Source organism: Scyliorhinus canicula, chromosome 13, assembly GCF_902713615.1.
Source record: "Scyliorhinus canicula chromosome 13, sScyCan1.1, whole genome shotgun sequence".
In the NCBI taxonomy this organism is placed as follows: domain Eukaryota; kingdom Metazoa; phylum Chordata; class Chondrichthyes; order Carcharhiniformes; family Scyliorhinidae; genus Scyliorhinus; species Scyliorhinus canicula.
Genome location: NC_052158.1, coordinates 5,531,022 through 5,601,601, shown reverse-complemented (window position 1 = coordinate 5,601,601; position 70,580 = coordinate 5,531,022). Strand labels below are relative to the sequence as shown.

At 53.6% G+C, this 70,580-nt stretch overlaps 1 protein-coding gene across 1 annotated transcript; it reads right to left on the bottom strand.

Moving 5' to 3' along the window:
• Positions 1–21,359: 21,359 nt before the first annotated feature.
• LOC119975819 (zinc-binding protein A33-like) lies at positions 21,360–62,498 on the bottom strand. Its single transcript, XM_038815699.1, has 7 exons — positions 62,399–62,498; positions 42,651–43,055; positions 41,675–41,770; positions 39,718–39,951; positions 37,558–37,580; positions 37,349–37,464; positions 21,360–21,982 (listed from the first exon to the last, which is right to left on the bottom strand). The coding sequence occupies exons 1-7, from the start codon at positions 62,462–62,464 to the stop codon at positions 21,396–21,398; spliced, it is 1,527 nt and encodes a 508-aa protein (XP_038671627.1). The 5' UTR covers positions 62,465–62,498; the 3' UTR covers positions 21,360–21,395.
• Between the last annotated feature and the right edge of the window lie 8,082 nt (positions 62,499–70,580).

Genomic DNA, 70,580 nt, shown 5'->3' with positions numbered 1-70,580 from the left:
ATTACCAACCTCACGTCCACGTAGTGTAGTGTGTGGTCTGAGATTACCAATCTCACATCCACGTAGTGTAGTGTGTGGTCTGAGATTACCAACCTCACGTCCACGTAGTGTAGTGTGTGGTCTGAGATTACCAACCTCACGTCCACGTAGTGTAGTGTGTGGTTGATGGAACCATCAATTCACTAGACACGTGCTTTAAGATATGAACAGTGGTTTGAATCTACTTACAACAGAGCCAGCCTGTTCCGCGTTGAACTCTTGATGAACTGAACGACTGGCTCTGAGCATTGGTATTTATACAGCAGTGCAGGCGGAGGAGTCGTGGGCGGAGCCAAGGGTGGAGCCCTGCACAAACTCCTAAGCATTCCCAGCGCTACTCCCCCTAGTGGTCGGGCAACGCAACTGCGCTTACAAATGCATGGTCTCATGTATATACAATACAGTGTGAATTACAGAGTTACATTCACCACAGTGGTCTGAGATTACTATTGTGGAGTATTCCACCCCTACTACCCCTGGAAGCATCGACTTTCCTCCCACAAAGAAATCTGTCCCGGAATAGGCTTTATGGATGTGGAAGAAGGAGAATCCCTTCTCCCTCAGGTGTCTAACCCCCCTCCCCCCTTCCCCCTCCCTCCCCCCTCCCCCCTCCCTCCGCCTCCCCCCTCACAGGCTTCACGCCGTAAATAACGGCTCGCCAGCTGATTCGCCGGCACTGCGCTCGCCAGCCCCGCCCGCTAACAAGGTGGAGCAGCATTTAGGCTGCACTTGCTCAGCTAACCCCAGCCAGCTCACAACAATGGAGCCCAGGAGACCCGCCCCAAGATTCGGGGACACAGATCTGGGGAGGCTGTGAGACGCAGTGGAGGCCAGGAGGGATGTCCTGTTCCTCCCGAGGGTCCTGGAGGGTGAGCCATAGGTCAGCCAGTGCCACCTGGGATGAGGTGGCAGCGGCTGTGAGCTCTGGGAATGTGACCAGGAGGAATGGCTTCCACTGCAGGAAAAAGGTCAATGACCGACACCGGGCAGCACGAGTGACTGGACACCAACACCCCCCACGGGAGCATCCACCCCCCCAACTCCCCATGTGACCCCCAACCTCTCTACCCCCTCCCCCTTCAACCCCCCCACTCCAACCCTTCACATCCCCCCTCCCACCACTGTGAATCACACATGTGGCTAACAATGCCCTCTCTGTGTCTCCTCAGGAAAAGCTCTGCCACAATCGGCGGGAGACGGCCCAGACTGGCGGTGGGGAGCCAGACTTAAGAATCCTCACCTCCTTCGAGGAGCGGGCCGTGGAGGTGACTGGGGTGGCCGAGGACAGATTGGTCACCCACGCGGAGGTTGGAGGATGCGGCAGAGGTGAGGAAGCACCGGGCCCCACCTGGGGGACCTGTCAAACGTGAGTTGTTATTGCCATAGTGACTGACCCATCCCCCCCACTGACCACATGTCCATTCTCCCGCAGGTCCTCCAGCCGACGGTGCCGGCCCATCCCGGGCGGCACCCTCTCCTGACTCCCAGGACACCACCTCGGAGGAGAGCTCCGAGGATGTAACCGTTATGGTGGCGGCACAGCTGTCATCCCCACCTGTTAATTCTTGATTCTTTGTTGCCTGTCTGGACTCGATAAAATCTGAGATGGATTAGCAGATATCAATTATTGTTTTATTTCCACCAGCTTGCAAGGCTGACTCACTCGTGGGACATTAGAACACACACAGCTGTCTTCTAAAGTTCCCGAAAGTTAGTGAGAGCTAAGACAAAGAAATCACAGCACATATTGATTGAATCACATCATGATTCGCATACAAGCTTCCCATGGGCCAATGTATACACCTTCTGACCTGGCCATATATCCTGATTGGCTCACTTCGCATTTTCCCAATCCTGGCCTCTTGTTACCCAACGTCCTTTTCACTATTCCCTCCATGAGGCAAAGCTCCCCTCCCCCTTCCTAGCCATGCTGTGCTCATCCCTTTGTTCTCTGTCTGTGAACTCATTACCCTCAGGGTCCTACTGTCCATCATATTCATTTGTTCACTTCCTCACACCCTCCACCAGCACAGATACACCCACCTCGGTGGGAAATGTTAGTGGTCAGGCTTCTGGGGCACAATCTGGTGAGTGCTACACAGCTGCTGATGTAGATCAGGTAGAGGCAGGAACCCTCAGGCAAGACAGCAGTCAGAGGGCTGCTGGATCCCTGACCCTGCTGGGTCCCAGCCTGATGCTGAGCCTCTGGAACAGAGTTACCCGGAGCTGATTGAGACGATAGGGAGCAGCCGGGACATTCAGAGGGAGATGTCAGCATCACTCCAGCAGATCCATAGCCAAAAGGAGGAGTCCCAGAGGCTACGGGCACAGGAGCTTTCACCGGCAATGCGTGGCACCGAGGCCAACACTGGCAGGGTGGCGGCCGCAGTGGAGAGCCTGGTGCACGACGTCGGCACCGTCAGTGAAGGTGTCCAAGGCGTTGTGCAGTCAGTGACGGCCATGGCTGAGGGTCTCAGCAGAATGTCCCATTCGATGGGTGATGTCACTCAGTACCAGGCTGACCTTGATGAGGTTCTGCGGGACATGTCCCGCTCTCAATGGGAATGGCCGAGACACTGCAGAGCTTGTCCCAGTCACAGGTGGGCATTGCTGAAGTGCTGTACCACTGAGGGAATCGACATGACCGTGCGGACCATGGGGAACCACCAGGGCTAGCAGAGCCAGACGATGCAGGGGCAGCTGGGGCTCGTACCAGCTGCCCCTCCATTCCAAGCTGAATCCCAAAACCCAATGGGCACCAAGCAAGAGAAGGGGGCGCTGAGTGCCAACCCGGACCCGTCCCATGGCGTGGTGGCGACGGTGGCAACCAGCTCACCGGGTTCCACCCCTCTGATGAGGTTGCATCTTACAGTTGGCATCTGGCACAGGGCTGTGCATGTGTCAACGACAAGTGAGCCGAACCCTCCGGCCCCAGAGGTCTCCCACCAACGGCATCGAAGGCTAAGGGACAAGGTGAGCAGCTGGCTGCCTCCACCTCTGATGTGCATCCTGGGGACATACTTAGATCTAGGAGGGCAAAGCACATTGATAATCTCTGAGGGTACTGGGGAGTGGAGGGTTTGGTAGGGGTGACGGGGATGGGGGAGGGGGCGGCACCATCAGGAGGGTGGGGAATTGTAAAACACAATAAACATCCTTGAAGACAACCAGTATAATGCTTCTGTCACTTTCTTCCGCAATGCGGGCTGACCTCCGAACCCTTAGCCCATCTCTCCAGACATCTCCCCCTCCCCGAGGCACTCACACCCCCTCCGGCCGTGGTCATGTCCCCGGAGCTGTGTCCCATCCCTCGGGTGTTGGGGTGTTGGCTGCTGTGTGTGTGGTGTTGCCTCCCGCAGTGCTCAGGCACAGTGTCCAGGCATCAGGGTGTGATTGGGATGCTCGGCAACGACTCCCACATGCTACATGCCCGCCCACCCACGGGAATCCTCTTTGGGTTGTGTGAAATGCTCATTTAACCACGATTACCAATTTCCTATTAGCAATAGCCTCGGCAGTCAGTGGGGGTTAATATTAATCTTTATTATTGTCACAAGTCGGCTTACATTAACACTGAAATAAAGTTATTGTGAAAAGCCCCTAGTCACCACACTCTGGTGCCTGTTCGGGTACACAGCGTGAGAATTCAGAATATCCAAATTACATAACAAGCACGTCTTTCGGGACTTGTGGAAAACCGGAGCACCCGGAGGAAACCCACGCAGACACGGGGGAAAGTGCAGGCTCCGCACAAACAGTGACCCAAGTCGGGAATCTAACCCAGGTCCATGGAGCTGTGAAGCAACAGTGCTAACCACTGGGCTACTGTGGAATTATGGGTGGTCAATGGGGGAGATGGGCAGGGGCTAGGGTTGCCCCCAGAATGGGTACACATGATCCAAGGGTTGGCATGGTGGCGCCACAAGCGGTTTCCCCCCCCCAGCGCCTCTCCCCCTCTCCCCTTCCCATGGCGGGCCACCCCTCCGGTGGATGCCCTCCCACCCAGCCAAGGCTCCCCCACCTCCCGCCAAGCACTGGGGTGGCAAGCCCAGCGTCCCCGGGCTCTTTGCTTGTGGGCAAAGATGGATACTCACCCCCTCAGATCCTGATTTCACCTCCGGAGTGGGCCGGTTCCATCACAAACAGTTTGGTGCCTGGCGCGGTTCTCGTTTTCGGCCTCTCCCGCTATTCACCGGCCTCGTTTCGCTCGAGCGAGAGTTTAACAAGGCCGGAGAATTGCGGCCATTGTTTTTGTACAGGGCTGACTCCGCCATGGTTGAACTCGGCCCTGTGGTTTGCCAGGTCCATTCCAATGGGTCGCCGGTCTCCCTCTCTCGGGGTGGCCGGGGTCCCCTCGCCTCGCGGCTGCACTGACCCACTCACTCGCTGCTCCTGCCCTTTTCCGCAATTTCTGACTTCCCTGCGGCCTCTCGAGCTACAGCTTCCTGGCATTCTTTTCTACTTCTCTGTCTTTATGGGTGAGGGGGTGAATGAGTCCGATTTCCGGGCTAAATTCAGTCAAAAGTGCCTCTATTGCTGTGTTCCGGAGGAGAGCCACCTGATATGCGACTGCTCAGCACATCCCCGTCACTGGAAGTCACCAGCAATGGTTCCTTCTTAACAACAAGGTGCCCAGCTGGGCAGCAAGATTCTGTACAGCAGGGTAAACAGTCTTAGATCATGCCAGATGGCAGGAGACAACCCTCAACAATATTGGAGATTGGTGAATTGCTGTTTGATGAGTTACATCGGATTCCCTTAACTACATATAAAACAGAATTTATTCAAACCACAGGCAAATTCCCATGTTTCTGCCCACAAATCTTACTCGGTCCAACTCAAACTCCCTCAGGATGAAGTTGTTCCCTTTAAATCATCCTTCAGCCACAGTCCCAATATCCGTTGGATTTGACTGATAATTTACAAGTCCCCACAAGGTTGGTCCTTCTGTGTCGGCTATAGGTCCATGAATCAGGCTGACCGTTTCTGATCCTCCCAGGAATCTGCAGCCCTAAAACTTCAGCCAATATCACCACAAAATGGCTGATCCTGAACATGGCTCTTGTCTTGTCCGGTCTGGAAAGTAGGTTTGAGTTAAGGTGATCTGCCTTGATCCTCCTTCCCAATGCAGTACCAGACCTGATGGCCTTGGCCTTCTTATTAGAAAAGTAGAGGAAATTACTCTGATAATGCCCAGCTCTGCCTCACCATCGCCTGCTCAATCCTTGCTCTCTATCTAAATGTTCACATTTCTTTGCCAACTCCAGCACTGGATGAGCAGAAATGTATTAAATTCAGGAAGTCTGAAACCATTCCGTTTAATCTCTGTTATTCACCGAGCTCCCTTGCAACAAACACATCCCTCTCACTGGCAGATGTTTGAGGGAAACCAAACTGTTGATGTAAAATATTGAGCCATGACAAGGTGATGAGCACAAATCTATGCCATCATGAAGAATGCCGATTTCCACCTCTGTAATGTCGCCCATCTCCTTCTTGGCCTTAGCTCATTTCCTGCCCAAATGTCAGCCATGACTTGTTGAGTGAATCCTGGCCTGTCTTCCACATTTTACCCTCCACAAACCTCCGAGCAACCAGAATTCCCCTGCCCATGTCTCAACTCTCACCAGGGCCATTTACCCATAACCCCTGTACTTACTGAACTGTAAAAATAAAAAATTCTGATCCTGGTTTTCAAATTCTTCCTTGGCTCTGCACCTCCCTATCTTCTCCTGGCCCCCAAATCCTCCAAGATATCAGCTATCCTTGAAATCTGACCACTTGAGCAGTCCTGTCAGCTCTGCAGTCCCACCTCATCAGTTAAATAACTAATGGGAGGGGGAGGAGACAACTTAAACATCATCATCCTGAATGATAACGAAACCTAGACTGTCAGAGTAAAAGACAATGTTAAATCATTCGCTAGCACCTTCAGCTAATGGAATGGTAGAATGGTTAATGTATTTCAACCTCTTCCAAACATCTCCATCATCACAACTGCCAATTTTCAGCAATATGGTTCACTGGCTGACTTAAAGAAGTACAGCAGAGCTTGTTTTAATTACAAATGAGTTCCTGCAACCTGTTATCCTCACTCTCTGTGCTGTGTGCAGGTATGATTCTGCCCATTACTCTCTCTCCACAGATGCTGCGAGATCTGCTGAATGTTCTAGAATTTAGAACCTCGAGGCACAAAAGCATTCGGCCCATTGAGTCTGTACTCACCTTCTGATGTGACCATCAATTCACTAGACACACGATTGGAAGTAAACTGTGGTTTTAATAGTCTTGCAACTGAGCCTGCCTGCGACCAGAAGAACTGAGAGCAGGCTTGCGGCTGCAGCACTTCATACTTCTGGTAGTGGGAGGGGCCATGGGCGGAGCCAAGGGTGGAGCCCTGTACAAGCTCCTCATCTCCCCCTATGGGCAGAGCCACGCAACGGCTCACATACAGAGCCCACAAGGACATGATATAATGCAATGCCATACAGTGTGAATTACAATACAGTATAATTCGCCACACCTTCTGAAAGAGCACCCTACCAGGCCCACTCCCCACCCTATTCCCATAAACCCCACCTGAGCTGCATACTAAGAGGCAATTTAGCATGGCAAATCCACCTAACCTGCACATCACCGTAGCACAGTGGCTAGCACTGTTGCTTCACAGCTCCAGGGTCCCAGGTTCGATTCCTGGCTTGGGACACTGTCTGTGTGGAGTCTGCACATTCTCCCCATGTCTGCGTGAGTTTCCTCCGGATGCTCCAGTTTCCTCCTACATGTCCCGAAAGATGCGCTGTGAGATGAATTGGACATTCTGAATTCTCCCTCCATGTACCCGAACAGGCGCCGGAGTGTGGCAACTAGGGGCTTTTCACAGCAATATCATTGCAGTGTTAATGTAAGCCTACTTGGGACAATAAAGATTATTATTATCTTTGGACTATAAGAGGAAACCGGAGCATCCGGGGGGGGACCTTTGCAAACACGGGGCGAATGTACAAACCCCACACCCAAGGCTGGGAATTGAACTGGGTCCCTGGTGCTGTGAGGCAGCTCTGCTAACCACTGAGCCACCGTGTATTTAATTTTTTGAGCAATTGAACGTTATTCTGCTCCTGGCAGTTGTTTTGAGATCTGAACGTACTTGTTAAAAAAATGTGCTCATTTCAGTTTAAGAGGATAACTGGAACGTTAGCGATTCAAATGAAACTGTGCTTTCTGAAAGTGTTTGGAAAAATCCATTTTAAATTAAACTAGTTTAATGATTCCATTTTGAATGAATTTATTTTATTCCACATTTTTTAAAAGATGGGTAAAACAACTTTGGAGAATTGTAAAGTTAGTTGGAATCTTTTCCAAGTTCGAGATTTTTTTATCACCTCACATTCCTCAGTGTAAAGGCATGCTCTGTTTTGTTTAATATCAGCTCAAAGATGTCCCAGCACATCAGGGAATTTCTGATGAGTCAGTGATAATGTAGCACGATGTACAGGCCCAGTCATGAAATAAACCTGCCTTATTTTTACCATGGGGCAGATAGCTATCACCTCAGTCAGGAAACAAGAGAATTTATCAGTTAATATCAATATTCAACAGTAATCAGTGAGATTGGCATCTTAGAGTTACGTATGATTTTGTTGGTAATTAGAGGAAATGTGTTTAAAAGTACTGAAGTAACACCTCTTGAATTTGAAGGCGGACTGGGTAAGGATGAAATATTTCCTCCCCTAAATGACGTTAGTGAACCAGATGGGTTTTATAACAATCCGCAATTGTTTCATGGTCATCATTAGACTTTTAATAAATTCAAATTTCACCATCTGCCAAGGTGGGATTTGAACTCTGGTCTCCAAAACATTACCCTGGGTCTCTGGATTATTAGTACAGTGACAAAACCGCTGTGCCACCACCTCTCCTGTTGCCACAGTATTTATCTGGCTAGTCTACTCCAGCTTCTGGTCAATGGTAACCCCAGGATGTTGATAGTGGGCAATTGAGCGATGGTGATGCCAATGAATGTCACGGTGCAATGGTTAGGTTCTCTCTTGTTGGAGATGGTCATTGCCTGGAACTTGTATGGTTCAAATGTTACTTGTCACTTTCCAATCAAACCTGAATATTGTCCAGGGTTCATTGAGTTTGAACATGGACTGATTCTGTAACTGAAGAGTCACCAATGATGCTGAACATCATGCAATCATTGGCGAAATTCCCACTTCTGAGCTTACGAAGAGAAGGTCATTAATGAAGAAACTGAAGATGGTTGGGCCTAGGACACTATCCTGAGGGAATCCTGCAGTGATGTCTTCGGACTGAGAAGACTGACCTCCAACCCTGAGGGAATCCTGCAGTGATGTCTTCGGACTGAGAAGACTGACCTCCAACCCTGAGGGAATCCTGCAGTGATGTCTTCGGACTGAGAAGACTGACCTCCAACCCTGAGGGAATCCTGCAGTGATGTCTTCGGACTGAGAAGACTGACCTCCATCCACCACAACCATCTTCCTTTGTGCCAGGTATGGCTCCAACCAGCAAAGAGTTTCCCCCTGATTCCCATTGACTCCAGTATAACTAGGGCTCCTTGATGCCACACTCGGTCAAAAGCTGCCTTGACGTCAAGGGCAGTCACTCTCACCTCACCAGGGTAAACCCTGCGAGAAGATGGAAAATTCTGAAAAGATATAGCTGGTCTGGCAGGATCTGTAGAGAGAAACAGGGCTAACATATCAAGTCCCTGCGATTCAGCTTCAGAGCTAAACAGAGGGAATAGAGTCACAGGATTGTTAGAGCCAGGAGGCCATTAGGCCTATTGTGTGTGGATCGGCTTTCCAAATGAGCATCATGAACTGCTGCCATTGACCTGTTTTTCTCCGAATCCCTGCACATTTCTTCAATTCAAATAATTATCTACTGTGATCTTGAAGGCCTCGATTGAACCTGCCTCCAGTACACTTCCAGGCCGTGCATTCCAGACCCCAACCAACCCCAAAAAGATTTTCTCACATCACACTTGCTTCATTTGCAAATCACCTTCAATCTGTGTCTTCTCGTTCATGATCCTTTTTTTTTTTTTTTAAATAATTTTTATTGAAATTTTTCGATACAAACATTTACCCCTACTACATTTTAAATTATAACACAACAAATCCCCCCTGGAAAATCCTCCCCACGCCCTCCCCCGCGCGCACCCCCCCCGCGCTACCAGTCTAGCAACCAAACCGTTTTTCCCTTTCTGCCGATGGCCTCGGGCAGTCATTGCCCGCGACCCCCCGCTGACGTGCTCCCTTCGTTGCTATCCCCCCCCCCTCCCTTCCCCCCCCCCCCTTTCTCCCCGGGTTGCTGCTGTTTCGGCCTCCAGTTCCTATCTCTGATCCAGAAAGTCAAGGAAGGGCTGCCACCGCCGGAAGAACCCCTGTACCGACCCTCTCAGGGCGAATTTGATTCTTTCCAATTGGATGAAGCTTGCCATGTCGTTTAACCAGGTGTTAACACTTGGTGGCCTTGTGTCCCTCCACTGAATCAAGATCCTTCTCCGAGCTACCAAGGACGCAAAGGCCAATATTCCGGCCTCCCCTGCCTCTTGTACTCCTGGCTCCACCCCAACCCCAAAAATCGCTAGCCCCCACCCTGGTTTGACCCTGGTTCCCACCACTCTCGATACCGTCCCCGCCACCCCCTCCCAGAACTCTTCCAGTGCCGGGCACATCCAGAACATATGTACATGGTTCGCAGGGCTTCCCGAACACCTAACACACCTGTCCTCACCCCCGAAGAACCGACTCATCCTAGTCCCCGTCATATGGGCTCTATGCAGCACCTTAAATTGGATGAGGCCCAACCTTGCGCACGACGACGACGAATTGACCCTCTCTAAGGCATCCGCCCATGTCCCATCTTCTATCTGCTCTCCCAGCTCCGCTTCCCACTTGTCTTTCAGCTCCTCTATCGATACCTCCTCCACCTCCTGCATTATTTTGTAGATGTCCGAGACCTTCCCTTCTCCGACCCAGACCCCTGACAGCACCCTATCACTCACCCCTCTATCGGGAAGCAAGGGAAATCCTTCCACCTGTCGTCTGGCAAATGCCTTCACCTGCAGGTATCTAAACGTGTTCCCCGGGGGGAGCACAAATTTCTCCTCCAGCTCTCCCAGGCTCGCAAACCTCCCCTCTATGAACATGTCCCTCAGTTGCCTGATGCCCGCCCTGTGCCAGCTCTGGAATCCCCCGCCAGTGTTCCCCGGGACAAATCTGTGGTTCCCTCTTAGTGGCGCCGCCATCAGACCCCCCACTTCCCCCCTGTGTCGCCTCCACTGCCCCCAGATTTTAAGGGTGGCCGCCACTACCGGACTCGTGGTATACCTTGTGGGGGGGAGCGGCCATGGTGCCGTTACTAGCGCCCCCAGGCTTGTATTGCCGCAGGACGCCCTCTCCATACGTTTCCAAGCTGCCCCCTCCCCCTCCATCACCCACTTGCGCACCATCGATGCGTTCGCCGCCCAGTAGTACCCGGAAAGATTGGGTAGCGCTAATCCTCCACTGTCCCTACTCCGTTCCAAGAAAATCCTTCTCACTCTAGGGGTGCCATGTGCCCACACATAGCCCATAATGCTGCTAGTTACCTTCTTGAAGAAGGCCCTGGGGAGAAAGATGGGCAAGCACTGGAACAGAAACAAGAACCTCGGGAGGACCGTCATTTTGACTGACTGCACCCTCCCTGCTAGCGACAGCGGTACCATGTCCCACCTCTTGAACTCCTCTTCCATCTGCTCCACCAGCCTTGAAAAGTTCAGCTTGTGGAGGGTCCCCCAGTTCCTTGCCACCTGCACCCCTAAGTACCTGAAGCTCTTTACTGCTCTCTTAAAGGGGAGCCGCCCAATTCCCTCCCCCTGATCTCCCGGGTGTATCACAAAGACCTCACTTTTACCCACATTTAATTTATATCCCGAAAAGTCCCCAAACTCCGCTAGTATTTCCATTACCTCCGGCATTCCCCCTTCCGGGTCTGCCACATACAACAACAAATCATCCGCATAGAGTGATACCCGATGTTCCTCCCCTCCCCTTGTCAGTCCTCTCCACCCCCCTGAACCCCTCAGTGCCATCGCCAACGGTTCGATCGCTAATGCAAATAGTAAGGGGGATAGGGGGCATCCCTGCCTGGTACCTCGATGGAGCCCAAAATACTCTGACCTCCTCCCGTTTGTAACCACACTCGCCATCGGGGCCGAATACAGCAGCTTCACCCACTTGATAAATCCCTCCCCAAACCCAAACCGTTCCAGCGTCTCCCACAGGTATTCCCACTCCACCCTATCGAATGCCTTCTCCGCATCCAGTGCTACCACTATCTCAGCCTCCCCCTCCACTGCTGGCATCATAATCACATTCAACAGTCTCCGGACATTTGTGTTAAGTTGTCGTCCCTTTACGAACCCCGTCTGGTCCTCATGGATTACCCCTGGCACACAATCCTTTATTCTGGTTGCCAGGACCTTTGCCAACAGTTTGGCATCTACATTCAAGAGGGAGATAGGCCTGTAGGACCCGCACTGTACAGGGTCTTTGTCCCGCTTCAGGATCAAGGAGATCAGGGCCTGTGACATTGTCGGGGGCAGAACCCCCCCCTCTCGCGCCTCATTGAAGGCTCGCACCAGCACTGGACCCACCAAGTCCACATACTTCTTATAAAATTCCACCGGGAACCCATCCGGCCCCGGCGCCTTCCCCGCCTGCATCTGGCCTATCCCTTTAACTAGCTCCTGCATCTCTATCGGCGCCCCCAGCCCCTCCACCCGTTCCTCCTGGACCTTTGGGAACCTCAATCTATCGAGGAAGTTCTCCATTCCCCCCCTCCTCCTGGGCGGCTCAGACCGGTACAATTCCCTGTAGAAATCCCTGAAGACCCCGTTCACCTCTTGCCCCTTCTGCACTACGTTCCCTCCCTTCTCTCTCACTCCCCCAATCTCTCTGGCTGCATCTCGCTTGCGCAGCTGGTGTGCCAGCATCCTGCTCGCCTTTTCCCCGTACTCATAGACCGCGCCCTGTGCCCTTCTCCATTGCGTCTCCGCCTTCCTAGTGGTCAGTAGGTCAAACTGGGCCTGTAAACTGCGCCGCTCCCTCAACAGCCCCTCCTCTGGTGTCTCCGCATATCTCCTGTCCACTTCTATAAGTTCCCCCACCAGTCTCTCCCTCTCCTGCCTCTCCTTCCTTTCTCTGTGTGCCCTTATGGAGATCAGCTCTCCTCTGATCACTGCTTTCAGGGCCTCCCAGACTATCCCCACCTTCACCTCGCCCGTGTCGTTCGTGCCCAGATATCTCTCAATGCCCTTCCGGACCCTTCCGCACACCTCCTCGTCCGCCAGCAGCCCCACATCCAGGCGCCACAACGGGCGCTGGTCCCGTGCTTCCCCCAGTTCTACCTCTACCCAGTGTGGTGCATGGTCCGAAATCGCAATGGCCGAGTACTCCGTGTCCTGCACTCTCGAAATCAGCCCCCTGCTCAGTACAAAAAAGTCTATTCTGGAGTACACCCTGTGGACGTGGGAGAAAAAAGAATACTCCCTCGCCCTTGGCCTGCCAAATCTCCAAGGGTCTACCCCCCCCATCTGCTCCATGAACCCCCTTAGCACCTCTGCCGCTGCCGGCCTCCTATTCGTCCTGGAACTCGATCTGTCCAGCCCAGGGTCGAGCACTGTATTGAAGTCCCCCCCCATGATCAGGCCCCCTGCCTCCAGACCCGGAATGAGGCCCAACAGGCGCCTCATAAAACCCGCGTCATCCCAATTCGGGGCATACACATTCACCAGCACCACATTCTCTCCCTGCAGCCTACCCTTCACCATCACGTACCTACCCTCCTTATCTGCTACCACCTGCGCCGCCACGAACGACACCCTCTTTCCCACCAAAATCGCCACCCCCCGGTTCTTTGCGTCCAAGCCTGAGTGGAACACCTGTCCCACCCACCCCCTTCTCAGGCGTACCTGGTCTACTACTCTCAAGTGAGTCTCCTGCAACATTGCCACATCCGCCTGCAGTCCCTTTAGGTGTGAAAAAACCCTTGATCTCTTGACCGGCCCATTCAGCCCCCTCACGTTCCAAGTAATCAACCGGGTCGCGGAGCGACCCGTCCCTTTCCCCTGTCTATTAGCCATGTCCTGTCCCCTGTTCGCCCCGGGTCGACCCTCCCCTTCTGACCCGTTCCCCATGGCGATGGCCCCTCCCCCTCTCTCCTCCCGTTCTTCCCTTCCCGTCCTCGGCCTTTCCAGCAGCAACCCGGTATCCCCCCCTAACCCCCCCCCCCCCCCCCCCCCCTGGCTAGGACCCCTCCTAGCCGCGGTGTATCCACCATCGTACTCCCGAGAGTCAGCTGGTTTTCGCTGACCCGGCTGCCCCTGCCACACTCCGACTCCTCCCGATGTGGGGGGGGAGGGGCCTCCCCCCCCCCTTGCCATCCCTCTCTGACCCCGCTTCAGCGCGGGAAAAGCCGCCATTGCTGGCCACACCCCACTCTTCTCTCCTCCCCCTTCCTCCGTCCCGCGCGCGGGAAACAGGGGAAAGCCCGCGCTTTCGCCCGGCCACACCCTACCCCGCCATCTTCAATTCCACCCCCGTCCCCATCCAAGCCCATAAAAAAGCCCCCTTAAAACGAGAGGAAGAAAAAAGAGAAAAAGAAAACACGCATAACCAACTTGCACCCCCCCCGTCCCGCCTCCCCAACTTAACAATATAACAATATAAATAACAAATCTCAAATAAATACATAAATACATAACTATGCCTGCATAACTAAATAACTACCCAATAATAACGTATTTAACCATCACCCTCCATCGAACAGAACAGTAACCATAACCCTTAAAGAGCAGATCAAAAAACAGTAAAAAAAAAGCCCCCCCTACAACAACAATAATTAAGGGAAGTTGGCAACGGGAAGAGACACACAAAAAGGAACAAAGAAACCCCCCATAACACAAGTTTCAAAGAAACCAAACGATCCATCAACTTTAACCAAGTTCCGACCTGGCCTAAGAAAGACATGGGCCACTTGATCAGTCAAGGGTACTCGGGCGGCCTCGACCGCCGGCGTTCCCAAGTTCTAGTTCAGGTCCAGCTTTTCCTCCCGAACAAAAGTCCATGCCTCCTCTGGGGTCTCAAAGTAATGGTGCTGGTCCTTGTAGGTGACCCACAAACGCGCTGGCTGCAGCATTCCGAACTTGATCCTCTTTGCGTGCAGCACCGCCTTCGTCCGGTTAAACCGGGCCCGCCGCTTTGCCACCTCCGCACTCCAGTCCTGATATATCCGCACCGTCGAATTCTCCCATTTGCTGCTTTTCTCCCTCTTGGCCCACCTCAGCACTTTCTCCCGATCACAGAAACGCTGGAATCGCACCAGCACCGCCCTCGGGGGCTCGTTCGCCCTAGGCCGCCTAGCCATGACCCGATATGCTTCTTCCAGCTCCAGGGGCGATGGACCGGCCCCCTCTCCCATCAGGGAGCTCAGCATCTCCGCTACATAATTCGGGAGATCAGGCCCCTCCAGGCCTTCTGCTAGGCCCAGGATCCTCAAGTTCTTCCGCCTCATTCGAGTGTCCAGCTCCTCAAAGCGGCTCTGCCATTTCAGGTGGAGTGCCTCGTGCACCTCCACCTTTCCCACGAGGACCGTGGCCTCCTCCTCCCTTGCAGTCATCTCCTGCTGCAGCTCTCTTATCGACGCCTCTTGGGTCGCCTGGGCCCCCATCAGCCTTGTGGTCGTCGCGTTCATAGACTCTAAGAGTTCCACTTTCAGCTCCGTAAAACACCGGAGGAGAGCGGCCTGCTGCTCCTCCGCCCATTTTCTCCAATCTTCTAGTGCGCCACCGGCCGCCATTTTGGTCCTCTTCCCCCGCTTTTTTCGGGGAGCTGCTGCCGCTTTTTTTGTCGCCCCACTCCGAGTACCGACCATAAAGTTGGTCTCACTCTCCTCAGGGAGCCTTCCCCCACCGGGATTCGTCTTTACAGTACCGTCGGGGCCCTCCAATCGGCCCTTAAACACCTTTGTCGCAGGAGCTGCCAAATGTGCGACTTAGCTGGTCATAGCCGCAACCGGAAGTCTCGTTCATGATCCTTTTACGAGTGGGAATAGTTTCTCCTTGTCCAATCTGTCCAGTCCCCTTATGATTTTGAACATCTCTATCAAATCTCCACTTAGCCTTCTTCTCTCCAAGGAAAACAATCCTAACCTCTCCAATCTCTCCTCATAACTGAAGTTTCTCATCCCTGGAACCATTCTTGTAAACCTCTTCTGCACTCTCTGCAATGCACTCATATCCTTCCTATAGTCTGGCACCCAGAGTTGCAAACAGTATTCCAGCTGAGGCCTAACCAATGTCTTCTATAAGTTCAGCATAACTTCACTGCTCTTGTGCTCTATGTCCCTATTAATAAAGCCCAGGATAATGTGTACGTTAACTGCTCTCTCCACCTGCTGTGCCACCTTCAGTGATTTGTGCATATGCAGCCAAGTCCCTCTGCTCCTGCACCCACTTTAAGAATTGTATCTTTATTTTATGTTGCCTCTCCATGTTCTTCCTAAGAAAATGCATCATCGCACATTTCTCTGCGTTGAACATCATCTATCACCGAATCTGAAACAAAACAAAACTCAGCAAGTCCAGCAGCATCTTGTGAGCAATATCACAGATGGATGATGCGCGACCTCCAACCAGCAGGTGGTGGTGCAGACACACCATGTGGTCTCAAAGCCATGGTCATGTGACCAGGGACTCCCATATAAATGGAGACACATCCAGCCATCACCAGATGGTTGTGGGAGATGGTTGTAAGACATACAGGTGAGCAACCGTGCTAGGTGTAGTTCCAGATGAGTACAAAGAGACTCCATGATAATGTGCTCAGTAACAGATTGCTATCATACTGTGTGTGACTGAATAAAGATCCCAGTTGGGACAAGTCAAGATGTTTGGTGGATTCCTTTGCAAGGTGTAGAAGACCAAAGACCCCTTCTGCCATCGCTCTCGACCTCCCGGGAGTGGCCGCAGCCTCCACCTTTGCTGTACTCCTGTACAACAGCTGACTCACTAGAGTAGCAACTCCTCCATTGAACAGGTTCTTCTATATAAACCCCGTCAGCCCCCGCCCCCGCTTTCCCCCCACTGTTGTCTGAGTTTGTCCCTGCCCTTCTTTCGCAGCCCGATTTCTGGCCATTGTGTTCTATCCCTGTTTGCCCAGACCGTTCTTTTGGACAAACCTGTTGGCTTCCTCTGGGGTGTGGGAGTAGTATTCCTCCCCCTGGTGTGTAACCCACAGCTTGGCAGGGTAGAGCAGGCCAAACTGCACCTTACTTTTGTACAGGACGGAGATGGCACTGTTGAATTCAGCCCGACACTTAGCCAGGTTTGCCCCAATGTCTTGGTACAAGCGGATGGAATGTCCTTCCCACTTATACACTCTCGCTCCTTTCGCCCACCTCAGGATCCGCTCTTTGTCCTCGTGCAGCCTCACGATTATCACCCCTGGTGGCTCCCCTTCTGAGTCCTGATCAGCCTCGCCATATCGGCCTCGAGTGTCAGGGTCCGGCCCCCTTGGTCCGCGGCGGCCTCCTCGAGGTCTCTTGCTGTTGTCTCTTGGGCGTCAAGCCTCCGCTCCATCTTGGCCATAGCTTCTCTCATGGTGGCTATCGCAGCTTCCACTGCTATCGCAAATGCTGCCAGGAGGTCTCTTTTCAACTCCTCCCTGTGTCTTTGGAGGTTGGAAGTGATGAAGCCCGTGAGCTTATCCATCAGCGTCTGCACTGGGAGCTCTATGGGGTCAGCCCTTCCCGGTTCAATGCCATCTTGTGTGGCTGCCTGCTCTGAGGCTGAGGTTTCTCTCCCCTCATCTTTGCTGCCTTTTCAACTGGACGGCTGATTTTTTTCAATTGTTGCTTGTCAGTGCATTAACGGGGGTTCGACTGGGGAGGGGGGGGGGGGGGGGGGGGGTGGTTGTAGATATTTTTATTGCCCGTTTGCTGCAGATAAAATATCATAACTGAGGATTCCATGCGACAGCCACCTTTTGCGTGACCGCTCAGCTCATGGCCGCCACCGGAAGCCTCCCCAACCTACAGAGTAATGTGAAGCCTTGGTGTCACCATGAATTATAGCTGATTAAATGCTCTAAGCTTGGCCTGTCTCACATACTGGACCACGTGGTCCAATGCGAGGACATCTTTGGTCTGCAGAAAGGCAGAGAGTTTTTCATCTTGAACACTCACAACTCTGTGATGTTAGGAATTAGGGATAGTTTCAGTATTTTATTTATTGTATTTGGATTGTGTGTGTTAAGAATAAGGCTTAAATTTAAGCTAAAATTGTGTTTCTGTATTTGTCGGCTAAGAAAGGGCTGAAACTTCAGTTTAGCTTCATGTTTAAAAATAGTGCCTGCAATTCTGTCAGTTTAGTTTCACTTTAAACTTTGCCTGCATTGTAATGATGTTTTTATCAATCTTCAAGCAAAAACAGGTTATAAACAAAACTAAGCTGCTGCTTAGAACCAGAGACTCACACTGAAAAACAGAAGTACTTCTGCTTCCGTTTGGAACCAGGCAACCCAGAGGTAAGAAGCATTTCACGGAAACTGCTAGAACAGACAGGACAATGCACAGGGACAGAAAGCCAGAGGAAAGTTGCAGGAAGGCTGTGAAGTCAAAGAAAATTAAAGCAAGGAGTGGAGAGAGACAGACCTGGAGAAGCCAAATATCCAGGATAGTCAAAAGTTTGGTGACACTTTAATCTAGGCTATGAGGCAGTGGAGTTCCATTGGTGTGGCTGGGCCTGAGAGATTGTGTGGAAGCTTGAATGTACATGGTGATCCAGGGCAGAGGAATTCCAAAAGGAGAGGTTGAAATCCTGGAGGTGGATTCTTGGTGAAGCTATCCAAGGGGCAGTGTCATTTGGGAGAAGATTCCAAGGTGTTTCCTTTGGAAGTGGAGTTTGCAAATTCTCGTCTGAAAGTCAGAGTTCAGTGGGACCAGTTGGCTCACAGAATTGAGAACTCCACAGAAGTTGTTTTTGGTGACATCTGTCACTTGGATTCAGAGTTCGGGGTATCTGACCACATTTCACCTGGTGGTTTACATGGACTGTGCACTTACTCAGAACATTAGAGTATAAGATAAAGTCTGTAACTTGAGTTAGCCTTAAAAATCTGTAAATATATGTAAAGGTATAGCTGAGGTGAAGGAATTATGTATCGTGGGCGGGGGGGGGGGGGGAAACCGTGACACAGTGGTTAGCACTGTTGCCTCACTGCATCAGAGAACCAGGTCTGATTCCAGCCTTGGGTGACTGTGTGGAGATTGCACGTTCTCCGTGTGTCTGTGTGGGGCCTCCAGGTGCTCTTATTTCTTCAGACAGTCCGAAGATGAACAGGTTAGGTGGAATTGGCCACACTAAATTGCTCACTACTGTCCAAAGGTGTGCAGGTTCGGTGGGATTGGGTGGGGGAGCGGGCCTCGGTTGGGTGTTCTTTCGGAGGGTCAGTGCAGAATCGATGGGCCGAATGGCCACCTCCTGCAATGTAGGAATTCTATGGATAGTTAATATTTTCTTGTTTAATAATTGTTTAATTGTTTTGTTAAAAGTTCATCATCCTGTGACTCTGTTCATCCACGTCTTGAAACTTAACCAGGGGACACAAAATTCTTTCCTTCTGCCAAAATACCCTTTATTAATAAAATATCTGAACGAACGTTACAAACATTTCAAAGTGGCCGTCACACAAAGTGCAATAATATTCAGCTTCTCTACAAACATCATGTTGCTCTCTGAGGTGCTTCAATAAGTCAAAGAAACATTACAAACATTTCAAAATGGTCATTACAAATGGTGTAAAAGTATTCCAGTGTCTGCAGAGATTAAGTTGGACTCTGTGGAGCTTCAATACTATTGTGACCCATGGAATTGTTCTATTTCTCTGGTTGCTGCAAAGGGAAAAGAATTTGAGGTTCCTCGCTCTCAGTTCATCTCAAAAACAGAGCAGGGTTTATTTGGAGATGTTGCTCTTACAGAACAAGACGGTGAACTGAAAACCCACAGAAACACTCTGCTGACGTCACTACAGATCACGTGACGTTCCACCAGCAGCTGGATTACTGAATACAGAACATAACTATTGAGAATGAGATATCTCCAATTGTAGAATTATTGTTGTGGTGGGGGGAGGAGGGAAGGGTGCGGGAGTTTTCTCAGCCAGCTGAGCTTTTCCCTATCTACTCACCTCTTCCAATGTCCCTCCAAACAGTCAGCCTCCAGAGGGTACGGCCATCGGTAACTGTCTCCCTGTTGTCAGAGTCAATGTCCATCATCTTCATATCTCACCGCGGTGTCCTTGTAGCGGAGATATGGACTTCCAGCAGTGACCCAGTGTCCAGCTCACTGTACAGAAGATCTTTGGGGGAAATGGCCGTCATCCATCTGATGAATGTGACTGAGCAGCAAAGACGTCACTGACCGAGTAATGAGTATCTGTTCATGGAGCTCATCGAATTTCATACATTTTAATCAACGTCTTGTCAGTATGTGTTGCTCTAAATGTTCTCATTGTCTTATCTTTGTTTGTATGTATTTAAATAGTCATTTATTACTACAGCACTTGAGAATTTGTGAAAAGAGAGACATGCTGTCAAAGTTTTTCATTTTGCACTTGTCAGGTCAGACACAAGAATGCCAAGAATAGTCACCTTTTTGAATCTAAACACAAATTTTTGGGGAACTGTTCGCTGGTATATTCTCCATGATAATGTCTCAATGAATCAGAAACCCTTGCCAACCAATCAGCACTCTTTCTCTTGTGGTATTATTTGTTGTTCCCTTTGAAATTTGGTATTTTTGCCTCTGTCCTGATGAGTCAAGATGAAAAGCTTTGACAGCCTGTCTCTTTTTCAGCAATACTCATGTTTATATTTCTTACGTCCATGGCCTGGGAATGTCAAATAAATATTGGTACTTGGAGTTCATAACACAAGGGAAATGTGACCGATTGAGTTTATTCATTTCAATTTAAGATTTGGAAATAACTCTGAATGACGTTCAAGTGAAAGATATGGAGTGAATTTATTCCAACTGAAGTTTTCCTGTGTAAAGGTGAAAAGCCGTGTCTTCGACCAACCTTAACACTTCAAACCATTTTGTTCGAGTTTATTCTAAAATCATCCCAGGGTCAGTGACAGTAACAAGACAGAGCAGCGAGTTAAAGTTTGGGAATGGGATGGAAGTGTAGGCGAGATAAATGATGTCAAAGTGAAACATCCCCGTTTAACCATTCAGTGATGCCGGGTGAGACTCTGTCCTGGGAACAACACCAACCAAAGATTCTTCTGTGGAGGATTCTCTGTCACTCTCCCCCAAAGTGTGATATTCCAGACAGTGGTGAAGGATAGAACTGGAGCCAATCTTTACACACTTTTATATCATTTATTTACAGAATTAGACAATACAAGCATGTACTTCCTAATTCAACAAGGACAGTTTCAGTCTGTATCTATTTTTTTCCTCTTCTGAAGAAATCCTAAACGATGAAGTTCCCCATTTGAAAGGGTGAGGAATAACCCATTGTGGCAAAGATCCAAAACTTTAAAATAAACTTTAAAACTCAAATTAAAATGACTTTCCCAGGGTTGATGATGGAAAAACCAGCCACCATCCCTTCCCCCCACCATCACCCCCACCGCTGACCCCCTCCCACCCCCTACCCACTGCCCGTGGGTGCCATCAAGCGTCCCAGTGGAATGTGTGCTCCCACTCCTCGAGGGACACCCAGGCATGGATGGAGCTGTGGAAGAGAGGCAGCAAATTACACCGAATAATCCTCTCAACTGCCCACTGCCTGGACCTGTTAATGGCTACCTTTACCAGGCCCAAGGGCAGGAGAACAAGGGGGTCCTCTGCCCGATCTCCTCAGCACCGGGTGGTCAATGATCAGGAACGTGGGACTGAACTGTAACCAGACATTGAGGATCAGCCCCTTCAGGTAATGGAAGAGGAGCTGGAATCTCACACACTCTGTATAAATATTAAACACAGACACCCCCCCTCCCAGTGACCCAGTGTCTGGGGCCTTCCCCTCCTCCACCCAGTGACCCAGTGTGTGGGGCATTCCCCTCCCCCACCCAGTGACCCAGAGTGGGGCCTTCCCCTCCCCAACCAGTGTGTGGGGCCTTCCCCTCCCCCACCCAGTGACCCAGTGTTTGGGGCCTTCCCCTCCCCCACCCAGTGACCCAGTGTGTGGGGCCTTCCCCTCCCCCACCCAGTGTGTGGGGCCTTCCCCTCCTCCACCCAGTGACCCAGTGTGTGGGGCCTTCCCCTCCCCCTCCTACAGGAAACAGTCTTTATTGGGATGAAGGGATAAAAAACCCTTATCCTCCTGGATTGTTACTCTCCGGGGACAGATTTTCAGGGGTTTGGTGTTTTTACCCCCATCAGTGTTACCTGGACTGAAATAAGGATAGAGTTTCTCAGTGAATGTTCCAGTGAAAGTGTAGATATGGGACTTGTTATTGGAGTTATAAAAGGAAACCTTCCCTCCCTCATAATCCAGACAGACTCGAATCTTTTTGGGCTTCACACTCAGATTGAACCAATTCTTCGCCCAGTATTTATTCCCCTCTGTCAGCGCCAATCTCCAGAATCCGTTATCTGGATTCAGGGCAGTGATTTTCCCCTTCCTATTGACGGATTCCTTGGCCACACCCACATCCCACTTTGTCTTGTTTCCCACATCCACCTCCCAGGAATGTTTCCCTGATGTGAATCCCTCTGATCCCAGGACAATAGCATAGCGATCAAATCTCTCCGGATTGTCGGGAAGCTCCTCCTGTTTCTCGGTGTTTCTCACGGTGCTCAGATCCTCAGACAGGACAAGGTCAGGATGGGCTGTATTAGGGTCGAAGGTCACTGGAGCTGAGAACAGATGGACATGGATAAAATGTTAGTCACTCTCACTGTAACTTTCACAGCCGCTTAGTGACTTGGAAAATCAGCAATGAACCAGAATTAGAAATTCATCCTCCGGGGAAGAGTTCAAACAGAGCACAGGGGAAATGGGAAGACACGGGAAACCGGGGAAGGTTTTACCCGGAGACCACACCCTGGAGAGAGGCTGAGGAAACCCCGTTATAGAGAGAGAGTGACAGACAGAAAAGGAGAGATGGAAAGCACAAGAGACAGAGAGAGAGAGAGGGAGGGAAAGCGAAAGGAAACGTGAGGGACAGCAGGGAACGAGAGAGCGTGTGGGAGAAAAAGTGAATGAGGGAGTGAGAGGGAGAACGAGAGGAGAGGGCGAGATCGAGTCAGCGAGCGAGGGCGAGAGGGAACAAAGGAGAGAGAGGGAGAACGAGAGGCAGAGAGTGAGGGAAACAAGATATAGCGGGAGAGCGAGATCAAAACAGCGCGCAAGGGCAAGGAAGAGAGCGAGAGCGAGGGAGAGAGCGAGAGAGAGGGAGGGAGGGAGCGAGAGCGAGGGAGAGAGCGGGAGCGAGAGCGAGGGAGAGAGCGGGAGCGAGCGAGGGAGGGAGCGAGAGCGAGCGAGGGAGAGAACGAGGGTAAGGCGAGCGAGAGCAAGGGAGAGGAGGGCGAGAGCGAGGGAGAGAGACCGAGGGCAAGGGAGAGAGCGAGAGCGAGGGAGAGAGAGAGCGAGGGAAACAAGATATAGTGGGAGAGCGAGATCAAAACAGCGCGCAAGGGCAAGGAAGAGAGCGAGAGCGAGGGAGAGAGCGAGGGAGGGAGACGAGAGTGAGGGAGAGAACGAGGGAGAGAACGAGGGCGAGGGAGAGAACGAGGGCGAGGGAGCGAGCGAGAGGAGGGCGAGAGCTAGGGAGAGAACGAGGGCGAGGGAGAGAGCAAGAGGAGGGCGAGAGCGGGAGCGAGAGCGAGGGAGAGAGACCGAGGGCAAGGGAGAGTGCGAGAGCGAGGTTCGAGAGGGAGGGAGGGAGAGAGGGAGGGACAGAGCAAGGGAGAGAGTGAGGGCGAGGGAGAGAGTGAGAACGAGGGAGTGAGGGAAACAAGATATAGCGGGAGAGCGAGATCAAAACAGCGCGCAAGGGCAAGGAAGAGAGCGAGAGAAAGGGAGAGAACGAGGGCGAGAGAGAGAGCGAGGGGGAGAGCGAGAGTGAGGTCGAGAGCGAGGGAGAGAGGGAGGGACAGAGCGAGAGAGAGAGAGCAAGTGGGAGGGAGAGAGGAAGGGAGGGAGGGAGAGAGGGAGGGACAGAGCGAGGGAGAGAGCGAGAGCGAGGAAGAGAGTGAGAGCGTGGGAAACAAGATATAGCGGGAGAGCGAGATCAAAACAGCACGCAAGGGCAAGGAAGAGAGCGAGAGCGAGGGCAAAAGAGAGAGCGAGGGAGAGAGCGAGAGCGAGGGAGAGAGGGAGGAACAGCGAGGGAGAGAGCGAGGGAGAGAGCGAGAGTGAGGGAGAGAGCGAGGGAGAAAGCGAGAGCGAGAGCAAGACGAGGGAGAGAGCGAGGGAGGGAGCGAGAGCGAGGGAGGGAGCGAGACGAGGGAGAGAGCGAGAGAGGGAGCGATAGCGAGGGAGAGAGCAAGAGCGAGGGAGATGGCGAGAGCGAGGGAGCGAAAATGAGGGAGAGAGCGAAAGCGAGGGAGAGAGCAAGAGCGAGGGAGATGGCGAGAGCGAGGGAGAGAGCGAAAGCGAGGGAGAGAGTGAGGGAGAAAGCGATGGCGAGGGAGAGAGCGATGGAGAGAGTGAGGGAGAGAGCGAGAGCGAGGAAGAGAGTGAGAGCGAGGGAGAGGGCGAGAGCGAGGGAGAGAGCAAGAGCGAGAGTGAGAGAGAGAGTGAGAGCGAGGAAGAGAGAGCGAGGGAGAGAGTGAGAGAGAGAGCGAGGGAGAGGGCGCGAGGGAGAGAGCAAGAGCGAGGGAGAGGGCGAGGGAGGAGGCGAGAGCAAGGGAGAGAGCAAGAGCGAGGGAGAGAGCGAGAGCGAGGGAGAGAGCGAGAGCGAGGGAGAGAGCGAGAGCGAGGGAGAGAGCGAGAGCGAGGGAGAGAGCGAGAGCGAGGGAGAGAGCGAGAGCGAGGGAGAGAGCGAGAGCGAGGGAGAGAGCGAGGGAGAGGGAGAGAGCAAGGGAGAGGGAGAGAGCGAGGGAGAGAGCGAGAGCGAGACAAGGGAGAGAGCGAGGGAGGGAGCGAGAGCGAGGGAGGGAGCGAGAGCGAGGGAGGGAGCGAGAGCGAGGGAGGGAGCGAGAGCGATAGCGAGGGAGAGAGCGAGGGAGGAACAGCGAGGGAGAGAGCAAGAGCGAGGGAGAGAGCGAGAGCGAGGGAGAGGGTGAGGGAGAGAGCGAGAGCGAGGGAGAGAGCGAGGGAGGGAGCGAGAGCGAGGGAGAGAGCGAGGGAGAGAGCGAGAGCGTGGGAGAGAGCGAGAGAGGGAGCGATAGCGAGGGAGAGAGCAAGAGCGAGGGAGATGGCGAGAGCGAGGGAGCGAAAATGAGGGAGAGAGCGAAAGCGAGGGAGAGAGCAAGAGCGAGGGAGATGGCGAGAGCGAGGGAGAGAGCGAAAGCGAGGGAGAGAGTGAGGGAGAAAGCGATGGCGAGGGAGAGAGCGATGGAGAGAGTGAGGGAGAGAGCGAGAGCGAGGAAGAGAGTGAGAGCGAGGAAGAGAGTGAGAGCGAGGGAGAGGGCGAGAGCGAGGGAGAGAGCAAGAGCGAGAGTGAGAGAGAGAGTGAGAGCGAGGAAGAGAGAGCGAGGGAGAGAGAGAGAGAGAGAGCGAGGGAGAGGGGCGCGAGGGAGAGAGCAAGAGCGAGGGAGAGGGCGAGGGAGAGGGCGAGAGCAAGGGAGAGAGCAAGAGCGAGGGAGAGAGCGAGAGCGAGGGAGAGAGCAAGAGCGAGGGAGAGAGCGAGAGCGAGGGAGAGAGCGAGAGCGAGGGAGAGAGCGAGAGCGAGGGAGAGAGCGAGAGCGAGGGAGAGAGCGAGGGAGAGAGCGAGAGCGAGGGAGAGAGCGAGGGAGAGAGCGAGGGAGAGGGAGAGAGCAAGGGAGAGGGAGAGAGCAAGGGAGAGGGAGAGAGCGAGGGAGAGAGCGAGAGCGAGACAAGGGAGAGAGCGAGGGAGGGAGCGAGAGCGAGGGAGGGAGCGAGAGCGAGGGAGGGAGCGAGAGCGATAGCGAGGGAGAGAGCAAGAGCGTGGGAGAGAGCAAGAGCGAGGGAGAGAGCAAGAGTGAGGGAGATGGCGAGAGCAAGACGAGAGAGAGAGCGAGGGAGGGAGCGAGAGCGAGGGAGGGAGCAAGAGTGAGACGAGGGAGAGAGCGAGAGCGAGGGAGAGAGCGAGAGCGAGGGAGAGAGCAAGAGAGATGGCGAGAGCGAGGGAGAGCGAAAGTGAGGGAGAGAGCGAAAGCGAGGGAGAGAGCAAGAGCGAGGGAGATGGCGAGAGTGAGGGAGAAAGCGATGGCGAGGGAGAGAGTGAGAGCGAGGGAGAGGGCGAGAGCGAGGGAGAGAGCAAGAGCGAGGGAGAAAGCGAGAGTGAGGGAGAGAGCAAGAGCGAGGGAGATAGCGAGAGCGAGGGACAGCGAAAGCGAGGGAGAGAGTGAGGGAGAAAGCGATGTCGAGAGCGATGTCGAGAGTGAGGGAGAGAGCAAGAGAGAGAGCGAGGGAGAGAGAGCGAGGGAGAGAGCAAGAGCGAGGGCGCGAGGGAGAGAGCAAGAGCGAGGGAGAGAGCGAGAGAGAGGGAGAGAGCGAGAGAGAGGGAGAGGGCGAGAGCAAGGGAGAGAGCAAGAGTGAGCGAGAGAGCGAAGGGGAGAGCGAGATGAGGGAGAGAGCGAGGGAGTGAGTGAGAGCGAGGGAGTGAGCGAGTGAGAGGGCGAGAGCGAGGGAGAGGGCGAGAGCGAGGGAGAGGGCGAGAGCGAGGGAGAGGGCGAGAGTGAGAGCGAGGGAGAGAGAGAGCGAGGGAGAGAGAGAGAGCGAGGGAGAGGGCGCGAGGGAGAGAGCAAGAGCGAGGGAGAGAGCGAGGGAGAGAGCGAGGGAGAGAGTGTGAGCGAGGGAGAGAGTGAGGGAGAGAGCGAGAGCGAGGGAGAGGGCGTGAGGGAGAGAGCAAGAGCGGGGGAGAGAGCGAGACGAGGGAGACAGCGAGGGAGAGAGCGAGAGCGAGGGAGAGAGTGAGAGCGAGGGAGAGGGCGAGAGCGAGGGAGAGGGCGAGAGCGAGGGAGAGGGCGAGAGCGAGGGAGAGAGCAAGAGCGAGGGAGAGTGCGAGAGTGAAAGCGAGGGAGAGAGAGAGCGAGGGAGAGCGAGAGAGAGAGAGCGAGGGAGAGAGCGAGAGCGAGCGAGAAAGCAAGAGCGAGGGAGAGAGCGAGAGCGAGACGAGGGAGAGAGCGAGGGAGGGAGCGAGAGCGAGGGAGGGAGCGAGAGAGGAAAGAGCGAGAGCGAGACGAGGGAGAGAGCGAGAGAGGGAGCGAGGGTGAGAGCAAGAGCGAGGGAGATGGCGAGAGCGAAAGCGAGGGAGAGCAAGAGCGAGGGAGATAGCGAGAGCGAGGGACAGAGCGAAAGCGAGGGAGAGAGTGAGGGAGAAAGCGATGGCGAGAGCGATGGAGAAAGTGAGGGAGAGAGCAAGAGAGAGAGCGAGAGTGAGTGAGAGAGAGCGAGGGAGAGAGAGAGCGAGGGAGAGCGAGAGAGAGAGCGAGGGAGAGAGCAAGAGCGATGGTGCAAAGGAAAGAGCAAGAGCGAGGGAGAGAACGAGAGAGAGGGAGAGGGCGAGAGCAAGGGAGAGCGCGAGAGTGAGGGAGAGCGAGGGAGAGAGCAAGAGCGAGAGCGAGGGTGAAAGCGAGACCGAGGGAGAGAGTGAGAGCGAGACGAGGGAGGGAGAGAGCGAGGGAGAGAGCGAGGGAGTGAGTGAGAGCGAGGGAGAGGGCGAGAGCGAGGGAGAGAGCGAGGGAGAGATCGAGAGCGAGACAAGGGAGGGAGTGAGAGCGAGGGAGTGAGAGCGAGGGAGAGGGCGAGAGCGAGGGAGAGAGCGAGGGAGAGAGCGTGAGCGAGGGAGAGAGTGAGGGAGAGAGCGAGAGCGAGGGAGAGAGCGAGAGCGAGGGAGAGAGCGAGGGAGAGATCGAGAGCGAGACGAGGGACAGAGTGAGAGCGAGGGTGAGGGCGAGAGCGAGGGAGAGGGCGAGAGCGAGGGAGAGGGCGAGAGCGAGGGAGAGGGCGAGAGCGAGAGCAAGAGCGAGGGAGAGGGCGAGAGCGAGGGAGAGAGCAAGAGCGAGGGAGAGTGCGAGAGTGAAAGCGAGGGAGAGAGAGAGCGAGGGAGAGCGAGAGAGAGAGAGCGAGGGAGAGAGCGAGAGCGAGCGAGAAAGCAAGAGCGAGGGAGAGAGCGAGAGCGAGACGAGGGAGAGAGCGAGGGAGGGAGCGAGAGCGAGGGAGGGAGCGAGAGAGGAAAGAGCGAGAGCGAGACGAGGGAGAGAGCGAGAGAGGGAGCGAGGGTGAGAGCAAGAGCGAGGGAGATGGCGAGAGCGAAAGCGAGGGAGAGCAAGAGCGAGGGAGATAGCGAGAGCGAGGGACAGAGCGAAAGCGAGGGAGAGAGTGAGGGAGAAAGCGATGGCGAGAGCGATGGAGAAAGTGAGGGAGAGAGCAAGAGAGAGAGCGAGAGTGAGTGAGAGAGAGCGAGGGAGAGAGAGAGCGAGGGAGAGCGAGAGAGAGAGCGAGGGAGAGAGCAAGAGCGATGGTGCAAAGGAAAGAGCAAGAGCGAGGGAGAGAACGAGAGAGAGGGAGAGGGCGAGAGCAAGGGAGAGCGCGAGAGTGAGGGAGAGCGAGGGAGAGAGCAAGAGCGAGAGCGAGGGTGAAAGCGAGACCGAGGGAGAGAGTGAGAGCGAGACGAGGGAGGGAGAGAGCGAGGGAGAGAGCGAGGGAGTGAGTGAGAGCGAGGGAGAGGGCGAGAGCGAGGGAGAGAGCGAGGGAGAGATCGAGAGCGAGACAAGGGAGGGAGTGAGAGCGAGGGAGTGAGAGCGAGGGAGAGGGCGAGAGCGAGGGAGAGAGCGAGGGAGAGAGCGTGAGCGAGGGAGAGAGTGAGGGAGAGAGCGAGAGCGAGGGAGAGAGCGAGGGAGAGATCGAGAGCGAGACGAGGGACAGAGTGAGAGCGAGGGAGTGAGAGCGAGGGTGAGGGCGAGAGCGAGGGAGAGGGCGAGAGCGAGGGAGAGGGCGAGAGAGAGGGCGAGAGCGAGAGCAAGAGCGAGGGAGAGGGCGAGAGCGAGGGAGAGAGCAAGAGCGAGGGAGAGAGCGAGCGAGAGTGAGAGCGAGCGAGAACGAGAGAGAGAGCGAGGGAGAGGGCGCGAGGGAGAGAGCAAGAGCAAGGGAGAGAGCGAGAGCAAGAGCGAGGGAGAGAGCGAGGGAGGGAGCGAGGGAGAGAGCGAGGGAGAGAGCGAGGGAGAGAGCAAGAGTGAGGGAGAGAGCAAGGGAGAGAGCGAGGGAGGGAGCGAGAGCGAGGGAGAGAGCGAGAGCGTGGGGAGAGAGCGAGGGAAAGAGCGAGAGCGAGGGAGAAAGCGAGAGCGAGGGAGAGAGCGAGGGAGAGAGTGAGGGAGAGAGCGAGGGAGAGAGAGAGAGAGAGGGAGAGAGCAAGGGAGAGGGCGAGAGCGAGGGAGAGAGCGAGAGCGAGGGTGAGTGAGGGAGAGAGCGAGGGAGAGAGCAAGAGCGAGAGAGATCGAGGGAGAGAGCGAGAGTGAGAACGAGGGAGAGCGAGAGTGAGAGCGAGGGAGAGCGAGAGTGAGAGCGAGGGAGAGCGAGGGAGAGAGCGAGGGAGAGAGCAAGAGCGATGGCGCGAGGGAGAGAGCGAGAGCGAGAGCAAGGGAGAGAGCGAGGGAGAGAGAGCGAGGGAGAGAGAGCGAGGGAGAGAGCCAGGGGGAGAGCGAGAGTGACGGAGAAAGCGAGAGCGAGGGAGAGAGCGAGACGAGGGAGAGAGCGAGACGAGGGAGAGAGCGAGACGAGGGAGAGAGCAAGGGAGAGAGCGAGAGCGAGGGAGAGGGCGAGAGCGAGGGAGAGGGAGAGGGCGCGAGGGAGAGAGCGAGAGCGAGGGAGAGAGCGAGAGCAAGAGTGAGGGAGAGAGCGAGGGAGAGAGCGAGAGCGAGGGAGAGAGCGAGACGAGGGAGACAGCGAGGGAGAGAGCGAGAGCGAGGGAGAGAGTGAGAGCGAGGGAGAGGGCGAGAGCGAGGGAGAGGGCAAGAGCGAGGGAGAGAGCAAGAGCGAGGGAGAGAGCAAGAGCGAGGGGAGAGAGCAAGAGCGAGGGAGAGTGCGAGAGTGAAAGCGAGGGAGAGCGAGAGATAGAGCGAGAAAGCAAGAGCGAGGGGAGAGAGCGAGACAAGGGAGAGAGCGAGGGAGGGAGCGAGAGCGAGGGAGGGAGCGAGAGAGGAAAGAGCGAGAGCGAGACGAGGGAGAGAGCGAGAGCGAGGGAGCGAGCGATAGCGAGGGAGAGAGCAAGAGCGAGGGAAATGGCGAGAGCGAAAGTGAGGGAGAGAGCGAAAGCGAGGGAGAGAGCGAAAGCGAGGGAGAGAGCGAAAGCGAGGGAGAGAGCAAGAGCGAGGGAGATAGCGAGAGCGAGGGAGAGAGTGAGGGAGAGAGCAAGAGAGAGAGCGGGAGAGCGAGGGAGAGAGCGAGGGAGAGCGAGAGAGAGAGCGAGGGAGAGAGCAAGAGCGAGGGCGCGAGGGAGAGAGCAAGAGCGAGGGAGAGAGCGAGAGAGAGGGAGAGGGCGAGAGCAAGGGGAGAGAGCAAGAGTGAGGGAGAGAGCGAGGGAGAGAGCAAGAGCGAGAGCGAGGGAGAGAGCGAGAGCGAGGGAGAGAGCGAGAGCGAGGGAGAGAGCGAGGGGAGAGCGAGAGCGAGGGTGAAAGCGAGACCGAGGGAGAGAGCGAGAGCGAGACGAGGGAGTGAGTGAGAGCGAGGGAGTGAGCGAGGGAGGGCGAGAGCGAGTGAGAGAGCAAGAGCGAGGGAGAGAGCGAGAGCGAGGGAGAGAGCGTGAGCGAGGGAGAGAGTGAGGGAGAGAGCGAGAGCGAGACGAGGGAGAGAGTGAGAGCGAGGGAGAGAGTGAGAGCGAGGGAGAGGGCGAGAGCGAGGGAGAGGGCGAGAGCGAGGGAGAGAGCAAGAGCGAGGGAGAGAGCGAGGGAGAGGGCGAGAGCGAGTGAGAGAGCAAGAGCGAGGGAGAGAGCGAGGGAGAGAGCGAGAGAGAGAGCGAGGGAGAGGGCGCGAGGGAGAGAGCAAGAGCAAGGGAGAGCGAGAGCGAGAGCAAGAGCGAGGGAGAGAGCGAGAGCGAGGGAGGGAGCGAGGGAGAGAGCAAGGGAGAGAGCGAGGGAGGGAGCGAGAGCGTGGGAGAGAGCGAGGGAGAGAGTGAGAGCGAGGGAGAGGGCGAGAGTGAGCGAGGGAGAAAGAGAGCGAGGGAGAGGGCGCGAGGGAGAGAGCAAGAGCGAGGGAGAGAGCGAGGGAGAGAGCGAGAGCGAGGGAGAGAGCGAGAGCGAGGGAGAGAGTGTGAGCGAGAGCGAGGGAGAGAGCGAGGGAGAGGGCGTGAGGGAGAGAGCAAGAGCGAGGGAGAGAGCGAGACGAGGGAGACAGCGAGGGAGAGAGCGAGAGCGAGGGAGAGAGTGAGAGCGAGGGAGAGGGCGAGAGCGAGGGAGAGGGCGAGAGCGAGGGAGAGAGCAAGAGCGAGGGAGAGTGCGAGAGTGAAAGCGAGGGAGAGAGAGAGCGAGAGAGAGAGAGCGAGGGAGACAGCGAGAGCGAGCGAGAAAGCAAGAGCGAGGGAGGGAGCGAGAGCGAGGGAGGGAGCGAGAGAGGAAAGAGCGAGAGCGAGACGAGGGAGAGAGCAAGAGCGAGGGAGATGGCGAGAGCGAAAGTGAGGGAGAGAGCGTGAGGGAGAGAGCGAAAGCCAGGGAGAGCAAGAGCAAGGGAGATAGCGAGAGCGAGGGACAGAGCGAAAGCGAGGGAGAGAGTGAGGGAGAAAGCGATGGCGAGAGCGATGGAGAATGTGAGGGAGAGAGCAAGAGAGAGAGCGAGAGTGAGAGAGAGCAAGGGAGAGAGCAAGAGTGAGGGAGAGAGCAAGGGAGAGAGCGAGGGAGAGAGCGAGAGCGAGGGAGAAAGCGAGAGCGAGGGAGAGAGCGAGGGAGAGAGCGAGAGCGTGGGAGAGAGCGAGAGCGTGGGAGAGAGCGAGGGAGAGAGCGAGAGCGAGGGAGAGAGCGAGGGAGAGAGTGAGGGAGAGAGCGAGGGCGAGGGAGAGAGCAAGTGAGAGGGCGAGAGCGAGGGAGAGAGCAAGAGCGAGGGTGAGTGAGGGAGAGAGCAAGGGAGAGAGCGAGGGAGAGAGCGAGAGCGTGGGAGAGAGCGAGGGAGAGAGCGAGAGCGAGGGGGAGAGAGCGAGGGCGAGGGAGAGAGCAAGTGAGAGGGCGAGAGCGAGGGAGAGAGCGAGAGCGAGGGAGAGAGCGAGAGTGAGGGAGAGAGCGAGGGAGAGAGCGAGAGCGAGAGAGATCGAGGGAGAGAGCGAGGGAGAGGGCGAGAGCGAGAGAGATCGAGGGAGAGAGTGAGAACGAGGGAGAGCGAGAGTGAGAGCGAGGGAGAGCGAGAGTGAGAGCGAGGGAGAGAGCAAGAGCGATGGCGCGACGGAGAGAGCAAGAGCGAGGGAGAGGGAGAGAGCGAGGGAGAGAGCGAGGGGGAGAGTGAGAGCGAGGGAGAAAGCGAGAGCGAGGGAGAGAGCGAGACGAGGGAGAGAGCAAGGGAGAGAGCGAGAGCGAGGGAGAGGGCGAGAGCGAGGGAGAGGGCGAGGGAGAGAGCAAGAGCTAGGGAGAGAGAGAGCGAGGGAAAGAGCGAGGGAGAGGGCGCGAGGGAGAGAGCGAGAGCGAGAGCAAGAGTGAGGGAGAGAGCGAGGGAGAGAGCGAGACGAGGGAGACAGCGAGGGAGAGAGCGAGAGCGAGGGAGAAAGTGAGCGAGGGAGAGGGCGAGAGCGAGGGAGAGGGCGAGAGCGAGGGAGAGAGCGAGGGAGAGGGTGACAGCGAGGGAGAGAGCAAGAGCGAGGGAGAGTGCGAGAGTGAAAGCGAGGGAGAGAGAGAGCGAGGGAGAGGGCGAGAGCGAGGGAGAGGGCGAGAGCGAGGGAGAGAGCAAAAGCGAGGGAGAGGGCGAGAGCGAGTGAGAGAGCAAGAGCGAGGGAGAGAGCGAGTGAGAGTGAGAGCGAGAGAGAGAGCGAGGGAGAGGGCGCGAGGGAGAGAGCAAGAGCGAGGGAGAGAGCGAGGGAGGGAGCGAGGGAGAGAGCAAGAGTGAGGGAGAGAGCAAGGGAGAGAGCGAGGGAGAGAGCGAGAGCGAGGGAGAAAGCGAGAGCGAGGGAGAGAGCGAGAGCGAGGGAGAGAGCGAGAGCGAGGAGAGAGAGGGGAGAGAGAGTGAGGGAGGGAGCGAGAGCGAGGGAGAGAGCGAGGGAGAGAGCGAGAGCGAGGGAGAAAGCGAGAGCGAGGGAGAGAGCGAGAGCGAGGGAGAGAGCGAGGGAGAGAGAGAGAGGGAGAGAGAGAGAGGGAGAGAGCGAGGGCGAGGGAGAGAGCGAGGGAGAGGGCGAGAGAGATCGAGGGAGCGAGGGAGAAAGCGAGAGCGAGGGAGAGAGCGAGACGAGGGAGAGAGCGAGGGAGAGGGCGAGAGCGAGGGAGAGGGCGAGAGCGAGGGAGAGGGCGAGAGCGAGGGAGAGAGCGAGGGAGAGAGAGAGAGCGAGGGAGAGCGAGAGAGAGAGCGAGGGCGAGAGGGAGAGAGCAAGAGCGAGGGAGAGAGCGAGAGCGAGACGAGGGAGAGAGTGAGAGCGAGGGAGAGGGCGAGAGCGAGGGAGAGGGCGAGAGCGAGGGAGAGGGCGAGAGCGAGGGAGAGGGCGAGAGCGAGGGAGAGGGCGAGAGTGAGGGAGAGAGCGAGAGAGAGGGAGAGAGCGTGAGCGAAGGAGAGTGAGAGCGAGGGAGAGAGCAAGAGTGAGGGAGAGAGCAAGAGCGAGGGAGAGAGCGAGAGCAAGACGAGGGAGAGAGCGAGAGCGAGGGAGAGAGTGAGAGCGAGGGAGAGGGCGAGAGCGAGGGAGAGGGCGAGAGCGAGGGGAGAGGGCGAGAGCGAGGGAGAGAGCAAGAGCGAGGGAGAGAGCGAGAGCGAGAGCAAAACGAGGGAGAGAGCGAGAGCGAGGGAGAGAGTGAGAGCGAGGGAGAGAGTGAGAGCGAGGGAGAGGGCGAGAGCGAGGGAGAGGGCGAGGGAGAGAGCAAGAGCGAGGGAGAGAGCGAGAGTGAGAGCGAGGGAGAGAGAGAGCGCGAGGGAGAGGGCGCGAGGGAGAGAGCAAGAGCGAGGGAGAGAGCAAGAGCGAGGGAGAGAGCGAGAGTGAGGGAGAGAGCGAGAGTGAGGGAGAGAGCGAGGGAGAGAGCGAGGGAGAGGGAGAGAGCGAGAGAGAGAGCGAGGGAGAAAGCGAGAGCGAGGGAGAGAGCGAGAGCGAGCGAGGGAGAGAGTGAGGGAGAGAGCGAGGGAGAGAGAGAGAGCAAGAGCGAGGGAGAGAGCAAGAGAGGGCGAGAGCGATGGAGAGAGCGAGGGAGACAGCGAGAGCGAGGGAGAGGGTGAGTGAGGGAGAGTGCGAGGGAGAGAGTGAGAGCGAGAGAGATCGATGGAGAGAGTGAGGGAGTGGGCGAGGGAGAGCGAGGGGCGAGAATGAGAGCGAGGGAGTGAGCAAAGGAGAGAGCGAGGGAAAGAGCAAGAGCGGGAGTGAAGGAGGGCAAGGTGAGGAAATGTGATGGGGTGGGAAAGCAAAGGTGAGGGAGAGCGAGGGGGAGAGAGAGCGAGGGGGAGGAGAGCGTGGGGGAGGGAGAGCGAGGGGGAGGGAGAGCGAGGGGGAGGGAGAGCGAGGGGGAGGGAGAGCGAGGGGGAGGAGAGCGAGGGGGAGGGAGAGCGAAGGTGAGAGCAAAAGTGAGGCAGAGAGTAAGGGAGGCAAGGATAGAGAGGGCAAGGGGGAAAGCGAGGACGAGAGCTCGGGTAGGAGTGAGGGACTGAACGAGAGAGAGAGAGAGATCAAGGGAGAGAGCAAGAGAGAGAGTGAGGAAGAGCAAGAATGAGGGTGAGATCAAGGGAGAGCACAAGGGAGAGAGTGAGATTGAGGGAGAGAGCAAGAGTGAGAGAACGAGCGAGCTGAAGAGCGAGTGAGAGAACGAGCGAGCTGAAGAGTGAGGGAGAGAGCGAGACAAAGGGAGCAAAAGCGAGGCAGTCCAGGAGAGAGCAAGAGTGAGAACAAGGGAGAGAGTGAGATCGAGGCAGAGAGCGAGAGGGAAGGAGAGAGCAAGAGCGAGAGAAAGAGTGGGAGCTAGGGAGAGTGAGGGGGAACGTGAGAAACTGAGGGAGCGAGTGAGGGCGAAGGAGAGCCAAGGGGTGGGAGTGCAAGGGGGTGATGCACTATCAATTAAGACGAGACGAGAGTAGAGAGCAATCAAGCTTTATTACAAAAAGATGTGTGGCCTTCTACAGCTGCTGCCGAAATGGCTACAGCTCGGAGAGCCCACACATTTATAATCCGCCTACTGGGCGGAGCCAGCAGGCAGGGATCTACCCCCGTATCTGTAATACAGGGGCCTTACCGTAATACCAATATATATAATATAATACAACAGTGGTGACTACCACAGACACCCCGTTAAAAAAAGAGTCCAGCAGGGGTGGTGGAAAACTATTTACGTGTTTGTATGTGAGCATTTTTAAAGTGTACAGTTTGAGAAAAAGTTCACAAATTCAGCCGGTCGGGTGCCTTGATCCTCCGTCGTGAGCGCCGCAGTCCCGGTGGTGACGCAGGCGCCAGCTTGGTCGCCGGTGACTCTGGGAGAGTGTTGTCCTCATCCCCGGGTGGAACCAGTGAGAGGACGGATCGTCCTGGAGTGGGGGCTGTGGTGAGGTGCGCTGAGGGGAGGGTGGGTGGCGCAGGGGCAGTTGGGGTGGGGGGGACCCAGCTGGTGCCAGATCCCTGAGGGAGACTGTGTTTTGGTGGCCGTCGGGGTACACCATGTAAGCGTACTGCGGGTTTGCATGGAGTAGCTGACCAACAGGGCCGCCTTGTGGAACCGCACGTGCTTGCGGAGGAGAATGGGTTCTAGAGCTGCCAGCCATGTCGGGAGCGAAACCCCGGAGGTGGACTTCTTGGGGAAGGCAAAGAGACATTCATTGGGGTTTCATTAGTCGCAGTGCACAGTAGCGATCGGATGGAGTGGAGGGCGTCGGGTAGGACCTCCTGCCAGCGGGAGACCGGGAGATTTTTAGACCAGCGGGCCAGCAGGACGGCCTCCCAGACGTTCCCATTCTCCCTCTCCACCTGCCCGTTTTCCCGGGGTTTGTAGCTGGTCGTCCTACTCAAGGCAATGCCCTTGCTGAGCAGGAATTGACGCAGCTCATCACTCAGAAAGGAGGATCCCTGGTCACTGTGGACGTAAGCGGGGAAACCGAACAGAGTGAAGATGGAATTAAGGGCTTTGACGACTGTGGCAGCCGTCATATCGGGGCATGGAATGGTGAAGGGGAATCTGGGGTATTCGTCAACCACGTTAAGGAAGTACGTGTTTCGGTCAGAGGAGGGGAGGGGCCCTTTGAAGTCCATGCTGAAGCGTTCAAAGAGGCTGGAGGCCTTCACCAGGTGCGCCCGGTCTGGCCGGTAGAAGTGCGGTTTGCACTCCGCACCTGGCGGTCTCTGTTGACCGCCCTCACTTCCGCAATGGAGTAAGGCAGGTTACGGGCCTTTATGAAATGAAAGAACCGGGTGACCCCTGGGTGACAGAGACCATCGTGTAGGGCCTGGAGCCGGTCCACTTGTGCGCTGGCACATGTACATCGAGATAGGGCATCACGGGGGTCGTTGAGCTTACCGAGGCTTTACAAAATCTCATACTTGTAGGTGGAGAGCTCGATCTTCCACCTCAAGATTTTATCATTTTTGATCTTGCCCAGCTGTGTTTTGTTGAACATGAAGGCTACCGACTGTTGGTCTGTGAGGAGAGTGAATCTCCTGCCGGCCAGGTAATGCCTCCAATGCCGCACAGCTTCAACGATAGCTTGGGCCTCCTTTTCGATGGAGGAGTGCTGACTACCACAGGGGGGAGGGAGACCAAGGGAGAGAAAATGAGGGTGAGGAAAAGTGCGTGATAGAGCGAGTGGAAAGATCGGGAAAGAGCGAGTGAGAGGGCGAGAGCAAGCGAGGGATTGGAAGAGAGAGGGACAGTGAGATCAAGGCAGAGTGAGTGTGAGAAAGGGACAAGCGGGAGTGAGGGAGAGCGAGTGTGTGCGTGTGAGTGTGTGAGCGTGTGTGTGTGAGCGTGAGTAGAGGGTGGGGTGAGTTTAAGTGGGGAGGGGGGTTAGGAATTAGATAATAGTCAATCTGTTGTATTTGCTGCACATTTAATTATAGTTAGTGTTATCAATAAAATTAATTGTTTTTAAATTTACAAACCTGGTGACTGTAATTATTGGGCGGTTAAGGACCAAAGACTTTGGGGGCTGAATTCGCCAGACTCCGGCTCCAAAATCGCAGCCGCACCGGGGAGGAGAATCCATTTCCGCGCATGGAATCGGGACCGTCCCCGAGAAGCGCCGTGCCCGTATCCACTACCAGCGGCCATTGCTGGAGACCCTCCCATCATTCTCCGCCCCCAACTGGCCGAATTCCTGATGGCGTGGATCTAACATGGTCCTGCCGGTCGGTATACTCATGTGGCAACTGCGGACTGATCCGCGGCCGCCATGGTTGGAAGCGGGCTGATTGGAGGGCAGGGGGGGCCTTATACGGCACCAGGCTAATTTTGGGAGGGCGCGTGGTCCTGGTCGGGCACGCGGACGATCGGGGGCACTCAGACTATTTGGTCTGAGTCCGCCATGGAGCACGGAAAGGCCACTCATGGCCGTCACCGTGTACATGCGCGACCTCTGACCCGGACGTGCGGGGGCCCGTACAGCAGCAAAAGCTGTAAGCTTCCCGACGGGTCCCTGATAGCCCCCTGCAGGGCGAGGAATATGTGGCCCTTTCACGCCAGTTTTTCTGTCCCGAAAGGCCACAGTTTCTGCGACGGTGTGGGAACATAGTCCCAAAAACGGAGAATCCCGCCCTGGGTGTTTTCCGATGAATTCTTTATTAATTTAAATTGTGCTGTTATTCTGGGTCAAGTGGGGCTGAATTGACTGCGCACTAGCCCAGGGCGTCGTAACAATATCTGATCTGACAATTCTGTATGTTAATAGAAAACTGACCGAAGTAAAATCTAATCCGTTACAAATACAATTCTATATTTAATATAAAGAGACCGATCCCTTCCACTAATAATAGAGAGCTGTTTAATAGCTGGGGTCAGGAAGCTCACACCCACCTGTATTAATCACCGTCAGCATCTTTTTCCACACTCTGTACTGCAGTGAGCCAATGTACTTCCCCACATTTATTAAAGGGTAAACCTCCTGTGGCTCTGGGAGAGTTCGCTTCAGTCTGAAACAGGAGGTAAAGGTCAGTGTTGGATCATTCCAGGCTGGCCGAGAAATATGTTAGAAATTAAAGTCAAATCAAGGGGGTAAATTTTACCTTTTCTGTAAATCCGGAAATTTCTGTGGAACAAGAACAATTATTACTGTTTGTGTTTGGAGAACATTTTATCACAAAAAGTAAAGTAACAGATTGGATTCCACAGAAAAGTACATTTAAATATAGAAAGTTATTGGACTGCCTCTTGCTGTCCTCACTGGACTGAGAGTTGCTCCACAATATTACAAATGACTCGATCTTACTGCACAACACAAGTCACAGAGTTACAATCCAATTATAAAATCCTCAATGTCCAATTACTGGAATTAATTTATTAACACTCACTTGGTGGAACAGATCTTGAATATTGCTGGAAATACAGACATGTTCCTGATGGAAAATGACCAGATGAACAGGAATTCCATTGTCATGAAGTACAGGTTATTAAACAGACAGGGTCAATGATATACATGTTGTAAACGTTGAGAAGTCCACAGAGAGAAAAATGTCCAGTTTGGGGACAATTCCGAGTTTGTTGGCAATTCCGGATTTGTGGACAATTCTGGTTTGGGGACAATTCCGGTTTGGGGACAATTCTGGTTTGGGGACAATTCCAGGTTTGTGGACAATTCCGGTTTGTGGACAATTCCAGGTTTTTGGAGAATTCCGGTTTGTGGAGAATTCCAGTTTGTGGACAATTCTGGGTTTGTGGACAATTCCGGATTTGTGGACAATTCCGGGTTTGTGGACAATTCCAGTTTGTGAACAATTCCGGGTTTGTGGATAATTCCAGTTTGTGAACAATTCCGGGTTTGTGGACAATTCTGGGTTTGTGGACAGCCGGATTTTGGGGGCCTGTACCTGTACCAGTGTCCAATAGAAATCACCGACTACCCAATGTTAGTTTAACCTTCAGTCTTGGGACTCATCAAACTTGTCTTTGAATCTTTGCCTGCAATGATACTACAGATAGAGTGTCAACCCACTCTGTGTAAGCTGATAAGCTGAAGCAGACAGAATGCATTCTAATGTCAGCTCCACTTGCTGTGAGTCACACTGAGCTCAATGAGCAACCAGCTGAGTGGGAACTCCATTGTCAGAGGGAGCGGCTTTCCACTCAGATCTGAAACCCAGCTCTCTTCTGTCTGCTCAGGTGAAGGGAAAAGATCCCAAGACTCTATTCCAAGAAGAGCACAGGAGTCTCTCAGTGTCCTGGTCAACATTTATCCCTCACCCAACACTGTTCAAATAGATTCATCAGCATCTCAGTACACAGCAGATAATTCACTAAAGTAAATACTCAGGGGATTCACTGAACTTCCTGGGAAATTCTGAAAATCAAATTGATCTTAATTTAAATGTTTTCAGTGTGGAGACTCTCCCCTCTCACTCTCTGAACATTGAACTATTTAACTGCTGGGAGGAAGCTTTACCTATCTGTGTATCTGACCCTGTGGAGAGCTCTCTCCTGGACAGAATCATTCCAGTTCTAGCCGGGGAGCAGCCAAGCATTGGAAACATGGTCCTGCCTGGCTGGATCCTAGACTGTAGTTCCCAGTCTCACACCAACAGCTCGCCTGGAAATGTCCACTCAGGGGAGAATGGTCTGACCATTCGGAGGGTTCCTCACTGAATGAAGCTGATTTTCTTCATTGTTTAATTTGATGAAACTATCCCTCTTGAATATTACAGTAAACAAGCTCCAGATTTGGGCAGCACGGTAGCATGGTGGTTAGCATAAATGCTTCACAGCTCCAGGGTCCCAGGTTCGATTCCCGGCTGGGTCACTGTCTGTGCGGAGTCTGCATGTCCTCCCCGTGTGTGCGTGGGTTTCCTCCGGGTGCTCCGGTTTCCTCCCACAGTCCAAAGATGTGCGGGTTAGGTGGATTGGCCATGATAAATTGCCCATAGTGTCCTAAAAAATAAGGTTAATGGGGGTTGTTGGGTTACTGGTATAGGGTGGATACGTGGGCTTGAGTAGGGTGATCATTGCTCGGCACAACATTGAGGGCCGAAGGGCCTGTTCTATGCTGTACTGTTCTAATTCTAATTTAGTCATTTCCGTGTTAAAGAGCCGTTAGTGATCTTGGGTGACACAGGGAAAACCAAATGTCTCAGGTAATTGGGGTTGTTTTGGTCGGTGAGTTTTATATTCTGGGTTTTGATGACAACCTGCTCATTCTTCAAGATGGTGAAGGAGAGAAAAATAAATAAAGTTACCGTTAAAAACTTGAAGTTGTCCTGTTCGCTCAGCTCTTGTTCAATATCCTGAACAGTGACTGAAAGCGATGAGATTTCCTCCGTTATCTTCTCAATCCTCTCCTTCATCTCCTGACTCTTTTTCTCTTTCTCCAGTTTCAGATCTTCCAACTCAATCCTCTCTTCCTCACGGAGAAACTGGTGAAGTTTTTCAAATTGGGCTTTAATCTGTTTCTCTGTCTTTACACTTTGGTCCTTTGGGAAATATCAGTGAGATTGAAAATTAAATGAGGATTTTTAAAAGGTTGTTCAGCCTGAACAGTTCAGATAAGATTATAGCGAGCAGTGGTCACGGGGCAGACTCACAATGGAGATTCCCGGCTGAGAGACAATAGATAATAGACTTACCAGATTATATTGATTCAGAGGAGAGATGAGCAGGTGTGTAGATGATGGTAGTGCAGCTGATGTCATTTATATGGATTTCAGCAAAGCATTTGACAAGGTTCCACATGGGACACCGATACAGAAAGCACATGGGATACACGGGGTAACTTTATACGGTGGATTCAAAATTGGCTTAGTTACAGGAGAGAGAGTGATGACAGACGGCTGCTTTAGTGACTGGAAGCCAGTGGTATACCACAGGAATCTTTACTGGGCCCCCCATTATTCCTCATTTATATAAACAACATGGATGTCTATGTGGGGGATAGGATCAGTAAGTTTGCGGATGCCACAAACATTGGCCGATAGTTAACAGGAAGGCTGAGAGTCTTGGGTTACAGGAAGATGATTGACGGGATGGTCAAATGGGCAGATAAGTGGCAGATGGAATCTAACTATGAAAAGTGTGAGGTGATACACTTTGGAAGGAATAATTTGACAAGGATGTATTCAATGAACATCCTGAGACTGGTAAGTTCTGAGGAACAAAGATACCTTGGTGTGTTTGTCCATTGATCTCGGACGGCGGGAGGGTGCAGTTCTGGACACCACATTACAGGAAGGATGTGATGGCACTGGAGGGGGTGCAGAGGTGATTCACCAGGATGTTGCCTGGGATGGAACGTTTAAGTTATGGAGGTAGGTTGGATAGGCTTGGGATATTCTCGCTGGAGCAGAGAAGACTGAGGGGCGAACTGATCGAGGTGTACAAGATTATGAGGGGCATGGAAAGGATGGATAGGGAACAGCTGTTCCCCTCAGTCACGAGGGGACACAAGGTCAAGGTGAGGGGCAGGAGGTTCTGGGGGGATGTGAGGAAAAAACATTTTAATCCAGAGGTTTGTGACAGTCTGAGTGCACTGCCTGGGAGGGTGGTAGAGGCGGGTTGCCTCACATTCTTTAAAAAGTAACTGGATGAGTATTTGGCACGTCATAACATTCAAGGCTATGGGCCAAGTGATGGTAAATGGGATCAGGGATGTAGGTCAGGTGTTTTTCATGTGTCGGTGCAGACTTGATGGGCTGAAGGGCCTTATTCTGCACTGTATGATTCTGCGATTTTGTGACTATCTTGAATTTTAATCTCCAAGTGGAAACATTTTCCCTGTATCCACACTATCGAACCTGGTCATAATTTTAAAGAACTCTTCAGGTCACCTCACAGCTTCGCATTTAATCTTTCCCAAAAGGTGTAATTTCTCACTTCTGGTATCATCTGTACAAATATAGATTTTTGCACCTTTTCCAATTTACAATATGGAGTCCAGAATTCTGACCAGAACAATCCTGGACGTCTACAATTCCGTACAGAATACAAAACAAAATAAGATCGGGGCGGGATTCTCCGGACCCCAGCCGCATGTTTCTCAGCGACACGCCATTCGCTCCTGGCGGGATTCTCTCTTCCCGCTGCTTGTCAATGAGATTACCCATTGAAGAAACCTCATGCTGCCGGGAAACCCGCGGGCTGGGCTGCTCTTCCAGCGGGAAAAGAGAATTCCAGAGATCAGAGAATTCCGGCCAGAATTACCTGAATGTGGGTTAACGTTTCTTCATGATCACTTTTTACATCCTCACGTTCCTCCTCCTGCTCCTGGATCAGCTTCAGTGAGGTTTGCAGTTCCTCCTGAACAAAGAATAATATTGGTTTGTACATTTTCATAATGAAACACCCAAAATAGAGTACCACACTGTTCAAATAAAAAATCTGGGGCGGGATTCTCCTACCCCCACCGCCAGGCCGGCAAATCGCCGAGGGGCGGCATGAATTCCGCCCTGACGCCGGCTGCCAAATTCTCCGGCGCTGGTTTTTTGGCAGGGGCGGAAATCGCGCCGCGCCGGTCGGGGCCGTTGGCAGCGGACCCGCCAGTGTTTCTCCACTCCGCAATGGGCCGAGGGGCCGCCGGTTTTCGGCCTTTCCCGCCGGCTGAATGGTTAAAGTCTCAGAAGAAGGCAGCAGGGTAGCATGGTGGTTAGCATAAATGCTTCACAGCTCCAGGGTCCCAGGTTCGATTCCCGGCTGGGTCACTGTCTGTGTGGAGTCTGCACGTCCTCCCCCTGTGTGCGTGGGTTTCCTCCGGGTGCTCCGGTTTCCTCCCACAGTCCAAAGATGTGCGGGTTAGGTGGATTGGCCATGCTAAATTGCCCGTAGTGTCCTAATAAAAGTAAGGTTAAGGGGGGGGTTGTTGGGTTACGGGTATAGGGTGGATACGTGGGTTGAGTAGGGTGATCATGGCTCGGCACAACATTGAGGGCCGAAGGGCCTGTTCTGTGCTGTACTGTTCTATGTTCTAAGAACAATCTAATATAGAGTGTTTAGACTAAAGTGAAATTCCTTCCCTTTTTGTTCCTGGTTTCTGAAGCATTGATACAAATAACAGTTCATCTAAAAACTGAGTAATTAAATAATGAACATCGAGAGACACTCAAACCCAAATCTGTGAATGTTCCCTGTTCAGGATTCTGGTCTCTGTTTCTGTATTTTATTTTACACAGTATCTCCTCACCTTAAACTCTTCAGCAGCTTCGTCCACTGGCAGCAACTCGTGGTTTTGATGATTTTTTGAACTTTGACAAACCAGACAGATGGGCTGATTGTCAGTTTTGCAAAATAATTTCAGCTTCTCCTTGTGACGGCTGCATTCCTGCTGAATTTTATCACCTTTATCACTTTTTAAAAATGCCTCCACGATGTTTGAGAGGATGCGGATCAGTCTCAGATCCTGAGATGAATTCTCCTTTCTACAGACAGGACAGGAGGTGGAGTCAGCTTTCTCCCAGTACTGGGTTATACAGGATCGACAGAAGCTGTGATCACAGTCGAGTAAGACAGGATCATTATACAGATCATGGCAAACAGCACAGGAAAGTTCATCTTCCATCTCGAAGGACTGGTCACCTTGTTCTGTGCTCTAAGTAAAATGATGATCAGAGTTCAGTGAAATAATTTTAGTTTCATTTCCCGATTCCAGCAGCAACTTTATTTTAGAAATGTTTTTATTAAGGCATTATATATTTATCTAACACAACCATAACCAAAAAGAGAACACAAACAGGAATTTGCACAGCAAATAAATAGCAACCACTTCACCATCCACCCTCCCTGCCGTTACCCTCCCAGCCTTCTTTTTTACCCCCCAACACCCCCTCCCTCTCCCTGACTTGATTTTTCCCAGCCTGAGGAATTCCGCAAGGTTGTTCACCCACACCACAGGTTTCGGTGACCCCGAGTCCCTCCATTCCAGCAAGATCCGTCTCCGGACGACCAGGGAGGCAAAGGCCAGAACGTCGGCCTCTCCGGGTCTTCCAACACTCCTAAATCGACACTTCTGGCCTCGGGGCAACCTTCACCCTCAGCACTAGGACATAATGTCTGCAAACCCTCGCCAGAATCCCTCCAGTTTCAGACAGACCCAAAACATGTGGACATGGTTTGCAGGCCCACTGTGCACTGCCCACATCTATCCTCCACCCCCTCAAAGAACCTGCTCATTCTGGCCACCGTCACATGCGCCCTGTGAACTACCTTAAATTGAATAAGACTAAGCCTAGCATACAAAGATGATGAGTTCACTATTCTCAAAGCCTCCTCTCAGCCCAGCCTTCAACTCCCTCCCCAGTTCTACCTCCCACTTCCGCATAACTTCTCGTATTGCAGCGCCCTCCCAGGGCTTTAATACTTTGTATACCTCCGACACCCTACCCTCGACAAGTTTTCAACACCACCTTATCCTGCAACCCTGTGGGTGACAGGTCAGGAAAGGACGCCACCTGCTTCCTCACGTAGTCCCTCGCCTGCAAGTACTGGAAGCCATTTCCACTGGTCAGCATATACTCCTCTTCCAGCCCCTCCAGGCTCGGAAAGCTGTCTCCAATGACTAGGTCCTCACAATACCCGCCCGCAGCCATCCCTGGAACCTTGCGTCCATCCCACCCAGATTCCCACAGATTGGTGCCCAAACCGAGGCACCCTCCAGCCTCAGATGTTGCCGCCACTGTCCCCACACCGTCAGGGCTGCCACCACCACCGGACTTGTGGAGTACCAGGCAGGGGGAAACGCCTTTGGCGCCGTCAACAGTGCCCCTAAACTCATGTCCTTCCACGAGGCTGCCTCCATTCACTCCCACATCGACCCCTCCCCCACTACCTAACCACGGCTATATTTGCTGCCCAGTATTAGTACATCAAATTTGGCAAGGCCACCCCCCCCCCCCGCTCCAGCAGCACCTTCTTCACTCGAGGGGCTTTACTCACCCACACAAACCCCGAGATCAGTGGATTAACCTTCCTAAAAAAAGCATTTGGACCAAAGCTTGGGAGGTTAGGGAACACAACTAAAAACCTCGGGAGGACCGTCATCTTCACAGACTGCACCCACCCCGCCAATAACACTGAGAGCACATCCCACCTCTTAAAATCCCCCTTCATTGGCTGCACCGAGTGTGAAATTCAGTTGATGTAACTGCTCCCAGCCCCGCACCACCTGGATGGCCAAATATCTAACATTCACCCCACTACCTTGAACGGCAGCTCACCCAGCCTCCTCTCCTGCCCCCTTGCCTGGAGCGGGAAGACCTCACCGTCCCCCATGTCTAGCCTATACCCAGAGAACCGTCCAAATTCCTCAAATATGCCTATGATTCCGCCAATACCCTCCAGTGGGTTTGATTATAAAGCAGTAAGTTGACTGCATACAATGAGACCCTGTGCTCCACCCCCTCCGCACTATCCCCTGCCACCCACTTGACATTCCAAGCGCCATTGCCAATGGCTCTATCGCCAAGGCAAAGAGCAATGGGGAGAGTGGGCATCCCTGCAACAACAACGAAACAGAACACGCGGAGGCCTTGTTCATCGTCGCCGGGGACTTCAACAAGGCCAACCTGAAGAGTGTGTTGCCAAAATTTCACCAGCACATCTCCTGTCCCACCAGAGGGGACAACACCCTTGATCACTGCTACACAAAAATCAAGGGCGGCTACCGTTCCATCCCCCAGACCGCACTTTGGAAACTGAGACCAAAAGACGGTACTCCTTCTCCCGTCATACAAGCAGAAGCTGAAGCGGGAGAATCCGGCTAAGAAAGTTGGGCAGTGCTAGTCCGAGGAAACAGTATCCCGGAGGGACGAAGTGTGGAGGCAGTGGTCTCTATGGACGCGGAGAAGGCCTTTAACTGGGTAGAGTGGGACTATCGCATCCTACTCACCTTTTCCCCATACTCAGACTGTCTCTCTGGCCTTCCGCAACTGTCCAACCGTCTTACCCGTAGACACCAACCCAAACTCCACTGGAGTTTCTGACGCTCCTTCAGCAGCCCTGGCTCAAGTGCCTTCGAATAGTCCCCTATCAACCTGCAGGATCCTATCCACCATCCTCGCCATCTCTGCCCACTCCATCTTGTCCCTCTGGCCCACATCAATATAAACTCCCCCCTAACCACTGCCTTAAGCACCTCCCAAAGAGTGGCGGCTAAATCATTCAGCTCCATGCACACCCATGAATAGTAGCCCTCACCCTCACACACACCACCTCATCTGCTACCAATCCCACATCGAACCTCCACTGCAGGTGCTGGGCTCCCCCCCAATCCACTTGCAAATCCCCCCAATGCAGTGCGTGAACCGAGACCATAATAGCCGAGCTCTCCCTAGCCGACCACTATCGCCAGCAGAGTCTTATCCATCACAAAGTAGTCAATCCGGGAGTACATCTTATGTATATGGGAGAAGAACGAAAAATCCTTCGTCCTCGGCCTTCCATGGGTCTACTCCTCCCATGCATTCCATAAACCCATTCAGTTTCAACACCTCCGCAGATACTCTCCCTGACCGTGGACTCGACTGATCCAACTTCGGCTCTATAACTGTGTTAAAATCCTCTCCCATTATCAGCCGATGAGAGCCCAGGTCCGGGATCTTCCCAGCACTCGCCTCATGAATTCAGCATCGTCTCAGTTTGGGGCACAGATGCTCACCAGGACCACTGGCAACCCCTTCACTTTCCCACTCACCATCACAAACCTGCTCCCCGAATCTGCTACTATATTCCCCACCTCAAACGTTAACCGCTTATTTATTTATTTTAAAAAATAATTTTTATTGAAAAATTTTGAATTTATACAACATCAAACCATACTAAAATACCAACGATAACAGTAATAACAACAATCATGAACCTTCGCCCCTCCTCAATGAACAATCCAATATATTAACAACAACTTAAGTTAACACAATGTTAAGTTACATAACCGTAGAAACTATAGTAAGGAACGCCCTTGCCCCCCCCCCCCCCCCCCCCCCCAGGTTGCTGCTGCCATTGACTAATATACCTATCTTTGAGCCAGGAAGTCCAGAAAAGGCTGCCACCGTTTATACAACCCTTGTACTGATCCTCTCAGGGCAAATTTGACCCTTTCCAACTTTATAAATCCCGCCATGTCATTGCCCCAGGTCTCCACCCTTGGGGGCCTCGCATCCTTCCACTGCAGCAAATTCTCCGCCGGGCTGCTAGGGACGCAAAGGCCAGGACACCGGCCTCTTTCGCCTCCTGCACTCCCGGCTCCACCACAACTCCGAAAATCGCGAGTCCCCACCCTGGATCCAACCACCCTCGACACCGTCCCCGCCACCCCCTTCCAGAATTCCTCCAGTGCTGGGCATGCCCAGAACATATGGGCATGATTCGCTGGACTCCCCGAACATCTGGTGCACCTGTCCTCACCCCCAAAGAACCTACTCATCCTAGTCCCGGACATGTGGGCCTGGTGCATCACCTTAAATTGGATGAGACTAAGCCTCGCACATGAAGAGGAAGAGTTGACTCTCTCCAAGGCATCCGCCCACGTCCTGTCCTCTAGCTGCTCCCCAAGTTCCCCCTCCCATTTAGCCTTCAGCTCCTCCACTGACGACTCCTCCACCTCCTGCAATACCTTATAGATGTCAGACACCTTCCCCTCTCCGACCCACACCCCCGAAAGCACTCTGTCCATCGTCGCCTAGCAAACGCCTTTACCTGCAAGTATCTGAACATGTTCCCTTGGGGAAGCCCAAATTTATCTTCCAGTTCCCCCAGGCCCGCAAACCTCCCGCCAATAAACAGGTCCCTCAATTTACTGATGCCCACCCTTTGCCACCCCCTGAATCCCCCAACCTTGTTCCCCGGGATGAACCGATGATTGCCACCCAATGGAGCCTCCATCAAGCCCCCTGTTTCCCCCCTATGCCGTCTCCACTGTCCCCAGATTCTTAGGGTCGCCGCCACCACCGGGCTCGTGGTAAACCTCTTAGGGGAGAGCGGTAACGGCGCCGTTACCATGGCACCTAGGCTCGTGCCTCTACATGACGCCATCTCCATTCTTTTCCACGCCGCACCTTCCCCCTCCATCACCCATTTACGCACCATTGACACATTGGACGCCCAATAGTACCCCAAAAGGTTGGGCAGCACCAGCCCGCCTCTATCCCTCCCTCGCTCCAGGAAAACCCTCTTCACTCTCGGAGTCCCATGTGCCCACACAAAGCCCAAGATACTGCTAGTCACTCTCCTAAAGAAGGCCCTGGGGATAAAGATGGGCAGGCACTGAAAGAGGAACAAGAACCTCGGAAGCACCATCATTTTGACGGACTGCACCCTCCCCGCCAATGACAATGGCAGCATGTCCCACCTCTTGAACTCCTCCTCTATCTGATCTACAAGTCTGGTTAAATTATGTTTGTGAAGAGTCCCCCAGTCCCTGGCCACCTGCACCCCCAGGTACCTAAAACTCTCCCCTGCCCGCCTAAGCGGGAGCCTACTAATTCCTTCCTCCTGGTCTCCAGGGTGCACCACAAACACCTCACTCTTGCCTAAATTTAGTTTATAACCTGAAAAGGTCCCAAACTCAGCTAGCAGCTCCATCACCCCCGGCATCCCTCCCACCGGGTCCGCCACATACGGTAACAGGTCATCGGCATACAACGACACCCTATGTTCCTCCCCACCTCGCACCAAACCTCTCCACCTCTCTGAATCCCTCAACGTCATCGCCAGCGGCTCGATTGCCAGTGCAAACAACAAGGGGGACAGGGGGCAACCCTGCCTGGTCCCTCGATAAAGCCAGAAGTACTCCAACCTCCTCCCATTCGTGGCCATGCACGCCATCGGGGCCTCATATAACAGCCTCACCCATCTAATAAACCCTTCACCAAATCCAAACCTCCCCAACACCTCCCATAAGTACCCCCACTCCACGCTATCAAAGGCCTTCTCCGCATCCAGTGCCACCACTATCTCTGCCACCCCCTCAATCGCCGGCATCATGATGACATTCAACAATCTCCGCACATTCGTGTTCAGCTGCCTTCCCTTCACAAACCCTGTCTGGTCCTGGTGTACAACCCCTGGCACACAGTCCTCTATCCTGGTGGCCAGGATTTTTGCCAGCACCTTGGCATCTACGTTGAGGAGAGATATGGGCCTGTATGAACCACACTGCTGGGGGTCCTTGTCCCTCTTTAAGATTAACGAGATCAGCGCCCACGACATCGTCAGGGGCAAAGTCCCCCCTTCCCACGCTTCATTAAGTGTCCGCACCAGCAAGGGGCCCACTAGGTGCACAAACTTTTTATAAAATTCCACCGGGAACCCATCCAGCCCCGGTGCCTTCCCTGACTGCATCTGCCCGATCCCCTTAACCAGCTCCTCCAGCTCAATCGGCGCCCCCAACCCCTCCACCTGCTCCTCCTGCACCTACGGGAAAGCCCGTCGAGGTAACTCTCCATTCCCCTCCTCTCCCCCGTTGGCTCCGACCGGTACAGTTCCCCGTAAAAGTCCTTGAAGACCTCATTCACCTCTACCCCCTTCCGCACCACATTCCCACTCTTGTCTCTCACTCCAGCAATTTCCTTAGCCGCATCCCACTTGCGGAGCTGATGAGCCAGCATCCTACTTGCCTTTTCACCATGCTCGTACACTGCCCCTTAAGCCTTCCTCCACAGTGCCTCCGCCTTTCTAGTGGTCAGCAAATCAAATTTAGTCTGCAGGCTGCGCCTCTCCCCCAACAGTCCCTCCTCTGGTGCCTCTGCGTACCTCCTGTCTACCTCCAGCATCCTTCCCACCAGTCTACCCCTCTCACTCTTCTCGCTCCTCTCCCTGTGTGCCCGGATGGATATCAGCTCCCCATGAATCACTGCTTTCAGGGCTTCCCAGACCACCCCCACCTGAACCTCGCCCGTATCATTCACCTCGAGGTACCCCTCAATACTTGCCCGGACCCTCCTACGCACCTCCTCCTCCGCCAACAACCCCACATCCAACCGCCACAACGGGCGCTGGTCCCGCACCTCCCCCATCTCCAACTCTATCCAATGCGGAGCGTAGTCGGAGATTGCAATGGCCGAATACTCGGCCTCCTCCACTCTCAGAATCAGTCCCCTACTCACCACGAAGAAGTCTATCCGAGAGTAGACCCTATGTATGTGGGAGAAGAAAGAGTACTCCCGTGCCCTCGGCCTCACAACCAGTTAAGGCCCCGCCTCCCCCCGTCATCGTCTCCTCCCCCCAGCCCCGCAGCACGGGAAACCAGAGGAAAGCCCACGCTTTCGCACTGCCCCACCACACCCTTCTGACGCAGCTCCCAAGTATCATCCCCACTCCATACCCCCAACCCGACATAAAATAAAACAAACCCCCCCAACCCTCCCCGCAAGATACAAAACTCAAACAATGCCCCACAGCAAAAAACATAACAGAACAACACCCCCATAAATAACCATATCAAAATTGCAAAAGTATAGAAAAAGAGAACACAGCAACAGCAGAATCCAGCAATAAAGTATTACAACCGACCCCGCAACCCCCAACCCCTAGTTCAGGTCCAGTTTCTCCGTCCGCACGAAGGCCCACGCCTCCTCCGGGGAATCGAAATAATAATGCCGGTCCGAATAAGTTACCCACACGCGCGCAGGCTGCAACATTCCGAACGTTATCTTCTTCCTGTAAAGCACCTCTTTCGTCCGATTAAACCCAGACCGCCGCTTAGCCACCTCCGCAGTCCAATCCTGGTAGATCCATATTACCCCATTCTCCCAGTTGCTGCTCTTCACCTTCTTGGCCCAGCGCAGCACACACTCCCGATCACTGAACCGGTGGAACCTCACCAGCACCGCACGCGGGAGTTCATTCTCCTTAGGCCTCCTGGCCAGTACTCTGTGTGCTCCCTCCAGCTCCAGGGGCAGATGGAGAGACCCGGCCCCCACTAGCGAGTTCAGCATCGTAGCCACGTAGGTTGTCAGGTCCGACCCCTCCAGCCCCTCCGCAAGGCCCAAGATCCGCAGATTTTTCCGCCTCATGCGGTGATCAAACTCCTCGAAGCGGTCCTGCCACTTCTTGTGGAGTGCCTCGTGTCCCTCCACCTTACTCACGAGGATCCCGGCCTCCTCCTCTCGTTCAGTGGCCTGCATCTGCAACTCCTTGGTGGCAGCACCCTGGGTCGTCTGAATCTCCGAGAGCCTTTTGTTCGTTTCCTGCAGAGTGCTCAGTACCTCAGCTTTGAAATCTGCAAAACAGCGCAGGAGAGCAGCTTGCTGCTCCAGGGCCCACTGCTTCCACTCCTCTGGTGCTCTGGCGGCCGCCATCTTGGATTCCTTCCCCCGTTTTTTCTGGGGAGCTGCTGCCGTTTTTTCCCCCTTTCCACTCCGAGTTCGAGTCATGAACTGCGGGGAAAGTCAATCAGCACACCTTCTCCCACCGGGAGACGTCGAAAAATGTCCGTTTTGGGCTCTAAAAAGAGCCGAAAAGTCAGTTTCAAACGGAAACTCCCAAATTTGCGGCTTCCTACGTCATCACCGCCACCGGAAGTCAACCGTTTATTTATTAGGACAGCCACCCCACATCTTCAAGTCTAATCCTGAGTGGAAGGCCGAACCTACCCATCCTTTCCTTAACCTAGTCTGGTCTCCAACCTTCAGGTGAGTCTCTTGTAAAAATGCCACATCAGCCTTTAAGCTTCTCAAATGCGCGAACACGCGAGACCGCCCATTCAATTCCACATGATCAGCCTGGTTGGGGGACACCCTGTCCCCATCCCCCTCCCCTGCCGATCAGCCAGAGCCCCTCTTGGGCCAGCCACCAGCCTGCATCACGCGACCCTCCAGGCCCGCCCTCGCATGTTCACCATCACCGACCACCCCCCTCCAGTCGCTCTTCAACAGCCCCTCCCCAGTCAGCAGCCCCCCCCCTGCAAACAACAATCCCAACACCCCCCGAACACTCTAGCCACCTGTTCACCCCCTACTGTGCTGCCGTGAACTAGCCCGCCCAGCTAGCCTGGAAGCCCCGCCCATGGCGCCAAACATCCTATCCCCCACTGATCCCCCCCACCTTCGCCACTTCTATGGTGCAAACGATAACAATAAGAAAAAAGGTGCACTCACCCAGCGTGGTCCTCCAGCATCCCACCAGAAAACCCCACACAGAAGGAAGAACAACCTCGGAGTAGAAAAAACAAAAGGTCCTCCCCGCCCCACTCCGGGAACCGGGAAAGCAACAACCCCAACAGTACAAAAAGAAAAGAAAAACCTCCTGAGCAAGGTGGGGGGGGGGGGGGGGGGTGCAGAAAAGACCAACAGCCCCGCACACCTCTGCCAAAGTTCAATGTGTTCCTTCTCCTGCCAGTCGATTGTTTCTAACCAACTCCAATCTCTCCTCCGGTGTTCCAAAATAATACCTGCGACCGTTGTAGTTCACCCAGAGGCGGGCCAAGTACACCATCCTGAACTTCACCCCCTCCTTAAAGAGGGCGGATTTAACTCAGTTGAAACCCGCTGTCCTCTTCGCCAGCTCCACACCCAGGTCCTGGTATACCCAGAGCTCATTACCCTCCCAGATACATCTCCCCGTCTGCCTGGCCCACCTCAAGATCTTCTCCTTATCAGGGGCAGCAGGGTGGCGCAGTGGTTAGCACTGCTGTCTCACTCGCTAAGGACCTGGGTTCAATCCTGGCCCTGACTCACTGTCCAGGTGGAGTTTGCACATTCTCCCTCTGCCTGCGTGGGTCTCACCCCCACAACCCAAAGATGTGTAGAGTGGGTGGATTGGCCATGCTAAATTGCCCCTTCATTGGAAAGAAAAGAATTGCGAACTCTAAATTTATTTTTTAAAAGATCTTCTCCTTATCAAGGAATCGATGCAACCTCACCACCCTCGGCGGCTCGTTCACCTGCAGTTTCCTCATCAGCCCCTCATGCACCTGATCCACCTCCAGGGGCCGGTCGATGGCCAACTCCCCCAGCAGCTTCTCCAACATTCTGGCCACACAAGAGCCAGCGCCCGCTCCCTCGATACCCTCTGGCATCCCCACAATCCTCAAATTCTGCCTCCAGGAGCAGTTCTCCAGATCCTCCACTTCGTCCTTGAGCCTCCTCAACATCTCGACTAGGGCTGCCAACGTAGTAAGCTGTTTCTCATGCTCCCCCACCGGATCCTCCACAATCTGGATCGCCTGACTTTGGGTCTCCAACCTCAGCTATACATGATCGATTCCCGCTTTCAGCAGGTCTACCACCTTTGCCAGTTCCTCCAGCATTTTCCTTCTCTGCTGGCTGAACTTTTCATTCAAAAAGTCCAGCAGCTGCTCCATCGACCACTGGGCTGGTAGGGCCGACCCCTTGCTCTCCGCCATCTTTCTCTGTGTTGCAGGAAGAGTTTATTTCTCTCGCAGCTCCTTCCTTCTAAACCCACTTCTGGTCCACAAATCAATTCACTGGTCTAGTATGGTCTTCCTTCACCACACCTGCACCTTTTTCCATTAAAACATCCATCCATTGATCGGGGAAAAGGACCAACAAAACCGCCTCAAGCGGGACCTGCCAAATATGCGACCACTCACAGCATGGCCGCCACCAGAGGTCCCCCAGCAGCAACTTGATAAACCACAGACCATCCACGTCCATGAAGCTCGATGACCTCATTCAAATATATTAGCATCTAATTATTGGGCCTCCCCGCCTCCCCTCTCTGACTATTCATTCCACACCAGCATGGTGAACCTGGCGACCTCACCTCCGAAGGGGATATGGTGGTGAGCGCGCAGGTCGCCATTACCCACAGGGAGTTGTATGGATGGGGGGGGCGTTTGGGGGGCTCTGCTGCTCCCAGGCCTTTGCGGGCCTTCATTATGAAAATGAAATGAAAATCGCTTATTGTCACGAGTAGGCTTCAATGAAGTTACTGTGGAAAGCCCCTAGTCGCCACATTCCGGCACCTGTCCGGGGAGGCTGGTACGGGAATCGAACTGTGCTGCTGGCCTGCTTGGTCTGCTTTAAAAAGCCAGCGATTTAGCCTTGTGAGCTAAACCAGCCCCTGATATTATTGTGGACATCTCGGCCTCCAAAGGGTCTGCCGCCTGCTGTGGAGTTTGTGCTTCTCGAGCCCCCCTGTTGCTGCTGTCTAAACGATGTTTCCTCAGTGGGATTGTCTTTCTGGAGTGACAGCTGGAAGTGGGTGGGAGAGCGTAAATTCACAGGATCAGCACAGGAGGCGACTGTGAGGTCCCAGGGTGGGGTCCAGTGAAAGGCCAGGCTGCATGGGCAGTGTGGGGGGATTCTGGCGAGGTGGTGATTCACTCCATGAGGGAAAGAGGACCCTGACACAGAGGGGATGACGAATGCAGACACATTGACACCCCCACCCTCAGGCTGCAAAGTGCAGCTTCGGGACATGAGCTGTGTGATGCATTCATAGAATTTACAGTGCAAAAGGAGGCTATTAGGCCAGTTGAGTCTGCACCGGCCCTTGGAAAGAGCACCCTACCCAAGCCCTCACCTCCATCCTATCCCCATAACCCCACCCCACCTTTTCTTTTGGACACTAAGCGCAATTTAGCATGGCCAATCCACCTAACCTGCACATCTTTGGACTGTGGGAGAAAACCGGAGCACCCGGAGGAAACCCACGCAGATACGGGAAGAACTTACAGGCTCCGCACAAACAGTGGCCCAAGCCAGGAATCGAACCTGGGACCCTGGAGCTGTGAAGAAACTGCGCTAACCACTGTGTTACTGTGCTGCCCGTGTGGATGGGCAATTGCAGTGGTCATTCAGTCCAGTCTATCAGGGATGTAATTGTGGGTGGCTGGCTGCTCAGGATGGGAGGTTGTTTGATCCACAACCCATGAGAGCAGAGGGAGTAAAGGTGAAATCTACCGATGAAGCTGAGTACAAAATGGAGTCTTGAAATGATTCAGGTGAACCTCGCCTGCCACAGGGGGAGCCACTCCCGAAAAACATCCCTGATCCTTCCTTAACCCGTCAATTGTGCCCATTCAGTCAGTATTGTAATGCAATACCATCCGTTTCAGCCTCCCCGGATAGGCGCCGGAATATGGCGACTAGGGGCTTTTCACAGTAACTTCATTGAAGCCTACTCGTGACAATAAGCGATTTTCATTTTTCATTTCATGATTCTGCCACTGATTGGCACCTACGAGTTAACCCCCCCCCCCCCCCCAACCCCGCCCATAAGCATTGATCTCCAAGACATACACACTTCTCCATAAAAGAGAGGTGACATAGTTGCAAGGGGAAAATGTAACGGTTATAACCCACATGAGACTTACGGGGTTGGAACAATCAGTCTCCCCAAGAATCTCGCTGAATACGAGCTTCCCCACCAAGCGAATTGTTGGCCATTGCAGGAACCACCACGACCTCGGTAGTTTACGGACAACAGTCAATGCGTCTTCCATTAACCGTAGTCAAGGAAACGGCCCCAGCCTGCTAGGGTGTGATTGGCTGAAGCGCCAACTTCAAGACTGGCAGCAAATTTTCCAAATGGGATCCGGGGGCCTGTACAAAGTATGAGCAAAATATCCTGAGGTATTCCAACCTGGATTGAGGAAAAATAAGGGAAAATGGCAAAAATTCAGGTCGAAGCGGACGTACAACCAAGATGTTTCAGAGTTCTCCCAGTTCCTTACGCTTTATTAGCGATATTGGATGCTAGAATTAGCCGACTCGAAGGCCTTGGGACCATCAGGCCACTCTGTGAAAAACCTACCCATACATCTCCTTTAAACTTTCCCCCTCTCACCTTGAACGCCCCTTGTAATTGACACTTAAAAATAATATCTTTATTATTGACACAAGTAGGCTTACATTAACAATGCAATGAAGTTACTGTGAAAATTCCCCAGTCGCCACACTCCCACACCTGTTCAGGTACACAGAGGGAGAATTCAGAATGTCCAATTCACCTAATAAGTACGTCTTTCAGGACATGTGGGAGGAAACTGGAGCACCCGGGGGGTAACCCACGCACACACAGGGAGAATGTGCAGGCTCCGCACAGACAGTGATCCAAGCCGGGAATCAAATCTGGGACCCTGGAACTGTGAAGCAACAGTGCTAGCCAATGTGCTGCTGTACCACCCCTACCCTTTGAAAAAAACCTCTCACAATACACTCTCTATTCTGAAAAACACTCTTCCACCGCTACTCTCTGTCTTCTATAACCGAGATGGTCTATAACAGAGCCAGTTCTGTATCCATCTAGCCAGCCCACACATAATCCCATCTGATTTTAGGATTTTTGTACCAGACTGCCACGTGGGACCTTGTCAAACTCCTTACTAAAGTCCATATAAACTACAACCACAGCCCTTCCCTCATCAATCTTCTTTATCACCTCTTCAGAAACTCAATCAAGTTGGTGAGACATGACCTTCCCCGTACAAACGCATGCTGCATGTCACTAACTAGTTCAATTTTCTCCAAATGTGCATATATCCTGTCCATCAGTAGCTTTTCCAAAACCTTCCCTACCACTGATGTCAGACTCAACGGCCTATAATTTGCTGGATTATCCCTGTTCCTTTCTTAAACAAGGGAATATCATTGGCTATTCTCCAGTTCTTTGGAACCTCACCTGTGGTCAAAGAGGACGTGAAGATATCTGTTAAGGCCCCAGCTATTTCTCCACTTGCCTCCTGCAGTAACCTGGGATAAATCCCATCCGGCCCTGGAGACCTGTCTACCTTAATGCAATTTAGGATACTCAACACTTCCTCCTTTGATATATTGACGTTCTCAAGAGTGTTCACACACCTATCCTGACCTCAACATTCATCATGTCCTTCTCCCTGGCGAATACCAATACAAAGTACTCATTAAGGATTTCACCCACTTCTTGTGGTTCCACGCATAACTTCCCTCCATAGTCCTTGAGTGAGCCTACTCTTTCTCTTGCTACCCTCTGGCTCTCAATAAATGCAGAAAAAGCCTTAGGATTCTCTTTGATCATGTTTGCGGAAGACATTTCATGACCCCTTTTAGACCTCCTAATTCCACATTTAAGTTCTATCCTACTTTCACTGTACTCCTCAAGGGGTTTGTCAGTTTTTAGATGCCTAGACCTATTGTATGCTTCCTTGTTCCTTTTAACTAAGCTTACAATTTCCCTTGTCATCCATGGTTCCTGCCATTTCTATCCTTCATTTTGTCCTGCACTTCAATCATCTGGCCTTTAAAAGGCTCCCACATGTCAGACGTGGGTTTAACTTTAAATAGCTGCTCCCGATCCACATTTCCCAGTTCCTGTCTAATTTTGATGCGATTGTTACTTCACCCAATTAAGCACATTCACTTGCGGGCCACTCTTGTCCTTATCCATGACTATTCAAAATCTTATGGAATTATGGTCGCCGATCACAAAATGCTCCCCCATTCAAAAATCAATTACCTTTGACAACGGGTCATCAGGACTCAAAATGTTAGCTCTTTTCTCTCCCTCCAAATGCTGTCAGACCAGTTGAGATTTTCCAGCATTTTCTGTTTGGTTTCAGTTTCCAGCTTCCGCAGTAATTTGCTTCCAACAATCACCTGGCCTGGCTCATTCCCCAATACCAAGTCTAGTATGGCCCCCTCTCTAGTTGGATTTCACAGTATCTTAATTGCATTGTTTGGTGAATGTAATATGATAATTCACACTATGTCTTTGTAAGCGCAGTAGCGTTATCCGACCACTAGGGGAGTAGCTCTGGGAATGCTCAGGAGCTTGTACAGGACTCCACCCACGACTCCTCCCCCTAGTGCTGCTGTATAAATAACCTTGTCCAGAGTCAGCCTGCAGTTCACTGAGAGTTCATCAACAGGTAACAGGCTGGCGAAGTCGATTAAAGCCTATATTCATATCGGAAACACGTGTCTGGTGAATTGATGGTTCCATCAATTTAATCGACTTAAGAACATTCAAGATCGATCATGGAATCAGCCCTCAAGCCTGAACGCCTGGAACTCGACCCGCAGGATGCAGAGGCTAAAGAAATCATCTCCCACTGGCTGCGGTGCTTCAAGGCCTACCTGGCAGAAGCGAGCACAGCCGAAACGACAGAGGAACAGGAGTTGAGTCTACTGCACGTGAGGGTGAGCCACAGAATCTCTACACATCTAAACTCGTCCGGTTCATATACTGCAGCGCTAGCAGTACTCGATAAGATATATGTGAGGCCCATTAACGAAGTTTACGCACGCCATGTGTTCACGACTCGCCACCAGCGGCCTACCGAATCACTCGCCGAGTTTCTAAGGGGACTCAATAATTTGTCCAATGACTGTAATTATCAAGCGGTTAACACGGCTGAATACAGAGAACTTGCTGTACGCGATGTTTTTGTAGTGGGCCTCAGGTCTAATTATGTGCGCCAACGATTGCTGGAAAAGGGGGCCCAAGACTTAGAAACGACTGTGGAAGCTGCTACCACGATGGAGGTCTCCTTCCGCAGCCTTAACTCGTTCCCCGCGACCCAATCATGGGCCCCCGCCCATCGACTCCCCAGGCCTGTGCTACGCGGCCGCCCAGCCACCATGCTGCCCCAGCCAGCCACTATGCTGCTCCAGCCTGCCATTTCTGCGGCCAGTATCAGCACCCACGGCAGCACTGCCCGGCCCGCAACGTGACCTGCAGCAGCTGCGGGCGGAAAGGCCATTACGCAAGAGTGTGCCTCGCTAAAAGGGCCCCTACTTCCAGCTCCCCAGCGGCACAAAGTAATCGCTTCCCTCACCCACAGACCCGCGGGGCCCGAAACGCTGTGGCCTATGCCCTGACTCCGCCCCCTCCAGCCACGTGCGATCCATGGGGCCCGCCATCTTGGCAAACCTCCACCACGCGGCCAACCACGTGCGACTCATGGGGGCCGCCAACTTGGATGCCATCTTCCTCGCCGCCCGCCACGTGCGATCCACGGGCCCGACCTGCATCTCTGCGCTCGGACAACTCATCGGAAGAATACGACTATGAACTCAGAGGGCAGTCATCACGGGGCCACTCCAGCAACAGCTGATTGAGCTGCCGACTACCCGCAACTCAGCGCCGTCACTCTGGACCAATCACGCCCGAAGCATCTGTGAAATTCGATGGCAGAGGTCCATATCAACGGGTACAAAACGCCATGCCTCTTCGACTCCGGGAACACTGAGAGCTTCATACATCCAGACCTGGTAAGACGCTGTTCGCTCCCCGTTTTCCCCACGCAGCAAACTATCTCGCTCGCTTCAGGCTCCCATTCCATCCAGATCCAGGGGCGCACCGCCGCGACACTCACAATCCGAGGCGCTAGCTACTCTAAATTCAAACTTTACGTTTTGCCCGAACTCTGCGCACCACTCTTATTAGGCCTAGACTTCCAATGTAACCTCAAGAGCCTCACCCTCAGCTTCGGCGGGCCCCTGCCCCCACTCACTATCTGCAGCCTCGCTACGCTGCAAATTCCCCCCCTCCTCTCTTCGCCAATCTCACAAAGGACTGTAAACCCGTAGCCACTCGCAGCAGGCGGTACAGCCTGCAGGATAGGGTATTTATCAGAACAGAGGTCCGAAGGCTTCTCAGTGAGGGGATTATAGAGGCCAGCAATAGGCCTTGGAGAGCTCAGGTGGTGGTCATTAAGACCGGGGAAAAAGTCCGCATGGTTGTCGACTACAGTCAGACCATAAATAGATTTACGCTCCTCGACGCGTATCCCCTCTCCAGGATTGCAGACATGGTAAACCAAAGCGCCCAGTACCGGCTCTTTTCCACGCTGGATCTGAAGTCTGCATACCACCAGCTCCCAATCCGCCTGGAGGACCGCCACTACACAGCACTTGAGGCCGATGGCCGCCTCTTCCATTTCCTCCGGGTCCCTTTCGGCATCACTAATGGGGTCTCGGTGTTCCAACGAGCAATGGACCGAATGGTGGACCAGTACGGGCTGCGGGCCACGTTTCCGTACTTGGACAATGTCACCATCAGCGGCGATGACCAGCAGGACCACGACGCCAACCTCCACCGTTTTCTCCAGACGGCACAGAAACTGAATCTCACGTATAACAAGGAGAAATGCGTTTTCCGCACAACCAGACTAGCCATCCTCAGCTATGTCGTGGAAAAAGGAGTCCTGGGCCCAGACCCGGACCGTATGCGCCCCCTCCCCCATTGCCCCAAGGCCCTCAAACGGTGCTTGGGTTTCTTTTCCTACTACGCCCAGTGGGTCCCTCAATATGCGGACAAAGCCCGCCCACTCTTTAGGGCCACACGATTTCCCCTGTCAGCCGAGGTACGCCAGGCCTTCGACAGCATCAAGCAGGACTTTGCCAAAGCGGACATGCGGGCGGTGGATGAATCCACTCCATTTCAGGTAGAGAGCGACGCCTCAGAGGTAGCTCTTGCAGCCACTTTAACTCAGGCAGGGAGACCAGTCGCATTTTTCTCCCGTACCCTCTCCGCTTCAGAACTCCGACACTCCTCAGTCGAGAAAGAAGCACAAGCCATTGTGGAGGCTGTCCGTTACTGGAGGCACTACCTCGCAGGTAGGAGGTTCACCCTCATCACCGACCAAAGATCGGTTGCCTTCATGTTCGACAACTCGCAAAGGGGCAAAATTAAAAATGACAAAATTCTGAGGTGGAGGATTGAACTCTTCACCTACAATTACGACATTAAGTATCGACCCGGGAAGCTCAACGAGCCGCCGGATGCCCTATCCCGCGGGACATGCGCCAGCGCGCAGATTGACCGATTGAAAGTCATCCACAATGACCTCTGCCACCCGGGGGTCACCCGGCTCGCCCAATACATCAGGGCCCGAAACCTACCTTTCTCCAACGAGGAGGTAAAAGCGGTCACTAGGGACTGCCCGATCTGTGCGGAGTGTAAACCGCACTTCTATAGACCAGACAGGGCCCACCTGGTCAAGGCTTCTAGGCCTTTGAACGCTTCGCGATTGATTTCAAAGGGCCACTCCCCTCAACTAACAAGAACATTTACTTTTTAAAAGTCGTAGACGAGTTCTCCCGTTTCCCATTCGCTATCCCGTGTCCCGACATGACCTCCCACACAGTCATTAGGGCCCTGCATAGCATCTTCACCCTGTTTGGTTTCCCCAGCTACGTACACAGCGACCGGGGTTCGTCCTTCATGAGCGACGAGCTGCGTCAGTACCTGCTCGACAAGGGCGTTGCCTCGAGCAGGACTACCAGCTACAACCCATGGGGGAATGGGCAGGTGGAGAGGGAGAACGCGACGGTCTGGAAGACCGTCCTACTGATCCTCCGGTCTAGAAAGCTCCAAGTCTCCCAGTGGCAGGAAGTCCTCCCAGACGCGCTTCACGCTATTAGGTCCCTTTTGTGCACAGCGACCAATCAGACCCCTCACGAGAGGCTCTTCCTTTTTTCCAGGGGCACTACCACGGGGGTCTCACTTCCGGCATGGCTGAGGACACCGGGCCCCGTACTTCTGAGGAAACACGTCAGGGCACACAAAACCGACCCCCTTGTTGAAAATGTGCGCCTGCTCCACTCCAACCCCCAGTACGCATTCTTCGAGGTCCCTGACGGCCGTCAGGACACGGTATCCCTCCGGGATCTGGCACCCGCCGGATCCAGCGCCCCCTCTACCCCCACAGAAGGACCTCTCACCCTCCTCCCCATGCTCCTGCCCCCTCGCGCTCCCGAGCCCGCGAACTCGCTCCACCAGTTCCGCGCACCCGCGCCGGCCAGCCCACAGTCGAACCAGGAGAGTATCAAGCTCGGATACAACCCTCCCTGGAGTCCGCCATCATACCCCAGCACACACCCATCCAGCCACCGCAAGAGACTGCAACCCCGGTGCTCTGCAGATCACAGCGGACAATTCAACCACCGGACAGACTGACGTTGTAGGCCACCACCCCCGCCGGACTTGTTTTTTTTTGCAGGGGGTGAATGTGGTGAATGTAATATGATAATTCACACTATGTCTTTGTAAGCGCAGTAGCGTTATCCGACCACTAGGGGGAGTAGCTCTGGGAATGCTCAGGAGCTTGTACAGGGCTCCACCCTTGGCTCCGCCCACGACTCCTCCCCCTAGTGCTGCTGTATAAATACCCTTGTCCAGAGTAGCCTGCAGTTCACCGAGAGTTCATCAACGGATAACAGGCTGGCTCTGTAGTAAGTCGATTAAAGCCTATATTCATATCGGAAACACGTGTCTGGTGAATTAATGGTTCCATCATACTGTTAATGAGTACTTGTGACACTTATTATTATTGTCAACATACCATATCAAAACTCCCTCCTGGATACATCCACCAAATTGTTTTCCATCCAAGCCCCTGGCTGGGAGGGATTCCCAGTCAATATGGGGGAAGTTAAAGTTGCTCATCACAACCACCCTGCTTTTTTACCACCTTTTCAGTATCTGACTACCCAACTGCTCCTCTGTCTCCTGCGGGTTGTTGGGATGTCTGTAGTTCACTCCCAGCATTGTGATTTTACCCTTCTTATTGCTGAGCTCCCCCTCATGCCTCACTAGAAGATCCCTCCATTGTCTCCTCCCTCAACACCGCTGTGATCTGCTCCCGAATCAGCAATGCAACTCCCCCACCTCTTTTGTTTCCCCTTCTGTCCCTGAACGTTAATCTGCCAGTCCTGTCCCTCCTTTAACCGAGTCTCTGTAATTACAATTACATAATCGTTCCAGTAAGAAGTCTGACACCAGGTTAATGTCCAACAGGTTTGTTTCAAATCACTAGCTTTCGGAGCGCATCTCGTTCCTCAGGTCATTAAGGATTTCACCCACTTCTAGTGGCTCCACACATAACTTCCCTCCATGAAGGAGCTGCGCTCCCAAAACTGGTGATTCGAATCAAACCTGTTGCCTTTAACGTGGTGTCAGACTTCTTACTGAGCCCACCCCAGTCCAACGCTGGTATCTCCACATCATCATACTTCCAGGCAGTAATCCAGCCTCTCAGTTCATCCCTTTTACCTGTTGCTCTTCTTGTATTGAAAATGCACCCGGACCTCCAGCCCCGTTGAGCCCTGCAGCTTCCATCTGCCTTCTCTGACCACGCTGTGTTCAGTGTGGGGCTGGGGGAGAAGGAGGGGGATAGGATGAGTGATTCTCCAATCACAGCCTCTGTCTCTCCCGGGCCCCTGACTGATCCTCCAATCATAGCCTCTGTCTCGCCAGGCAGCTGACTGATCCTCCAATCATAGCTTCTGTCTCTGCCGGGCCGCTGACTGATCCTCCAATCGTAGCCTCTGTCTCTCCCGGCCCCAAACTGATCCTCCAATCACAGCCTCTGTCTCTCCGGGCAGCTGACTGATCCTCCAATCACAGCCTCTGTCTCTCCCACTCTCTCCAGCTGCTCGCTCGCTCTGTGACCGTTGGGCTTTGAACGCTCAGCTCGCGCACGCGCGCTCGCTCGCGGCCGCCCTCCAGCCGCCTTCATTCAATCTGCAGCGGGGCCGCGCGCGCGCTCCTCTGCTCGGCAGTTAAACACCGTTTAAAATCAGAGCCACCTGATCAGAAAAGGGGCAGCAGGGAAATGGAGAAGCGCAGGTTGGGGGGCTGCACAGGGACAGCTGCAGCTTTACCCCCCTCACTCTTTGATATTTCACTCACATCCTTCAGGCAAATGTCTGCATCCACAAACAAAACTCCCTGGCAGCCCTTTGCCATCACTCCCACATTCATTTCCATTCAAACTGCTCACATCCCCGCGGGAGGGAGGGAAGCGGGGCGGACAATTTAATGGACCATTAAAAGTACGGCTGCAGCCAGTCCCTGGGCTGAGGGGGAATATCCAGTCCCCGGGGGATGGGAATTCCCGCCTCCCTCTCTCCTCCCGGAGTCCATTCAGAAACTCGGAAGCCGGGAGTGTGGAAGATGTGGATCAAACTCCACATCCTGCTGACAACAACCTGAGCTGGCCCTCAGCATCAACACAACACATCCAGAAGGAAGAATTTACATTCATATCCATCTTTCCTCATCCCAACACATCCCAGACAATGAACTCTGTTTAAACATTAAACTCCTCTGTTATTGAGCGGTGACATCTTGTAACATCTTGTGGTCCTGGAACGGCTCCAGCGACTGTTACACGGACACATCCAGCAGCTGCCGGGAAGAAGGTTAACAAAGCTCGGCCCAGAGAGCCAGTCACCCCACCACGGTCACTGGGCCACAGCTCAGCCCCCTGGATGTTCAAGCTGCACCGTGAGGGGAAAGATCAGGGGAACATGTTCCTGAACCAACCCGTGTGGTTGTCTAAAGCCCTGGCCAGGCTGAACAAGCCTCCCCGTGGATAGTGGGACAGACAGTCCCGAGAGGCTGATCACTGAGGACTGGGCTTTGCTGCGGCTAAACCAGCGAAAGGCCTGTTAACATCGGGCGGGAATGTCCGGTCTGGGGCGAGCAGGACCGAAAATCCCCACTGGGCAGTCGTGGTGTTTTGCTCTGATGCTGGGTCTGTGGTACATTGTGGAGATTCTGTATGATCACTGATCTAGAATCCTTGGTGCTGACTCTGGATTCTCTTTGTGAATTCAATTGAACAGTGAAGTGAAAATATGTTTCACATTATCGAAGGTCACTGGGTCTCATAGATAACTCATGTCACTTTCCCCCCTATCCCAACCCCCTTTCCTGGCAAGGGAGATACAATCTGAGGGAGAATTACTGCAGTGTGTACAGTTTGATTAAAAATCTTGGGGTTGAATTTCCATGGGGAGATTCTCTGGACTGTCCACTGCATTTTGTGGGAACCTGCAGCGACCCCAGAGAAATGGTGTAAACGGCACCGACAGGATTTCCACTGCTCGTCCACCGCAGTTCCAGCCAATTCTAGACACCTCACTTTGGGAAGGATGTCAAGGCTGAAGGGATGGTGCAAGGGGAGGTTTCCCAGAATGGAATCAGCGATGAGGGTCTTCAGTTATGTGGAGTGGCTCCCAAAGTGACGATTGAGAGGTTTATGGATTTAAAGGGACAGGTCAGAAGGAGCTGGACAATATGTTTCAGTTTGTGTTTCCCACAAAGTAAAACACAGTTTGACCATCCATGCCTGGGGCTGCTTTGAGACAGAAGTTAATGAAGGAGAGCAGTAGGCTGCCATTCACTGACAGGACAAAATCCCCACCTCCTCCCATCCTCTCTCCATCCACCCCCACCACCAACAGACCTTCACTCTCATCGCCTGGGTTCAATTATTCCCTCTAACCCGGTTTATTCTGAATGCCGCTCCGGGTTTTATCTCCAGCTGTCAAAGTGGGTGGGATCTAGAGAGGCAGAAACGAGTACAGTATTGCCGTGAACGTCATGAGGGAATTACTGAACTGAATGTGTTCAGCAGCAGAGCGGGAATGTTGGAACTGAAAGTGGTTTGAATCAGGAAGTGCTGAGTGGGAACATGGCTTCCAGACAACAGGAGGAAAGTTGGACGGAGGATTTAATTTGTCCCATTTGTCTTGATTTCTTCACTGATCCGGTTTCACTGGAGTGTGGACACAACTTCTGCCGCTCCTGTATCACCCAGTGTTGGGAAAAGAAGGAGAAAAACTCCTGCCCGGAATGTAGACAGGAGTTTCCAGAAAGAAACCTCATAGGCAGTTGGGCCTTCGCCAATCTGGCGGAGAAAGCTCGAAAATTAAAGCTGAATGGGAAAGAGAAGGAAAATAAACTTCACTGTGAGGAACATCAGGAAGAACTCAAGCTGTTTTGTGAAACTGACAAGAAATTAATCTGTCTGATTTGTAGAGATTCGCGGATACACAAATCTCACAACTTTCTGCCGATTGCAGAGGCTGTTGAAATCTACAAGGTAAAAGGGAACAGATTTGATCCCCTGATTATTTGATCACATTTTCAGGGTCTAACACTTTTATTTTCTGATTTTCTCTCTCCAATCCCAGGATGGGGTGAAATCTTCCTTAGATTCTCTCACACAGAAGAAATCGACGTTTCTAGAAATGGAGCAGCAGCAGAAACAGAAGATTTCCCAAATTAGGGTAAAGTCTCCCTGTGCTGAGCTTCCAAATTTAATTCATGATTTTGTTGTTTTTATGACAGAAACATATTATTTTTAATGTTTCTTCTGATAGAAACAGTCGGTCAGTCTGCAGAGCCACATCACATCCGAGTTCACTAAAATGCACCAGATTCTCACAGAGAAAGAACAGCATTTCATCCGAGATCTAACAGAAGAAAATATTCTAAAACCAATGGAGGAAAACCTTTGTGAAATTCCGGAGAATTTAAATTCTATTCAGGAGAAACTCTCAAAGTTGGAAAACCAGTTGGAACAAAAAGACGGAGTGAGATTTCTGAAGGTGAGGGATTATATTTCAGTTTAGTTCAGTGAAAGTTCACAGTCAAAACACGATCCACACGAGCCTCCTCTCATCCTACTTTATTTCCCTGTCAATATATCCTGTGTTCCTTTCTCCCTCATGTGTTTATCCAGCTTCTCCTTAAATGTATCCCTGGCTTTCCCTGGTGGGTGGAATTTAATGCTGTTCCACCCCAGGGTACATTTAGTCAGGGTGTGGGGTGAGGGGAAGGGGACATGGGGAATGACACTGTGTGGAGATTCTGTTGTCTTTTCATCTCTACACAGATTAAGTCCGTGGTGGTAAATCTTGTGGGACAGCCTTCCTGTAACCAATTCAGCCCCTTAACAGGGCAATTAATGTTCTCATCCTGCTGTCACTGGTATTCCCCCAGCAATGAGCAGGGGTCTCACAATACGGGAAGTCTGAAAATCAAACCCTGTTGGGATTACTGGTGGGATTCTGGGAGGGGGTGAGGGAGAGGTGGTGGGATTGAGGATGTAGTGGGAATGCCCTTGTTCAGTTGCACTGTGTACCTGATTGAGGGACTGTAAGAGGTTCACACTCCCGTTTCCTCTGACTGATAGTTCTTGACTCGAGGATTTTATAAAAAATATAGGGTGGCACAGTGGTTTGCACGGTGGTTAGCACTGTTGTTTCACTGTGGCAGGGTCCCAGGTTGGATTCCTGGCTTGGGTCACTGTTTGTGCGGAGTCTGCACGTTCTCCCTGTGTCTGCGTGGGTTTCTTCGGTGTCCTCCGGTTACTTCCCACAAGTCCTGAAAGACGTGCTGTTAGGTGAATTAGACATTCTGAATTCTCCCTCAGTTTACCTGAAGGGGCGATGGAATGTGGCGCCAAGCGGCTTTTCATAGTAACTTCATTGCAGTGTTAATGTAGGCCTACTTGTGACAATAAATATTATTTTTAAAAAGTTATCTAGGGGGGATGGCAGGGAAGACAGCGCAATGTTCCTCCTGCAGAATGTTTGAGGTGAGGGACGCCATCAGTGTCCCTGCTGATTTCTCCTTTGGGAACTGCACCCATCTCCAGCTCCTCATAAACTGCGTTAGGGAACTGGAGCTGGAGCTGGATGAACTTTGGATCATTTGTGAGGCAGAGGTGGTCATAGATAGTAGCTTCAGGGATGTAGTTACTCCGAAGAATCAAGATAGATAGGTGATGGTGGGAGGGGCTGGGAGGAAGCAGTCAGTGCAGGGATCCTCTGTGGTCGTTCCCCTCAGTAACAAGTATACCGTTTTGGATACTGTTGAGGGTCGGTGAACTTGGAGCGTGGATTGGTACTTGGGACTACAATGCTGTGGCCATTACGGAGACATGGTTAGAACAGGGACAGGAATGGTTGTTGGAAGTTCCGGGGTATCGATGTTTCAGTAAGAGCAGGGAAGGTGGTAAAAGAGGTGGAAGAGTAGCATTGTTTTTTTTTAAATAATTTTTATTGAAAATTTTTACAAAATATATAATAACAAACAGTAACAAACAACAATAAAACAACATCATAAGCATAACACCCCCAAGGCCGTAACAACGCAGATATCGAGCCCCCCCACCCCCTCAAACCCGGTAAACAACAAGAGAACTTGAAAATAAATTAAATTAAATAAACATAGTCAACCCCCCCCCCCCCGGGTTGCTGCTGCTGCTGACCTAGCTCCCTATCGTTGAGCTAGAAAATCGAGGAAAGGCTGCCACCACCGAAAGAACCCTTGTACCGATCCTCTCAGGGCGAATTTGACCTACTCCAGCTTAATAAAACCCGCCATGTCATTGATCCAGGTCTCCACGCTTGGGGGTCTCGCATCCTTCCACTGTAGCAAGATCCTCCGCCGGGCTACTAGGGACGCAAAGGCCAAAACACCGGCCTCTCTTGCCTTGTGCACTCCCGGGTCCACCGCAACCCCAAAAATCGCGAGTCCCCAGCCTGGCTTGACCCTGGATCCTACCACCCTTGACACCATCCTCGCCACCCCCTTCCAGAACTCCTCCAGTGCCAGGCATACCCAGAACATATGGGCATGGTTCGCTGGACTCCCCGAACACCTGACACACCTGTCTTCGCCCCCAAAGAACCTACTCATCCTAGTCCAGGACATATGGGGCCGGTGCAGCACCTTGAATTGGATGAGGCTAAGCCGCGCACATGAGGAGGAAGAGTTAACCCTCTCTAGGGCACCCGCCCATGTCCTATCCTCGATCTGCTCCCCCAGCTCCCCCTCCCACTTAGCCTTTAGCTCCTCTACTGACGCCTCCTCCACCTCCTGAAGTACCTTGTAGATATCAGATACCTTCCCATCCCCGACCCAGACTCCCGAAAGCACCCTGTCCCTCACCCCGATCGCTGGCAGCAAAGGGAATCCCCCACCTGCCGTCTTGCAAACGCCTTTACCTGCAGATACCTGAACATGTTCCCCGAGGGGAGCTCAAATTTCTCCTCCAACTCTCCCAGGCTCGCAAACCTCCCGTCAATGAACAGGTCCCTCAGCTTTCTGATGCCCGCTCTGTGCCACCCCAAGAACCCCCCATCAGTGTTCCACGGGACGAACCGATGGTTCCCCCTTAGCGGAGCCTCCATCGAGCTCCCCACTTCCCCCCTATGTCGCCTCCACTGCCCCCAAATCTTGAGGGTAGCCGCCACCACCGGACTCGTGGTATACCTCGTAGGAGGGAGCGGCAACGGCGCTGTTACCAGGGCCCCCAGGCTTGTGCCTCCACAGGATGCCACCTCCAACCTTTTCCATGCTGCCCCCTCCCCCTCCATCACCCACTTGCGCACCATCGACACATTGGCCGCCCAATAATACCCCGAGAGGTTGGGTAACGCCAGCCCCCACCATCTCTGACCCGCTCCAAGAAGACCCTCTTCACCCTCGGGGTCCCATGCGCCCAAACAAAGCTCATGATGCTGCTAGTCACCCTCCTAAAAAAGGCCCTAGGGATAAGGATGGGCAGGCACTGAAAAAGGAACAAGAACCTCGGGAGCACCGTCATTTTGACGGACTGCACTCTACCCACCAGCGATAGCGGCACCATGTTTTAAATTCCTCCTCCATCTGCTCCACAAGCCTGGTAAAATTAAGCTTGTGGAGAGTCCCCCAACTCCTGGCCACCTGCACCCCCAGGTACTTAAAACTCTTCACTGCCCTCTTAAACGGGAGCCTCCCAATTCCCTCCTCCTGATCACCCGGGTGCACTACAAACACCTCGCTCTTACCCAGATTCAGCTTATAGCCCGAGAAGCCCCCAAACTCAGCCAACAGCTCCATCACCCCCGGCATTCCCTCCACTGGGTCCGCCACATACAGCAGCAGATCGTCCGCATACAGCGATACCCGATGTTCCTCCCCACCCCACACCAGACCCCTCCACCTCCCCGATTCCCTCAACGCCATAGCCAGTGTAAAAAGCAAGGGGGACAGGGGGCACCCCTGCCTGGTCCCACGGTAGAGCCTGAAGTACTCTGACCTCCTTCCATTAGTAGCTACACTCGCCATCGGGGCCTCATAAAGCAACCTCACCCATTTGATGAACCCCTCCCCAAATCCAAACCTCTCCAGCACCTCCCACAGGTACCCCCACTCAACTCTATCAAAGGCCTTCTCTGCATCTAGCGCCACCACTATCTCCGCCTCCCCTTCAATCGCCGGCATCATAATAACGTTTAACAACCTCCGCACATTCGTGTTAAGCTGTCTTCCCTTGACAAATCCTGTCTGATCCTCATGTATCACCCCTGGCACACAGTCCTCTATTCTGGTGGCCAGGATCTTCGCCAGCAACTTAGCGTCCACATTGAGGAGCGTGATTGGCCTGTATGATCCACACTGCAGGGGGTTCTGATCCCGCTTCAGGATCAAAGAAATCAGCGCCCGTGACATCGTCGGGGGCAAAACCTCTCCCTCCCATGCCTCATTTGAAGGCTCGCACCAACAGTGGGCCCACCAGGTCTGCATACTTTTTATAAAATTCCACCGGGGACCCATCCGGCCCCGGCGCCTTCCCTGACTGCATTTGGCCAATCCCCCCAGACTAGCTCCTCCAACCCAATCGACACCCCCAGCCCCTCCACCAGTTCCTCCTGCACCTTTGGGAAACGCAGCTTGTTCAGAAAGCTCTCCATCCCTCCCCCCCCCCCCCCCGCTCTCCATCCCCCCCCCCCCCCCCCCCCCCCCCACCCAACCGGTGGCTCCGACCGGCACAGTTCCTCGTAAAAGTCCCTAAAGACCTCGTTCACCTCTGCCCCCTTCCGCACCTCATTCCCACCCTTATCCATCACTCCACCAATTTCCCTAGCCGCATTCCGCCTGCGGAGCTGATGCGCTAGCATCCTGCTCGCCTTCTCCCCATACTCGTATACTGCGCCCTCCTCCACTGTGTCTCCGCCTTTCTGGTGGTCAGCAAGTCGAACTTGGCCTACAAGCTATGCCGTTCCCCCAACAATCCCTCCTCCGGGGCCTCCGCGTACCTCCTATCCACATCTAGGAGCTCCCCCACCAGTCTCTCCCTCTCCCTCCTTTCCCTAGGCCCGGATGGAAATCAGCTCCCCCCGGATCACTGCCTTCAGAACCTCCCAAACCATCCCCACCTGGACCTCCCACTTATCATTGGCCTCAAGGTACCACTCAATACTTCCCCGGACCCTCCTACACACCTCCTCATCAGCCAGCAACCCCACGTCCAGACGCCACAGCGGGCGCTGGTCCCGCACCTCTCCCATCTCCAGATCGACCCAGTGTGGCGCATGGACTGAAATTGCTATGGCCGAATACTCGGCATCCTCCACCCTCGGGATCAATCCCCTGCTCAGAACGAAAAAAT

Bases quoted from the DNA above. Each gene is read 5' to 3' on its own strand.
- LOC119975819 (XM_038815699.1), bottom strand. From the start codon at position 62,464: ATGGAAGCTGCAGGGCTCAACGGGGCTGGAGGTCCGGGTGCATTTTCA. The intron at 39,952-41,674 runs GTAATTCTGGCC...TATTTCCCAAAG, and splicing joins AAACGTTAACCCACATTCAG to GACCAAAGTGTAAAGACAGA. The intron at 21,983-37,348 runs GTGGGTGTGAGC...ATCTGTTCTCAG, and splicing joins GCTGACGGTGATTAATACAG to CTCCAGTGACCTTCGACCCT.